Source organism: Indicator indicator, chromosome 6 (assembly GCF_027791375.1).
Source record: "Indicator indicator isolate 239-I01 chromosome 6, UM_Iind_1.1, whole genome shotgun sequence".
Lineage (NCBI taxonomy): Eukaryota > Metazoa > Chordata > Aves > Piciformes > Indicatoridae > Indicator > Indicator indicator.
In genome coordinates, this window is record NC_072015.1 from 34,281,788 (window position 1) to 34,353,876 (window position 72,089).

The 72,089-nt window shown below is 43.1% G+C and overlaps 1 protein-coding gene across 1 annotated transcript; it reads left to right on the top strand.

Moving 5' to 3' along the window:
- The first annotated feature begins 23,657 nt into the window (after positions 1-23,657).
- Positions 23,658-48,632, top strand: NR4A3 (nuclear receptor subfamily 4 group A member 3). Its single transcript, XM_054381941.1, has 7 exons — positions 23,658-23,676; positions 26,257-27,143; positions 29,389-29,518; positions 30,464-30,636; positions 35,553-35,752; positions 36,934-37,112; positions 47,008-48,632. Exons 2-7 carry the CDS (start codon positions 26,259-26,261, stop codon positions 47,268-47,270), a joined length of 1,830 nt encoding a protein of 609 aa, XP_054237916.1. The 5' UTR covers positions 23,658-23,676; positions 26,257-26,258; the 3' UTR covers positions 47,271-48,632.
- Positions 48,633-72,089: the final 23,457 nt, after the last annotated feature.

Consider the following 72,089-nt stretch of genomic DNA (forward strand, 5'->3'; position numbering starts at 1 on the left):
AACAATCTGATTCAAGAGACACTCTCCTTGGGAACAATTTATCGGTACTTTTTAAAAGATGCTGAGCAGACAGGTACTAGAAAAAAAAAAACATTTATTTCAGTACTACCTCAATTGCTTTGTATAGGGTGTTTTCAAAATAGATGATAGATAGATAGATAGATGATAGATAGATAGATAGATAGATAGATAGATAGATAGATAGATAGATAGATAGATAATCAATTGCTTTGTATAGGGTGTTTTCAAAATAGATGATAGATAGATAGATAGATAGATAGATAGATAGATAGATAGATAGATAGATAAACACACACACCCCAAACAAAAAAAAACAAACAAACAAAAAGCCACTGAAAAAAAAACAACTCAAACATTAGATAGATAAGAGTTTTCTTTCACTTCCAGTGTGAGTGATTTGGTCGTGAAGAGATAATAAACAATAAATTTATATGTTTCACTTTATCATTAGTCCAGCAAATGTATTTGTATGCAGGCTTTCCTTTCCTCAGCTATTACATACACATACTATCTCTTGTGAACAAGATGTTCCATCTACTACAAACCACACTGCGGAGTGTAACAGCAACTACTCTCAATGACAGGTAATGATAGGACTAGGGGGAAGGGATCCAAGATAGAGAAGGGGAGATTTAGATTAGACATTAGGAAGAAGTTCTTTGCCATGAGGGTGGTAAGACACTGGAACAGGTTGCCCAGGGAGGTGGTGGAAGCCCCATCCCTGAAGTCTTTTAAGGCCAGGCTAGACGTGGCTCTGGGCAACCTGATCTAGTGGAAAGTGTCCCTGCCCATGGCAGGAGGACTGGAACAAGATGATCCTTGATGTCCCTTCCAACCCTGACAATTCTGTGATTCTGTAATATACAGCACAGTCCTCATGTCAGGCCAAAACTTCACTGACTGCTGTCCTTGAGAGTGGCCAACACTGACTACTTTGGGAAAAGCATAGCACCATGACCCTTCAGCAGCAGTTTGTCTTCCTGAAGCAGAAGCGGCACCACCATCTTTGTGTTTAGTTATCATTAATGGACCTCTCTTCCACTAATTTGTCAATCACTGCTTTAACCTATTTATTCAAACCACCTGCAGCAACAAATCTCACAAGGTAATTATTTGCTTGGGGTATTTTCCTTCAAAACTACCTACTCTTGCTCGGTTTTAAGCTTGCAACCTGGAAGACTTTATTTTCGTTTGGGGTTTATTACTAAGAAAAGAATTATTTGCTCCATGTCCTCCTGTCCACCACTTATCCCTCTGCAGTGAGCCATTATAATCAACCTCTCTCCCTTGAAATCTATTAAGGTAAAAAGCTTTTCTGTCCTTGTCTGAAAACCATTCCAATGACTCCTGTTCTTTTGCTCAGGTTTTTTTCCAAATTCTACTCCATCTTCCTTTTGATAAGGTGACCCCAAATGCATGCAGTTCTCAAGATCTCCATGGATTCACGTAACAGCCTGATGGGTTTAGGGTTCTTTAGCTGGTTGGAATCTTTGTTTGTGTGATAGTTGGGAGGGGGGTTTTGTTTTGTTTTCTTTGCTGTTGTTTTGCTTGGGATTGGTTTGGTGATTTTTGTGTGTGTGTGTGTATGACTCTTGTTTGTTTTAGGTTTGGTTTGGTTTAAGGTTTTTTTTAATTTTTGCTCTGTCTACCCCATCCTAGCACTGTGTTGCATGCCTTTCTGACCTCCACTGAATTATTGAGCTGACATTTTCACAGAACTATTCACAATGAGTCCAGAATCCTTCCTGAGTGGTAATAGGTAATTTAGAGTGCATACCCATGTAGGTATAATTAGTTGTTTCTCTCCATGTGCATTATTTTGCATTTATAAATTCTGAATTTCATCTCCTATTTTCTCACTCAGTCATACAGAATCACAAGATCTTCTGCACTGCTTTACAACCAGCTTTAGTTTTGATTTCTCTCTAAGCTTTACTGTTCCCTCCATTCTCCTCGACTTCTTTTAAACAAAAATACAGAGATAGCTGCACTGTCTCAGGTAAGTGATCCCCTAACCAAGCATTCTGTGCAATATTGACTAAAAAAAAAATATATATACTTAAGCAACAGCATAACAGAACACACCCCTTGAAGACTTTCCACTCTCAACCACTCCTGAATTTGCACACTGTGTCATTATAGATCTTAACTCTTGGTAATTTGCTTTTCCGTGCCACTGTGTTGCAGGACCCTGGCAAAGTTTTAGTATTTGTCATGTCCCTGGGCAAGTGACATACTGTGCAAAGAACCACCTCCTCTTGTTTTGAACCTGACACCCAGCAGCTTCCTTTAGCACCACAGACATTAGGTCTCTAGTAACCCTCTAACGACACCCATAATTAGTGGACTTCTGCTTTAAAGATTGAGACATTTGTTAGTTATTTCAGAACAGATTCACAGTTTCTTTAGGCTCAGGCCCAAAATTTAACCATCAAGCAAATGGACAACAACAGCCAGATGGGCCATTAACATTGTCCAGTGCTCTTCTGGGCGGTGGGGGATGGATGGATGGGGAGGGGGTGGAATTGCAGCGGGTATTTTCACCCTGATAGTTGATCATCTTATTCCCATTTAAATGCAAGCTACGACAGAGCAGTGATGTTATCTCAAGAATAGCTGCAACACTTCTGCAAAGATTAATAAATTTTACTCTTGTATTCCAACAATTAATAACACAACTCTTAATAAAAATTATATAAAGAACAGATGTGCAGAGGAAAGAGAGAAGCAGAACAAAAATGAAGGCAAAATGTTTAGGAGCATTTTTCTGTGTTGCTTTTCTGCTTGGCTTTCTATTGTCTCCTCTTCAATTGGGATTCTTCCTCACCCAAAAAACAAGCCTGAGCAGTGCTTAACTGCTGGTCCTCAGAGTGAAAGTTCTGAGGAGTCATGAGGAAGGCTACCAAAACCCACACAGGAATAGCAGACAATTCACAGTAGTTTTGCCTATACTTTCATATACATTATTTGGAATTAAAAAATGAAAAACAAAAAACCAAACCCACAACTGAGATCTTCACTGTCCATGCCCTAGGGATTTTTTTTCTCTTCTTTCCACCCCCCCCCCCCTAGTCATTGTGGAAAGACGAGATAGGAGCAAGTGAATTTTACGCTTAATTCTGAGGACAGAGAGGTTTATAGTCACTCTGATATGTTCCAGGAATTAATCCCTCAGTTGTGGGCTAGCTGCAGAAGCAGTTTGTCTCTCCCATTCATTCCCCATTTTGCCAACAATGCCATTGTTCCAGTGGAATGCAGCTGTCATGAGCAGCCGTGACTGCAGAAGGTGTTCCCTCAGGCAGCTTGGGCCATTGCCATGGAGCATTGTAAAGTCTAAGACCAAAACCAAAACCTCGAACTTGTCTTGGTGCTCAGCAGGGTTACAGTGCAATGAGCAGAGCTTCAGGGTGATATGCTTTCAGCAGCCTGTATTATGGAGGAGATGAATTGCCCCATTTTGCGTCAGCTTTGCAAATCTATACCATATGACTGGCTACTAAAGTCAGTAGCCAACTAGAGCACGAGGATTCATAGCTTCTAAAGTTATTGTGAAATTATAGGGGGAGGGAGTGGTTCAGTGTTTATACAAGCAAGAGGCACAATCTGAATTCAGGAAACTGTTTAAATATAAATAAATCTGTACAATTGTGTATCCATGACTCTACTGAATCCCACACACTGTTCAGCCAAGAACTTATTTTAGCTTAATACTTAACATAACTCCTTTCTACAGTTTGAAGAAACAATTAAGACAGTTTTCAAATAGAAAATATTTATTGTTCATGTGTAAGTGCAAATGCAAACTCACATCATTACATGTATACAATTATTATAGCAGGATGTACAAACTGATTTATCTTTTTCTTTTTACAAGAGGAATTCAAGCATCACTGAAAAGTAGAGATTAACAGTCAGGTTTAATCTACAGTGCAGAATTAAAAAAAAAAAAAAAAAAAAGGCACACAAGCTCTAAATCCAAGTCTAAGTTGCAGAACTTCACTATGGCATTTCCTGTATTTTCTTCTGGTTGTCTGTAACAGATCTTACCTACTATTAACAGGACTTCTTACCTCTGATTTCTCCCATTTTTTCAATCCTGTCAAGTTCTACCACCAATGATTTTCAAATCGTTTATCTTGTTGTTACTGTTCCCCTACCCAATCATCTCCACCGATAATTGGCCCAACATTCAAATCATCAGAGTCAAGAACAATCACTTAAATCCTCAACCACTCATTTTCTAACTTTTCCTCATCACTGATCATGGAGATTCTAACAAAATTTAAACAGAGCACAGATGGCTGCACTGCTTATTTCTACCTTTTACTACTTTCATAGCACTTCTTCCACAAGTAAAGCACAAGCAGTGTTACCTCCATCATGCACCTTTTGAGTACCAAATTAATTGAAAGACAAATCAACTTATCCAAGTACATTTCTGTAAATAAACTACTGAGAAAGCAAACAATATCAAATCATGCTGACACAGCATTACAAGCGTGATAATAAGCAGTGTTTCTCCAGCAAAGAAAGACCATGCTGCTTCTCCTCACAGAGGTGATTAGTCTTTCACCAAATACGTCCAGTATGAAATAATAAATATTTCCATTACGAAACAGAAAGCAGTGACTAGTTCTCCACGACTACTGCTCGCTGCTCTATGGTTCTAGAGGACTTACGAATATTAAAGGTGCTCTTTTCATCAGAGAAGAAACAGAGATCAAATCTCATGCTTGCATCTCCTTCCCACTGCACATCTTGGCTTTCCCATGGGAAGACTGAGCAAACTGCAGACCAATTAAGTGGGGGAGAAAAGATCTACTCACTAGTAGAAAAGACCATCATAAGGAAAGGCATGCACAAATCTCATCGTACATAAGTAACTGTCTCTGTTACACGCCAGATCCCACAGCAAAACTTTCTAGTTTCTATTCATGTCTGAAGTCTGTTCTGAATGACACAGTCAAGAGCAGAAGACTGCATAATGAAAACCAAATGACAAAAAATGTTTAGAAGAAGGCTGAATGTAGCACAAGAAAAAGATCCATACTTTAGCCTTTAAGAAAAAGCATTAATCAAGCCTATAAGTTTTATTAAAAAACTAGAAGGCCAGCATGAAAACATACTTTTTTAGTAAATAAATGAAGAACAGTAGGGAAACGGTAAGTGGGAAAGTCCTGAACTGGCCTATCATGGAACAAAAGCCACCCAAACCAGGGATTGGAAACTCTATAGGTATAAGGCAGAAGAGAGATTAGGGTGAAAAGAACAGAAGGCAAGAGGAAAAAAAAAAAAAAAAACAAGAAGGACATTTTTAATAATGACTACAGACACTAAAGGCTGACATTAACAAACCACATTATCTTGTACTCTTCTGCTCATGATATACCACTCAAACCATGAAGTTAGCCCATTCTTGCCTCTCCTGAAAAGAAAACCAAGGGAACAAGAAAAACAATGAAAATTAAAACTTCTTTAAAACACAGAACCCTTGCACACAGTATTGTTACAACCATATTCAAGAACTGTACCAAGCCATAATTTTAGTAATTCAAATACCAAACTGTATTTTAATACAGCCATGTACATCATTATATTCCATCCAAACATGTTTTTCTAAGTTAATTTTCTTCACTTCAGCAAACAAAACATTTCTGGAAAAGAAGCAACAAGAATTTGCTCAAGATAAATGTCAGCAAATTTACTCCTAGACCTACATCACAGAAGAAACAGAACATTTTTCTTTTTCTTAATAAAAGAATATATCTGACACATTGAATTCTGTAAAATAGACTAGAGTGACTTGACTGACAGACGTATCCCAGTCTAAAGTTAGAGAATAAACCTTTCAAAAAAACATATAGAAAAAGCAGCATGATTTTTGGTGAAGTACTCAAAGAATGTACAATACTATCACATTAACATGCTATTTTCTTATGATTAATGTCTGTTTTAAAAATATTTTTACTGTTTAACAAAGACAGAAACACTATCGTTTAGCCTGATTGCAAACAGCATCACTGCAGAGGATGTTTATACCCAGCAGCGAGAGCTAAGAGGTATCTGAGCGCTGAGACATCTATAAAGACAACTAGGTTTTCTGCCTCATTATCATACCCTACACAAAGCCATTATAGCTTTATATGGTATTCATCTTTCTCTGCTTTCCCCTAAGCCCTATGTTTGTTCTAACTTGTCTTCTATTCAAATAAGTCACTACCATGAGCAGAGCTACTTCCCATGCACGTCAACAAAAAGTTGCTACTTTTTGTTGTTGCTGTTTAGGTTGAGCCCCACCAGCACTGCCTCTAACTTCCCACCTTTTTCATCTTCCTTAATTCAAGGCCTCGGGACTCTAAAGAACTGTCAGTGTCTTGGAACTATATTTTGGGTATGACTACATAGATGCAAAGATAATTGTCCCACTGCAGGTAATCTATCCTATTGAAGTGGTCAAAAACAACAGAGATTTCAAAATCTATCACAGATAATTGAGCTGCTCCTAGTTTCAGCTCACCTATGCAGCCACATGTGCTGTCTAGGAAAATTCTCTAGCAAGCTACAAACCTTACAGATAAGGCGATGGCAGAACAACTGAATTTCTCTCCAAGAATGCAATTACTGAAGAGGCAAACCATTTTCCTTGAGAACTATAATTGATGTTATCATCAAATCTGAACTCCGAGTGGCTGACAGTCTCTTTATGATGTCCCAACAGACCATGTACATCAAGAGTATACCTCCAAAGAACTGCAAGATTAAGAAATCCTCTAACATCTCCAAGAAATTACTATGTTCAACATGCCCAGAAAACTGACTAGAGATTAGAAATCACACTATTCAACCCACTGTTAATTGTAAAATTTTCACTTGATCTGTTCAAAGACACAAATGAATATTTCTATCCTGGGGCTGCAAAACACATAGAAAACTCACCGAATGTACAGAACTCAGTGGAAACCTTGAATCACTGAAATGGGTAATTCTGGTAGTGGGAGAAGTTATTTTTTAAAACCTACTTGCACGAGACAAAAAAAAAAAAAAAAAAAAAAGTAACATCCAGAACTTTACAACCTATGATTTAACCACATTGATCAAGCATCAAATGTTGAGCTACAATATGAAGTACAAACATACCATGCACTAGAAAACAATGAAGATCATTGGATTTCCTGAAACCCCAAGCAGTACGGGAGGACAGACTTCCATTAAGTAACTCTGCTATTTACATTTACTTCATTACCGCTTTGCAAAGACGTTTTAGAAGGAAACCAAGCCTCAGTTCAAGCAGTGAGATGCATGAGATGGCCAATAATCATGATGCTCCTTTACTCAGAAAGCTTACAATCAAAACTAGGTAATAGTTCAGTTAGCAGTGCTATATAGCAATAGTTTAAATACAAAAATTGGATTTATTTTTCCAGAATTGTTTTTCAATAGGCTGTTTAGCCAGTCACACAGGCCTGTCTTTGAACCCAGATCTATACTTCTAGGATCATAGAACTGCAGAACATTTTGAGTTGAAAAGAATCTCTAAAGGTCATTTAGTACACCCTGCTTCCCGAGCAGGGGTATTTTTAAATCAGGATGCCCAGAGCTCCATCCAACCTGACGTGGAATGTTTCCAGGGATGGGGCTTCTACCACCTTTCTGGGCAACCTGTTCCAGTGTCTCACCACCCCCAGTGTAAAACATTTCTTCCTTCTATCTAGCCTAAATCTCCCCTCTTTTAGTTTAAAACCACTACCCCTTGTTCTACAGCAGCAGGTCCTGCTAAAAAAAAGATTGTCCCCAACTGTCCTGGGTTAGCATAATCCACTCTAACAAGACCCACTCCCCAACACACACAGGTGGGAAAGGAAACTAACAAAGAAAAAAAAAGACTGGGTTGTGATAAAAAGTTTAATGAGATCATACACTATATGGTCACCTTAGCAAAAGCAGAATGACTCCCCCACCAACGCATGCAGCAGCCAGCCCAGCAAAAAAAGCCAACACCCCAAGCCCAGAAAACAGAAGCAACAACCAGAACAGGAAGCTTCTCATGTTACAGCCTTAACATCAAGCTCCATGGTACTTTGCTCCAGCCAGCACTTTCATTTTGAAGCTGGCATGACTGCAGCATGGTATTGGACATCCATCAGCAGATTCGATTCACTCCATGACACAATCTTTCTTGTAGGCCCCCTTTAAGTACTGTAAGGCTGCTATAAGGTCTTCCCAGAGCCTTCTGCTTCTGAAGCTCAACAATCCCAGCACTCTTGGCCTTTCTTCATAGGAGAGGTGTTCCAGATCTCTGATGATTTTTTGTAGTCCTTCTCTGGACACACTCCAACTGAAGTCCATGTCTCTCTGGTGCTGAAGGCTCCAGAGCTGGAAGTAGTACTCCAAGTGAAGTCTCATGAGAAAGAACAGCAGAATCACCTCCCTTCACCTGCTGGCCACACACACATGCTGCCTACACCTACACTCACCATAGGAGGTTACTCAGGCATCTAGCACTGTTGTGAACAAACCGAGAAGTATTACCATCTACACTGGTCTGAGCACTCGTCTACCCACCTGAATCCCAGAGCCATCACGTACTCACAGAAGTTATCCCAGTGCCAAAAGCCAACACACAGGTATCTTCTTTGAAGCATCCCTGTGCTAGGTGAATGCATTATTACCATATAATGCTGTCATAATCTACATGTCATGGATAACCAACACCAAACCTCTGGCACCAAGGAAGAGCATACAAATCCTCCCTAGTGTGCTTCAGGCAAAATTAGTACAGCTCACCCAGCTGCTCACTTACCCAACATTAACTCAAGAGCTGTGGGGGTGGTAACTCTGGCAGAGGAAAAGCAGCAAGTCACTGGGGGAGAGTTGCATCTTCAGCCAGCACAGCTGCTTGCAAAATGAATTATTTTGCTACACCCGTAGCCCTGAGGGGCCTAATTCATACTGACGACATCAAGACCAGCTATCACAGACACTTTCATACAGCAGACTAGTGGTTAGAGCACTTGCCTAAACTGAGAGAAAGCAATGGTCACTTCCCTGCTTGAGCTGAAAGGATCCAAAAAAACACTGCCTGCTTCTTAAATGATGGTTGCAGCTAAGCCTAGGAGACACCTGTTGTGTAGCAAGAAATATATTACCTCCATTTCTAACGGGCAGCTAAAATATACAGATTCCCTGAAACTCTAGCCAGGATCTGGATCTCAGATTAAGAGAGCAGCAGGATCACATATATCACCATTTTTCCTAGGCACTCCATCTCTACTGCACAAGGACTCGGGCGTACTGCACACCAATTACTTAATTACTAACTCAGTCCACAGCTAAACACAAAAGAACGATATTCATAAAACACACGGCTGCATACTGCCACAACTCCGAACTTGCAATGGGTGAGAGGAGAGGTGGAAAAGGCTTCATTATCTTACAAATGTAGTTCACCTCCTAAGAGACGCGGTGCCCTCTAGCAGTTCCTCAGGCGCCCCAGCGAACGGGAGCCCCACCACGCGTCGCTCTAGAAACATCCTTCCGCGGAGCCGCGCGTTCCCCCTGGCCTGACCCAAAGCACCTGCTGCCTTCACAGCAGGGAGCTAATTAGAAACATCGAATTAAGACGCGCACAGCGCGCCATGCCGCACTACCACCTCACCGAGAGGAGGGAACAGACTCTGCATGAAAGCAGCGACTCAGCGCAGAGTGCATAAGCCTGTCCTCCTAACCCCCTCCAGCCGGCTGAAGAGGACAGGTAGGCAAGAAGATGGCTGGGATCTGTCCGTAACCCCCGGATCTCTCATGGAAGGGAGACGTAAAGACCCGAAGGCAGCTCCGAGCCCGGAGCCCCCTACGGAACCGCCCAACAGCAGCTCAAGGGGAAATGAGGCTGCGTCGCCAGGGAAACACGGCCGGCTGCTCCCCAGGGAGCAACCCCGGGCCCAGCGCCCGCCGGACCCTGGCACTCGCCGCCGGAAGTTTATTTATAGATTGGCCGGATACGTGCTGACGTCACGGAGCGCACCGCCCCCGTGCGTCAGCGTAAGGCGTACGTAATGGGAACGTGACACACGCACGGTTCGAACTATTTATAGTTAGAGGAGGCGGACGAGATGGGGGGGTGGTGGTTGTTGTGAGGCGCGCGGTGCTCCGGCCGTTTGTGTGCAGTCTGCACGCGCTGGCGGGGCGGGGTCGCGCGCGCAGTGTAGGCGCTATCAGGTGACGGCCGCAGCTCTGGCCGCCCGGAGCGCGGGGGAAGCCTGGCAGCAGGCGGGGTGACCGGCGGTGGCAGCAGCAGCGTGTGACGGGGGCAGGGCGACAGAGACGCGCCGGTCAGAGCTGCTGGCAGCACGGGCAGCGGCCGCTGTGTCAGGCTGGGGATTCCCCACCACACACACCCACACCTCCTCCTTCCCCGTCTCTGGGAAAAACCCCACGGAAAATAAAGGCGTAACAGCCCGTCCCAGGTTTCCGGGAAATGGAGTCGCCGCCTGGGCCTGGCGGTTCCGTTCAGCCCCCAGAGCCCTCGCCGGGCCCTTTCGTCCCGTAACGTGCGTGGGCCGAGTGGCGGGGCCGGGCAGCCCCATCGGTTGGGAGATGGAGTCTCCGCCACAGAGGGTGGCGCGAGGTAACCGACTCCCTTGTGGAAGCGGTGTTGTAACCGTCAGCGGCCGCCCGCAGAGCCCCCGTGTGCCTCCCACCCGGGGCCTTATCGGTGACGGCTATTTAACACGGAGTTACGTGTTGTTCCCTTCTCCCGAAAGTTGCAAGAAGCTTCCCTGAGTTTTCTCCCCGCTCTGACGACAAGTCAGACGCAGGAGAACCTGCTGCCCGGGCCAGCGTCGCAGCGGGCGGCTGCCCCGCCATGCGGCAGTGCTTCTTCAAGCCACCCGCTCTAGTAGGGAATGCGGAGTGGGGCGGCTCGGGCTTGGAACCGTTTCGTTAGAGGGCGGCCTTACTATGCGGTGCGATGGGCCGAGGCCGGGGAGAGGCGGGGGTGCCCCAGCAGCGGCACGGGAACACCTGTTGGCACTGTGGCCGCCGTCACGCGGCGCTCAGCTGGGCGGGCGCGCGGTGGGCTGGGCTCCAAGCGCGCCGGCGGCGTCACGGGACCGGGCGCGCGTGCCGCGCTGCCCGTCACCTGCCCACGGGATTAGGTGGAGGGAAACGGAGAGAGCGTCGCCCCGGGGTCGGTGGTGCGACCGCGCTGTCCTGTAACACCGACCGGCCCCGGGGAAACGTCGAGGAGTTTCTCGTGAGGGCCTCCCCCACGTCGGAGGAAGGAGATGAAACCAAATATTCCGCGGCTGCCTTCTTGAAAACAATCAGCTCCCGCGTTCCGGCTGGATCGCGCTGCTGGCCGTGCGTGACACGGTTTAGCAGGAACGAGTGGATTTCAGTTTGGTAACTGTGGAAGTCTAGGAGTCTAAAAGCAGCGCATGCCTCGCACGCTTATCAGCGCAAATGACAAATCAGCGGAGTTAAACTGATGTGACACAAAATCTGCAGATAATGTGGAGCCCTCAAGAAATGTCTGCAATACGGTGAAGTAATAAAAGGCCAATTGAACAGCTAGAAAGGAAGAGATCGTGAAAAGACATGATTTTTAATAAACGCCTGTTTATGATACACTTTCTAGTTCCTCTCATTAGGAAATGCCATGATAGGAAAAGGAATAATGAATGACAAGGTGAAGCTCAGCAGTGTTAATCTGGTGAGAACGGGATGTTCTGTCTTTAAGAGCAGCAGCATGAAAAATAAAGGGAATTTGCCTAACCTCATCAGGCTGCAAATCCTACAAATTTAAGTTACTATTTCATAAGAACAAAGACAATAAAGCAGGAAAATATAATAGGAAAAGATAGCTAACTGAGAACAGATGGCAAGAAGCTTTTTCCCCCCACTTGTATGGAAGCACAAATGTGTGGAATGATCAGTGGGGAATTTTGGTGGGGTGAAAACACCAGACTATTCTAGCACTCAGCACATGAAAACTTTGGTGAAGGAAAGAGAAAATGGGAATAACATTTTTTTTTTAAATTGCCCAGAACTTCTAATTATGCATTAGGTTCTGTTTCCAAATTTAACTGTAACATGGCAAAGCTTTTGCCTCATTGTCCCAGGCAAATTTCTTCTAAAAATAGAAAATGTACCTTAGTGAAAAAATAGGAGACATTGATTCTCCTCATTCATTTTCAGTTCTTCAGTTCTTCTCAAACGTTAATTCTCTTGCAGCACAACTTTCCATTCCTTTCCTGTTATGCCGAGTATTGAGACTGGTCAAAGCTATGCAGAATGATGCTGATTTTAAGGAGTCTTTGCCAACATTTGCTGGTTGTTTCTTTCAATCAGAGGAATTAGAATCTGTCACAACTTTGCTACTTTGAAAATGGGGATATCATTTTACTAGAAAAACATATCACCTTCCGCTACAGCGGCGAGCCGTTCCACTGGTTTTCAGTTCCCCTGCAGTGCTTCCTGTTTGTGAAACTAGAACATTCAAGGGAGGAGGACTTAAACAAGCAGAAGGCTAGACATGAAATCTCTTCTCTTGCATTCTCCCACTCATCTTCATCAAGAAACATTGCCTTTCTGTAATTTTGGATCTCTATGTGCCTTGTAAGCAGTGATGGTTGTTTTCTAAAGCTGTATTTATGGTTTTGACTTTCACTCCTTGATGTTCCAACTTTGTGCTATTTGAACCACCTCTGTATCTCATATAACACTCCAGCTGTAAGATTTTGCATAGTAATCAAGTGAGACTGTCCAGTTCCTTGTCTCCTTGAAGCAGGAGGGGTCAAAGTTAGAAATATGGTTCTCTTTTGGTTTAACTTTCAAGAGTGACTTTCCCAAACACATTTCAAAGTTCAAATGCTTTCCTGAAGAGTGCGAGGCAATATCATTCTCCCTTGCCTTTCTCACAGTTTCTCCTGCAGAAATGGCAGCAGGCTCCCCCTCTTTGGTAGGAGAGGAACAGCCCAGCTTCCCTACACTGGTCTAACAGTAGCACACCTGTGCTCAGTGCACTTTGCTTCTTTTGTTTGTAAAGCTTGTTTTGGCACTGCTCACTTCTGCCATCTCCAGAGGGCTGCACAGAGGAGCATGTGTAACACAGCTCTAGGTATGACATTTCCAGCCCACTGTGGACTCTGGCAGCCATGACTTGCCTGTTTCAGTCAAGTTTGTATTTCAAGATGGTTTTCACAACCCCAAAGACTAGACTGAGCTCATCATCATACTCCTGCAGCTAGGGCCCTAAGTTCAGACCTAGAGTGCACACACCATGGTCTGGAGGGAGGGAAAGATGGGCTGATTTCATCATCTCACGCTAACAGTGTATCTCAGCTGATTCAGAGATGCCAAGTTTAGTCATAATTGAAGAAAGGCAATGCTTAAACTCTCTTAACCTGTGACATGATACTAGAGCCCTCTTCTAATCTTTAAGATGTGATAAGCTTGAAAGAAATCATCCAGATCATCTCAGGTAAATTACTAATTCATTTATATAAGAAAAAGAGGAATCATTGCCATTAGGGATCTGAGGCCTTGTGCATTAGTAAGACAATAACAGTAATTAGTTTTCATCTCTGTGTGTAATTCCCAAAGCTCCTGCTGTAATTTTACAAACTGGGAAACAAAGCAGACAGAGGTAAATGGAGTTGAGCAAAGGCACAAGCAAGGACAGATAGAAAGTAAAAAGCAAAACTTGGGCAGTTGGTTGCCTTGTCACCTGGACCCTCCCACTGTTCTCTCCTCAAACCCCTGTGCTTACCCCTGCTCGCAGCTGGCTCTTGAAATGGGCAGTTCAGATAGCACAGTAGTGAGAAGGGAGAGAAATAGGGAAATAGTAGGAAGAAAAGAAAATGCAGTTGCAGAAGAGATGTGTGAGAGAGAGAGTGAATCAAACACAATGCTCGGTAACATAGGTAAATGGTTTGGAGATCATTAGGAGTAAAACAGGGTAATCAGAAAGGTGAGGCAATAAGAGCAGGTGGAATTTAAAAGGTTCTGCTCATGGAAAGATGTTTGGAATAATAAATAACAAGTTGATGCTTTTGAGGAGCTATCCTTTGTCAACACAAACAGAAAGTATTAGTCTGGTATAATGGCAATGCCTGCTGAACAAGCCTAAATTTTAATCTGGGGTAAAGAACCCTGATAGAGTTGTGTTTGTGTAGTACTTTATACTGTAAATAAGGAGACTCCTTAGAAAATTGACAGTCCAGTCAAGAATGAAGTTTAGAAGTGGAAGGGCTCATAAGGGAACCATGGGAAAAGAACTCAGAAAATAATAACTATAATTGCTATTATATTATTAATTATAAGCTAAGGGGGGGGAGGGGAAGATTAACTTTCAGGGTTTATAAACCAGCCCCATGGCCTTGATCCTTCATTAAAATGAATCTCTCTGTAATAAACATCATACTCTTCAAGATCTTTGCCAGGATAAGATGAGCTCAAGGTTTTTTTGTTTTTTCCTCTCTCTTTTTTCTTTAAGTGGATACAATCAAATAAGATTGTCCTTCTGAAAGAATCAAGGCCAATGCAAGATGTAGTTCTGGTGTATCCATAATAAATCCAGTTTAAAGCTGCTTCATTATTAGATGATTAATATACTTAAATTAAGATCTCTCTGAACGCTTCTTCATCTCCTTATTGAATAATCTGCTATGCTTGCATGTCTGAACCTTGTCTGGTCCTGGCTTCTCCTATTCCTGATCAGCTCTTACGTGGGCAGTAGGAATTATACTCTCAACAGCCACTTGGCTTAATATGATCACAGTTTAGTGTGTGGGTTTGCCTGAAAGCCAGACGTTCCTTTCGTTAATAGGCAACCTTCTTTACTTTTAATTTTGGATCTCCACAAGCAAGAAAGAATTGCCTATTGTCTTAAAAGCCAGGCAAAGTGAACAGGCTGAGTCAGTCCAGGAATATTTAAGCCTCCTCATCTGTGGTATTGCAGAATTCCAGGGCAATTCCACCAGTTGGTGGAGCTTCTGTCTGGGAAAACAGAGCTATTGTGAACAAAGCATACTGTGCATATTTCTAACATTCATAAAAGACTGGGTTTGAATCATTTGAATCTTTCTCAAAATTTCTTCCTTTGGGGCAAAAACTTCCAATGCTTGGCCTTGATCCAGTCATAGTCATTTGGAACATTTGAGCATAAACCACCACAGCCATGTTTTTTTAACAAGCTGGAAAAATAAAAATATAAACTTTTGACTGTAAAAGTGTATGACAGTGGGCTAGATTAGACTGGGACTTAACTTAGTCAAGACTCAAGGCACAAGATACAGCTACCACCAAAAACTAAGAGGCCTTTCCCTCTTCTCCATCACAACCTCCGTATGACAAAAGCACCATTCAAGAAAAGGAGACAGGATAAGTTCCTCTTTCAGTTTGGAAACACAGCAGTGATAGATTTGGTGTCTGACTATCTATTGTAGCATGCTGCCTCACATGTAGAAACTTGTTGGCCTAACCATTTTAAGGCAGCTGAGGCTGTTGTAGGCTATTCAACTAGGTGTCATTTTGACCATGATTGTATCCTGCTTTCAATATTTTTGTCACCTTGATCAGCACCAGAACCTGTACAATTATTTTCTGAATGGCAAGATACCTCTGAAGAGTAGGATTCTGACTGAGATCTAAACTTGGTGAGGTTTTAGGTCCTGACATATTTTCTTTAGTGTCCCATCCCCAGAAAGAAATCCAGAAATCCAAATTAATCATCTCTTTGCGTGCTTGCAAGGTTAGAAAAAGGTACAAAACAGACAACCTGTGACAACTTGACAGAAGCCACATCCTACCTTTCTGGAGCAAGAGTACATAGTTTAGGACTGCAGGAAGTCTGAGGGTATCAACCCTATATTGAAGATGCTCAGAATGATGAGCTTTTTCAGAGACACGGCTGAAAGATGGGTGCTATCTTCTGTTGACTCTCTTTTTCGATTACAGCAGTCCCTAGAAAACAAGATGTGGGGTACAGCTCCTTTCCCTGCTTAAAGAGACTCACATCCACACTGCCTGTTACCTAAGAAAATGGCTTCAGCAGGTTATTGGCTGTCTAGGAAGGTATGGAGTGGAAAGAGAGCTTTTACTATAGAAATCATGCTCAATAGGAAGGAATAAATCTGGCAAGAATGGCAAGAATGAAAATTCATGTAAGGCCAAGGCAGTATTTTTATAATACAGGTGTTTAGCATAAAATAACACAAACCATCCTTGGAGCAGAAATGGAAAGGCAGATCTCCCCCCATCCCAGCAGACACCCTGAAGCACTAGGCTACAGTGCCTGTACACAAGCCTGAAAGTGGTTGCACCACTTCAAACAGGTGGGTGAAATACCACCCAGAACGATGCAGGTATTAGAGCAGTCTCCTGGGAGGTGGAGAATGCAGATTGATTCTCCCCATCCCCACCCTCACCTTCCTGCCTGAGACAAACTGTGTGATTCTGGATGTCTTATATTCTGTGCAAGTGCTGAAATTACTGAGCTGTCATGTGATTTGGGTGCACCAACAGACTCCTCTTTTGGGGTTTTCATAGAAGGTGGCATTTAAGCATAGGAATGGTTGATTTCTGGAGGAAGATAAGGAAATTTGTAGATAATAGAGGGAAAAACTAAATTTTAAGTAGGAAGGTGGACTAGGTAATTTTTCAAAGAGCACTTCTATGGCACTACTAAATTTAGTTGCCTCCAGATATAGGGCAGCTGATCAGGATTCCTGGATTGTGGATTTTGATTTGGCTATTGGGTATTCTGAAATAAAAGCCTAAAATCAGTCACATTTTCTTTGCTCTTGTCCCAGAAATTTGCAGCCTGAAGAATAGCCTGGACTGTACCAGCTCTGGTCTTGGAGGAGTCAACTGCAAATCCTGGTAAGGAGTTGTCAAGAAGTTATTTGGATATAAATGCAAATTCTGGGGTGGATGGGGTGCTGGACAGGGACCCCTCAGCCACTCCACATTATTTTTTCCCAGTGGCCCCATGTAACCTTCAGTCTCCCGAGCTCTGGAATCACCCAGCAATTGTCCCTCGACAACCTTCCCTCATCTCCTGGAGTTTTACTTCTCCCATTGCTACAGGCTTCCTCCCCTCTTGCACGGCCTCCAATGCCTGGTCTGATTATCCTGAATTATCCAATAAGCTCCTAGAATTCCAGAACCACAGAATGATTTGAGTTGAGAATGACATCCTTCTGCCCTCACTCCCGCACCTCCGCCTCCAGCCAGCCAAGCTGACGCGCACACATCAGTTACACTATTTCCCTCGTGTCGTTCCTGTCCCCTTATCTCTCCCTCTGCCCCAGTGTTTATCCTTAGATTGGGAGCTCCTTGCACGAAAGACTTCCTTTTCACCGCCTGGGAAGCACGCAGGGTATAGGAGTGACCTCTTTGTTCATAAATAACTGCAGGACAGCAGACCGAGCTCATCCCAGAGGGAGGTGCTGCCTCCGACAGGGCAGTGGGCTAGTGCCCAGCTCCCTGCCCAGCGCCCTCATTTCCTCGAGGCTCCCTAGCTCTCTCAGCGCTACTTTCGAACCATTTTTCCCCAAATATCCCGTTTCCTGTGTAGCGGTTTCTTTAAATAGCACCTCGAAGATTATTTTAAAGGCTTTCAAAACACGCTTTCCGTCGGCTTTGGGTTTGTTGCATTATATTTTTTTTTTTTAGCCTTCTTGCATGACGATATTTTCACATCGTGGGAAACAGGAACAGCTCGAGGGGCGGAGGTGGGGTTGGGGAGGGAAGAAGCAGAACGGGAGCAGTAAAGTTTATAGCACTGTCCAATTGCTACCGACGTTTTGTGTTTGCACACACTCTCAGTGTGGAGCTGCGATGTTTCGGGATGACTTGATACCTCAGTGGTTGCCCGCCCGGAGTGGGAGACGGAGTTGGCCCCGCGCGGCGGCCGGGCTCCGCGGAGTCCCTTTTCGCAGCAGAGAGACCTAGATGCAAAGGAGAAATGACAGCATGGAAAGCGAGTATTTTTATCAGGGCCGGTGCCCGGGGTGAGCGGCGGGCGGAAAGTGCCACCCTCCCTCCTCCCTTGCCCTCAGCCGCCCACGCCGGCAGCGGCATCAAAGGGAATCTCCCTTCTCCCGGCGTGTCAGCACCGGGGATGAGCGCACCGGCCCGTCATGGCATTTTCACTTCTCCCGGCGCTTACTCAACAGGCTGGGGGAGGGAGAGGGGGGAGGGGAAGGGGGTTGGAACGGGGGGAGGACTCCCAACCAGCCGCCGCTTCTGCCGTGAGGTCACCGCCGCGCTATGCGCGCCCGCGGCCGCCCCTGCTCCGCTCCATTGCGTCAGGCAGGGGGTATCCCCGCCGCGGCCAAGCGGGGCATCCCCGCCGCGGAAACACCCCGCGCTTCCACGTGTGTCCCTTCGCCAGCGGGGCGGGGGGGATCCTGGCTGCTGCCCCTCCGCCCTCCCTCAGCAGGCGTTTGGCCACAGCTTGGAAATGACAAGTGGTTGGCGGGGGAGGGCAAGGATGGCATGGGATGGGATGGGATGGGATGGGATGATGAAGGTAAGCAGCACACGCTGCATCGAAAGGAATCGCCCCTAGCCGGCGGCCAGGACATGCAGGGTACGCGGATCGGGATTCTGGCCGCTGAGTGAAGCAACCGGCCGCAGCTTTTTGGGGAGTGGAAGGAGGAGAGCCGGCACCACTCCACTGCAGCTACTCCCCTCTGTAGAGCCGTGAGGGCCAGCCCAAGCGGAGTGGGGAGACAGGGTACAAGGGGTACACGGGGTGAAGGGGTCCCCGCGGCCCGGCACTCCACCCCCTGCGCAGAGGAAGCCGGGCGGGGGCGCGGCTCCACGACAATGGGACTCGCCGGCGCTATAAATACCCGCCCGCATCTATATTTGGTTTGGCCGGATCACAACCGGCGGGGGGGGGGTAGGGGGCCAAAAATAGCCCCACGCGCCCGCCCGCCAGCCCCGCCGCCGCTGCCGCTCAATGGGCTCCGGCTCCGCCCCCTCCCCCGCGCGATCCCGATCGCCCAGCACTGGGCCCGGCGGCTAAATTTAGCAACGCCGCTTGCGTCAATGACGCGGCTGCCGTGCGTCAGCCCGCCCCGCCCCGCCTCTCGGAAAGGGGCCAGCCGCGTCCTGTGCGTGGATTGGCCGCGGCGGTACGAGGATGGCGTTCCGCGGTGACGTCGTGGCGTTGATTGGCCCCGCCTGGGGACGGCTGCGTCCGGAGGGGGAAGTGTCGCCGCGCGGGGAGTCCGGCTGCCGGCGGATTCCCCCGCGGGGGGAGCAGGGGCCTGGCAGCCGGGCCGGGAGAGAGGGAGGGAGGCCCCGGTGCCTGCTGGGGGGCGGCAGCGCCTCCCCCGCCGCCTCGAAAAGGGGATCCCGGGCCCGTATGTGGACTCCGCACAGCCGGTCTGCGGTGTCTGACGAGGCCTGCCTCAAGCCCGGCTTGTCCATTTCGCCGTCCAGGGCGGGATCGTACCCGGCGGCGGTGCCGGTGACAAGTTGGTGGAGCGAGAGGCGGCGGACTCCGAGATGGCGAAGCGAAAGTACTGCCACTGCCTCCGCCGACTCCTCGTCCCAGGGGCGGCGGGCGTGCATGAAGTGGGGCGCCTTTGCTCGCCCGTTTCCCCGCAGCATCTTGGTCCCCGTCCGTAGAACTTTTTTGCAGAGCCCCTCCGTACGAAGCCCAAACACTGCAACGGCCGTAACGGCCGCGATGACAATAGCAAGCGGCCCGGCTGCCGGCAGCGTAAGTAAACAGAGCACTGGGCGCCAGCAGCGGTCGGCTGCTGCCAGCGGCGGGGGACCCAGCAGGACACACACACATAAACAAGCGGGAGACCCGGACATTCTCAGGGCTCCTCGGCCAAGCGCCCGCTCGGAACGACACCTTCCGCAACCTGCTCTTTGCTCCTGCGCACTGGAAAGTTAGAAAAGAAAAAACAGGGAAAACAAAACCAAGAACAGACAAAGCAAAACCAAAAACCAAACAAACAAAAAAAAAGAGGTGAAAAAATTAAGACTAAAAGAATGGGAAAAAAAGGAGAAAAATAAAGAAACCTTTAATAATTCTTCTTGAAAGTGCCACTAATTAACCGAATAAAGTTCTTTTCCCCTTGAAGTACTCCAGTAAGTTGCTGCGTTTGCAAAATAACGTAACACCATCGTTGTCGAATAATAATAATAATAATAATAATAATAATAATAATAATAATAATAATAATAATAATAATAATATCATCTAAGGAGCGACTCGCCAGGCTGTGGCGGTCAGACGGCCAGCTGCCGGTGGCGCGACTCGGCGGTGCAGCGCTCCGCGCGCTCGGCACGGCTCGGCTCTGCACAGCTCGGCGCGGTGCAGCGGGAGCGCGGCGCACACACTGGGGCGGAGAGGGGGGGGGGTCAGTAGCGTCAGGCTCCCATGGCGTCACTATTGACGTTTCGCATTCCAGCCGCTCTATGGAGAGGCCGCTAGGGCTCCTCTCACATAAATGACGTTCAGAGAGAGGGAGCGGGAGAGCAGCTCAGAGAGGCGCCTCCGTCCCCTCTCTCCGCGCAAGCACACGCGCACCCCGGGGCACTCGCACCGGGGACACCGGCGCAGGTTTCAGCCCGGCTCCCGCCGCAAACACACATACAAAGGCACATCGCGGCGGCGGCTCGGCATCCCTCGCCCGTCCGCCCGCTCTCTCCCTCCCTCTCTTCCTCCGCCTGGGGACGGGCTCCTGGCTTCTCAGGCTTTTGCAATCCTTTTCCATGCCTCGGGATAACGCACCCTCCGGACCTGCAGCCGCCGGGAGTCTCCGGGGTTTTGTGACTCGGGTCCTGCCGCTGGACAGCGCCTACATGCGCCTTTAAGGAAGCAGGCACCAACAAACTAGATGTAAAGACGGAACCTCCACAGCAACCGAGTACGTATACGAATGAGCGGGAGCGGATGAGGGAGAGGGACAACGCGACGTGTGCCCACTCCGGGAAAGTTGTGCCGCCGGGGTAGATGCTGGGGAGATGCCGGCGGCGGGCGATACGGCTCAGCCGACGCGCTGCCGTGCCGGGCTCTCGCAGAAACTTTTCCCTCTCCTTTCCCTCCTGCCCCCACCCAACCCCCCTCCTCCACGCTCTCGTCCCCGTGGATGCTCATTTGCCGCTCGGCTTCCGAGCCTCCCTGCCGCGCTTAGCAACCCCTGCCGTGCCCGGGGCACAGTCGCCCCTCGCAAACGGGAGGGCTGTGGTTGAGAGGAGCGGGAGCCGGAGCCGGTGATACTAAGGTATTTCAGCTAGTTGTTGTCATGGAAATGATGCTGCCGGCGGCAGAGGGGTTTACGGCGCCGGTGATGAATGGCAGTAATTTGTCTCCTTTAATCGCGCTTGGGAAATAGGTGGTTTTGTTTGCACAAGTTCGAGCTGTCTAATAGGGACGGCGGGGCAGGTTGATCTAATCTCACTTTGGGAGAGACCAGCCCCCCTCAGCACCCCGAAGGAGCTCACCCAAGAGGTAATTGCTGGAATGTGACAGATTGTATTGAAATGAGACGCGATCTTTGCTCGGCACGTCTGCCCGGCTTCTGGTCCTCGGAAATGTGCACTTTTCCTTTCGGAGGTCAGAAACGGTAACGAGGGGCTGCGGTGCCCCGGCACGGGCGGTGCGGTGTGGGGAGGCTGGGCTGGCCGCTGCTGCCCCGCTCCTGCCTCTCGCTTTTGCTTTCTTCCCTTATTAGCTGCCAAGGAAGTTTTCAGTCTTGGAAAGAGGCGACAACGCGCGCGCGCTGGGTTATGATACTATGTCGGGACACGGTTATCGGGATAGCATTATCGCGATACTCTGTCCCGGCCGGAGATGCGGCTCACCTTCGTGTGGCTAGTTAGTAACTGAACTCTGTTATTTAACTATGAATTTTTGGAGACGATGGATTCCGTGCGAGGATATTTCTCTGGGAAAGAGCGGAAAACGCTGTTTTTTGTGGGGGGGGGTTGGTGTTTTGGGATCGGATTTTTTTTTCCTCCGGGAAGAAAAAAAGGGCAGAAAGAAAAGTTTGGGAATGAATCACTAACTTTTATCCAAGCCGCTTCACTCGATTACATTCTTCGCCCTATTTTTCTCTCCTCCGTGGAGACCGTTGTATGCTGGAGTCAAGCCCCGGTAAAAAACAATGGACTAGACCAGACGGTTTCTTCGGAGGTGAATCTCACGCGAGCTCGTGGATATTTGATGGAGTGACCGTGCAGCTCGGGGCGATCCCTCCCCCCCCCAAAAAAAATCGCGAGCTGACCGGCGATGGAAATCGAGCTCGAAACTTTTTAATTCAATGGAGCTTCCCCCTCCGCGGTCCCTCCCGGGTAAATGAAGGTTTCGAAACTCGCCTGAAGAAGTCACAATCACAATGGAGTATTTCACGCTTTCCTCCTCGTATTACAGGGTGGGGAGGGGTGCCACTCGGGGCTGAATGTAAAGTGCACGGAGGAAGAAAAGAGCTTTGACAAGGGTAGTTATTTCCTCCTAATTTACAGCCCTTACGGCTCTACGCTCCTGGCTCGGGCGGCTGCAGTCCAGAGGGGTGTTGCATGGTTAAAAGCGCAGCAAGTGTCTCTAGGTAACCGGCGGCTCAGGGGGTGGAGAGGAGCCCTAGGGCGCTCCGCGATGAGGGGGAAGCAGCAGGAGCTCGGGACAGAACAAAACCTTCGGGAGAGAAAGGGATGAGCTGACAGTCATTTAAACATCCCGAGAGCTTGGGGGGGGGAGGGGGGGGGGGGCGTGGGAGGGGGGGTGGTGGGAAGGATCAAATGCAAGAGGGGCAGGGAAGGCAAAAGAAAGACTAGGAGCCGGAGAAAGAGTCTCCGGGGAGCGGCTCCTGTAGGCAGGGGCCGTCGTCGCCGCGTATCCCCCGCGGAGCCCCGGCAGTGCTGACAGCGCCGGACGGGCCGGGAGAGAGCGCTTCTCCGGGGCGGGGGCACGTAGTGGGGCAGCGCTCCCTTCCCCGCGACCGCGGTGGTGGCCGCGGGGCGTCCCGCGGAGTCGGAGCTGCCGCAGACCTTAGCGGGGTTTGAGGATACCCCTCAAGTCCCCTTTGCACAGGAACTTCCAGTCTGCTTCCTCACGGTCCCTCTCCAACACCCGCCCCTGGAAAAAAAAAAAGTTCACGCAGGGGAGTGGACGCACGGGGATGCTGCCCCGCTTGCTGTAGTCACCTCGCCTGAGGCTTTCTTGCCTTCCCCGCGCTCCCTGCTCGGAGAACAAACCGGCGGCTCCGCTGTCCCAGCCGGGTGATTTCTGCCTTTTGTGTGATTGAGGGAGCGGGAGCTGGCAGAGGCGCGCTCCCCGCCCAGCTCTCCCATCCCATCCGTGGGGGAGAGGCTGAGGCTTGCCGTGCGAGCTTGGGGGAAGGTCCCCGTCCCCCTCAGGCTCTCGGCCGGGGACGAGGCGCGGGGGGCGTCCCTCTGTGCCCCGTCGGGTCCTGCCGCTTTTGACTCTATCCCTCTCCTCTTGCCGCCGCCGGCGCACAGAGCCCGGGTCGGAAGAGCGCCCCCCGCCGAGGCCAGGCCCCAGACCCGCCTCCGCAGAGAGGTCCCAGCCGGCACCCACCTCGCCGTCGCCGCCGCCGCCCGCCGCCGCTGCCGCCTCCGTCCGCACCTCCAGCCCCACCATTCAGCGCACAAGATACCCACCAGGTAAGTGCCGCTCTGCCGGTTCTCTCCGGGGGAGCAGGGTGAGCGTGTGTGTGAGAGCTCCTGCCGTGGCCCCTGCCCTTCCAAGCCCTTTTGTCATCATTGGTCCCCGAAGTCCCGTAGCAGGGCCGCCGGGTGTTTAGATCCCAAAAGGATCTGGGGCAGCGTTTCACAGGGCTTTTAGCAATGCCGTGCCGGGGCGCGTGGATGTTGCAAGCCCCCATCCGAAGATGTGCCAGATTTAAAGGGGAAATGAGTGGGATGTTGGTGTCCCTGTGAGGAGCGCGGCTTGCTTGGCGTTAAATTGGGCGTCCCTCACGTCAAGCTCTCGGAAAGACAGCAGAATAACAAGGGAATCGCCCTGAACGTCCCTGCCTTGATGTTTTTACTCCTTCCTTTGGGCTTTGATGACAGGTTGCTCTTTAATGCACCTCCTGGGGCGCTTTTTTTTTTTTTTAGATGTTGTTTGGTAAGGAAGAAAAAAATCCCAGTTTATGTTACTTTGAGGGTAATTAATATTGGTGCCTTAAATGGAAAAGAAGGGGTTAGAATAAGACAAGTGCACTGGCAAAGGGCGAGGTAGGAGGAGTCCCACCAAGCAAGGAGAGAGCAGACCTTTAGGTTAAGGATATTTTTTTTCTGTCCTCAGGTTGGACTTTTTAGACTTCTGTTTTCTTACTCCACTTTGTGCAGAATTCAGTGACATTAACCCATTATTCTCAGAAAAATGCAGAAAAAAACACCATAATGATCTGTTACCCAGAACTCCTGCTGCTCATTTTCTGAGCTAGCAAAAAAAATAAGCATTTTTCCTTCCTCGGGCTGTGTATCAACACATCCACTCATGACATTATCTGTCCACTTGCTCAGCTCTGTTTCTCAGGCAGTTCTCGGTGGGGGTGCTCGGAAGGAATTTCTTTCCCTTTTTATTTGATTAAGCACTATGTTTTAACAGACGGTCCTTAGACTTACAAATTATAGTAAATAAGACTTGCCATGAAAATTGTGTGCATGGAATGGCATGGACAGAAATTCATAGGAAAGAAGAAAAACATGGGAAAATACATAAATAACACTGGGAGGCAAGGCTTGTGAAAGGGTCACCCTACTTTTTCTCTAAACATTTGGATTTACAAGCAGGAAGATCTTAATTTCAGAAAACAGCACTATTTTTTTCTCAGTTTTTAATGTTTTCTGCAGCAGCAGAAAGACATGAATGGTTTATGACAGTATGATAATTGAAATCTGGTGCTGCTTAGTTTAAATCTGTTTATCTACAGAGTGGTCAGGAAAGAATTAGAAGTTGATTTAACAGAAATTATTTTAATTTCTGCATGACAGGCTATAAAGTGAAGAGAGTTCCTAAAATAAGGAGGAAATCCCCATTATTTTTAACAAAGCTTTTTTTTTTTTTTTTAAATATACATTGTATCTCAGGTGCTTTTGGAATTAAGAAGAGATGAACAGCACTTAAATTTGATACAAATTTTCTCCATATTTCCTTTTTCTTAATCTTCATAAGAGAATTTATACTAATCTATGCATTTTATCCCTCTGTTGTGGAACTGAAACACCCCACACACTTTTAGTTTGGATTGCAAATACTAGGCTAGGATCTTTCAATGTTTCGTCAGCCAAACCTCAAATGGATTGCAGAACTGGGACCATTATTTCATGAGAGCAGCAAAGGAAATAACAGACTAGTAGGAAAAGAAAAAAAAATCAAATTTTCATAGCCAGCCACTGTGTTGCTTCAACCACCCCAGCTACCAGTGAACGACATTAATTTTTATGACTAATAGACAAAACCAATTATATTAGCAGCCTCAACCTTGCTTTCCCATTAAAACAGGAACAGAAATACCACATACATTTACTCTTACATTTTTACATATTTAAGGATATGTTAACCACCTACTTTTTTTTTTCAGGAGAATGTTCTACCACAGATAAGCCTTAAAGCTACTAGTCAGACAGCAACCTTAGATTATTAGCTGACCAGAAAGGCCCAAAGGCCCAGAGTTGAGTAAGCAAAATTGATGTTTGCAAGTCCTAAGTAGCAAACACTGTGATTTGAGTCATTCCTCTGACATATACTGCAGATACTGTTCCTTTTAAAGTAAATATAATTTTTAATATTATGCATTTCATAATCTCATTTACCCTTCATGAAAATTTTATGGCATGGTTGCACGCATACAGAGATAGATTTAGAGCCATAAACTGTTTTCATTCTGTTTATCTAATTCTCATTGACACCTATGTATATTAAGCAGCAGATGTAGGGCAGCTGAAAGATGGATTCCTCTCTCACTGACACCGGTATAAATTTGAGTTGTTCCCATGACTAGATGAGAACAGGCTCCCTAATACCTAATGCTTAGTCAATCCTCTATATTTCTTGTTCAAAGGCAAAGACTTGAGGCTAATTTATGTGTCCTCTGTCCAGGCAAGAGTGGGAGTTGAGTGTCTGACTGAGCTCTGTGAAATGTGGGAAAGCTTCTAGAAAAGAAGTTCGTGAGGGCCTGGGCCACAGCCTCAGCGTGCTGGGCTTGTTGTTAATGTCCCCCTTTGCCTTTGCAGATATGCCCTGTGTGCAAGCGCAGTATAGTCCTTCACCGCCTGGTTCAAATTATGCAGCTCAGACCTATGCGTATGGCTCGGAGTACAGCTCGGAGATCATGAATCCTGACTATACCAAGCTGACCATGGACCTGAGCAGTACTGAAATCACTGCCACAGCCACCACCTCCCTTCCCAGCTTCAGCACCTTTATGGAGGGTTACTCTGGCAGCTATGAGCTCAAGCCTTCCTGCATCTACCAAATGCAAACTGCCTCCTCTGGCCAGAGGCCTCTCATAAAGATGGAAGACACCCGCCTCTCCCCGTACCAGCCCTCACTGCCACCCTCCACGGATGAGGGGATGCCCAGCACTTCCATGTACTTCAAGCAATCTCCACCCTCCACGCCTACCACGCCCGGCTTCCCCTCTCACCAGAGCCTGTGGGATGAGCCCCCATTGCAGCCAACACAGACCTGCCTGCCACCTGGCCACCTGATGGACACTGCCCCTATGAAGACCGTGCCTCCACGCTTCCCCCTTTTCCACTTCAAGCACTCACCCCCCCACACACCGGCCGCAGCTGCCCACATGTGCTATGACCCTGCCTCCCTGAGCCTGCCCCTGGGCTCTGACAGACCTGCCACCAGCCAGGCACCCATGGAGAGCCATTCCTATGGGCTTCACCTGGCCAAGAGACCAGCCACCTTAGCCTTCTCACCACTCGGCCTCAATGCAGCCACCTCCAGCCTGATGGGCGAGAGCAGTGGTGGTGGCAGCAGTGGCCTCCCATCTCCACCCAGCAGGAGCTCCTCATCTGGGGAAGGTACCTGTGCTGTCTGTGGAGATAATGCTGCCTGCCAGCACTATGGAGTACGGACATGCGAGGGCTGCAAGGGCTTTTTCAAGGTGAGAGTTTTGTGATTTGGTTCCCCCTCCCTGCTTCTCCCCTCCCCTCCTCCCTGCCAGCTCCCTCCCCACCTGCCCTGACATGCTCCTAGTCCTCACCCGAGGGGTGTTGTGTGTTAGAGCTCCAAGCCTCCTAGTAGGACAGGAGAGACACACACTCAAAGCTTTTAAAGAGGGCCAAAGTAAGCCCACCATAAGATAAAAAGATCAGCCAGTGTTGGCTGAGAAAGGGTTGTGGCAATGAGCTGGGCAAGCCACATCTCTGGCCTGCCAACATCCCTCAGCAGAGCATGTTTCATTCGTGTCTGAGCTATAAACTGCATTTATTCTGTAGTGAAATGCATCTGGCTTTTACTTGGTCACTCAGTCCAATTAAACCTTGTTTGTAAGCAAGGAATGAAGCCCTGAAATGGTAGAGTCCACTTGACGTTGAGTTAATGTCAGCAGTGGCATTTGTTGTCCTGGAGTAGTTGGGATGAGGAGGGCTGTGGGTTTGGCACAAGGAGGAAACTGGTTTTGCACTCAGGACAAACCCAAGCATTTCTGATTGCTTGCTGCCTTCTTGATACTCTTCAATTGAGGAGTCCAGTGAGTCCTCAGCAATAGAATGCTGCTTGCAGAGCAGTAACTGGGCACTGCCTAGGGTCTTGGTACCTGCTGTGTAACAGGGAAGGCTTTGCAGGTGAAGGGCAACATGAATAACAAATAACACATGGCAGTTTTTGCAGTCAAAACTTTGTGCTTATATTTTTAATAACTAAATACTCCTTGTTCTTAGATTTGAGAGTTTGTAATTTCCTTTCAACAGACTGAGTTCAGATTCCAGTATTATTTTCAGAAATAGCTTGTTTAAGTGAAGAACTTGACATGGACTTTGGTAGGATGGTTCTGGGCAGCAGGTTTAAGATTTAATATATTAGATTGATTTGGTATATTTCTTCCTGCTAAGCCATGCCTCTATTCTGGTAAAAGATATGATGGGAACAAAAGTAGTCCAAAAATAGTTGAGGGGAGGGCTTGCAACAGTGTTTATTGTAGGTGGAGCTGTTCATGTTACTTAATAATCCTTTGACAACACGGTAAAATGGACATCTTCTATGGAAGTTATTTGTTATTTAAATATAACTAGGAAAAGGAAGACCAATAACCTAGAAATAGCAGTTCTACGGGCCCAATTCTGCCCCCGTGAAAATTAACAACATATTCTTGAGTGGGACCTGTATCTAGAGCTTATTCCTCAAAATTAAACAGTTTTCAGCTCCAAAGCGCACTAAATAATATTTGCTGTGTCTCATGTATTTTGTACATTGAGGCTGTTACTTGAAAAGGAGGACAAATGGTGAAATAACATTTGTCCATTAATTCACTTGCAGTGAAAGATTTAATGTTGAATGCTGTGTTGATAAATTTGGTCTTATTCTGATATATTTCCTATTAATGTTTTCTTTTTTTTTTTGGTTGGTTGGTTTTAGTTTTATTTTTGTTGGTTTGTTGTGGGTTTTTTTGGTGCTGATTTATTTATTGATGCATCTTTGATTTTAAGGATAGAAACATATAAGAAATTTTTGCATCAGTATTTGTTATGTTCTCTCAAGGCTTGCCAGGTTTTTGCAAATTTAAAATTTTGTATAGTTTTAGGTTGATTTTTGAGGTAATTAAATGTATATAACTACAGCACAATTTTGTTCTTTTTTTTTTTTTTCCTGAGGTCTACTTAGTTTTCTCAGAACATTTAACTAACCATATTTTGTAGGGGTTTCTGGTATTTTTATATTCTCCGTGATGTTTTGAGGGGGCTAACCAAACCAGTTATTGTGGTATTTGTGTAACAATAACGATAGCAAAAGAAGTACATTGCAGATAATTTTGATTTTATTTTAATAAGGTCAGTAATAATCAAGGGAATGAACCAAGTAGAAAATTGTTCCCAAAGGGATATTAAAAGCGGAGATAATCTAATCCCCAAAGGTAGATGTGATGACCTGATAATTTCAGATATGATTTTATCATTCAAAGTTGCCTGTCTCCAGAGACTTGCTTCAGAACAATCCTAGATGATTTTCATTGTCAGCAGCTAACACTAATAAAATTGTTTTTCCTGCAGGCTAGTGTGTTAGGAAATTAATTTTATCTAATTATATGAATTGCACTGTCGCTTTTCATGTTGTAATTAAAACACATTTTGTCAGGTTTGAAGTTGTTCAGGAAACGATCAGTTTACTGTTCTTGTGTTGCATTTTTGCAGAGAACAGTTCAGAAAAATGCAAAATATGTTTGTCTGGCAAATAAAAACTGTCCAGTGGATAAGAGACGTCGTAACAGATGCCAATACTGCCGGTTTCAGAAGTGTCTCAGCGTCGGCATGGTTAAAGAAGGTGAGGACTACTGCTATTATTATCCCAGACACTGAAATATTACATTTAATGAATCTCTGTGTGTATGTGTGTGTGGACATGGATGTCTTTACAAAGAATTTTACAGTGATAGGTTTCATAACTTACCTCAAAATATCTGCATTTGTGCAATAATGTATTGATTTTCTTCTTTTCACCCATATTATCATATTTAGACTTTAGGCCCCAGAGTTCAAGAACAGCAAGGTCACAAGAGGATAATTTGACACTGGCCAAAATGTCTCCTTTATTAACTTTGAGTGTTTCTCGATAATGCTGTTGGCTTTCCTCTGTTATCTTACCGGGGCCTGCACTCGATTGTGCACGTTTTGGCATAGGATCTTGTCTCATTCCCATAAGCTGATTGTAAATTTGCAATTAATTTAAAACAGGATCAACTCATTAGTCCCAGTTCTGCAAATATTTAATGGTATGAGTAATACTGTGAGCAGTCCCATTGCAAATACCAACATGGATAATATAACCTATATTGCATGACCGTATTTTTTCAAATGCCTCAAGAAAGCTGAAATTACATTTAATGAGTGATTACCATTTAAAGGTGCACCAGTAGTAGGAATATTAGAATTTATGCTTCACATTGAGTTTTCTTTCAGCATTACAGTGTCTGTGTATATGTGCTTGGGCACACAGACATGCTTGAAAAGAAAGCACGAACACTAGGAAATCAGCTGGGCTTTAAGTAATGAGCTACACTGCTAGTTGTGACCATAGGTCAGACACAATTTTGGTATGATTTGTGTTCCTTTGAAATCAAAGGCAATAGCAGCATGTGATGAAACTGGAGATGCTCTTATTTTTGCTGGATGAGCCACCGTAAGGAAGCAAGTGTTCATTCTCAGCCAGCATTTGCTGGTATCTTCACAACTAATGTCCTTTCTTTTTTGTTTTTTTTTTTTTACCTAGTTGTCCGTACCGACAGCCTGAAAGGGAGAAGAGGGCGGCTGCCTTCCAAACCAAAGAGCCCCTTACAGCAAGAACCCTCTCAGCCCTCCCCACCTTCTCCTCCCATCAGTATGATGAACGCCCTCGTTCGAGCTTTAACTGACTCCACGCCCAGGGAGCTTGACTATTCAAGAGTATGTCTCACTTTTCTTTGCCTCTTTGTTTTACACATAGGAATAATTTGCAAACTGCATTTCTACTTACTAGCTGGTTTGCTCAAATTAAATTGAATGTGAAATTTGGATGAGGGTAGAAATTTAGCCAGCCAGCCATGCCTTTTCACAGTGGACGGATGACGAGGGGAAAGGAGGTGCAGTAGAAATTAGTGCTAGTAACTATTTGTTGTGAGGTTCTCCATCACAAAGTTACCTGCAGCATATTCCATGGGTGACTGAAAGCAAGAATGTGTGGATAAATGGAACATTCTTGCAAAAGACTGCCAAAACACTAGCAGTTACAATATGATCAATTAATCTACCAAACTCAGGGAGCGGTACTCATATGGGCAGTATCTTAATTTCCAGGTTCTGAAGGCTAAAATCTAGTAGCACTTTCCTAATATTCAGATACAAAGGCTGCAAAATGTAACACTGGATGGACAGGGAAAATTTCTATTGAAATCAATAGGAATTTTGCCATTGTTTAAATGGAACTAGGGTCTGGCTTTGGATACACCAGCACAGATATTTCTTCAGTTAAATTCACATTTGTAAAACAAACTTTTTTTTTTTTTTTAATAATAATCTTAACAATTATCAAAACTTAGCAGAGATTATCTGCCTTTGCAACTTTGTTTTTAATGTATCATAGTCACTGTTTAAATATTTGTGGAATATTTTTGAAACTTAAAAGGCTCTTGTATAGTTATTAAAAGACAGCATTGAAAGGGCTTGTTAAATACATTTTTAGGCAGCTCTGTATAGGACAATTTAAAAAAAGGACAGCTAAGGAAAAACAAGATCAAATTCCTTCCCCTTAATAAAATAAGATTAAATCTGAGTCTGTAAAAATACAGCTGTACTCAGACAACATGTACATTGGCCATTTATCACTTGTTGCTAAGTAACATTTAATACTAAAACATATTTGATTCTAATTGCATCAAAATTACATTATTCTGTTTTAGAGTGTACTTACATATATCATTTAGCAATTTTAAGCATGCTGTAACATCTTTTCTTCGAGCTAATCTGAATATATACAATCGTATAATTTTCCAAATTATTATTAAGAATCTAGCTGTTCAATATCTGATTGCCTTTTAGGAGGAGAATGCATTAGCCATATTTTCATGTATTTTAACTTACCAAGAGTGTCTCAGGGGGTTATTCTGCAAATACTGAGGTGTGTGACAAGCTGTGCTCTTTGACAGAAATCTGCTGGGTTCCACAGGATTACAGGCATATAATAGCTCAGGCCATGAAAGCCGTGTCTAACCTGATGTATTTATTTATAGGCAGAAAGTTCTTTTGCATTTACAAAAAAAATGAATGAAAACTGTGTAATTTTATGTGACTTTTCCCCTTGTCCTGCAGTAATTATTTCTCTTTTAATGAAAACAGCCCATAAATCTAACTGTTGAACAATTCTGTTGGACATTGCAGGAAGCATATGATTGACAGCAAATTAACTTAGTGTTGGTAGCTAAAAGATTAAGTAAGATTGTCTGTTAGGACATGTTAATATCTAAGTTTTTCTTTACAATAAAATATATAATAGCCTGTTATTCTCAACAGTACTGAAGAGACAAAAATATGCTGAAAGAAATAGATTCCTGTGGTTTTCATCAACCTTATACTTATTTGGAAAAGTTAAGGGGGATCAGAAATAATGCTGTGTAAAAACTGATATTAACTAAATGAAATGGGCCATAAACACACTGCAATTATAAAAAATCTTTTTGAAGAATAATCCTGTACCTCTAAAGAGTAATTTATGCCACGTTGGTGGCTGAGCACAACAAGTGGGTAGATCTGGAAACCTGGCTCTGGAGTCAGTCCTAACGCTTCTGCAGACACGACCTTCATGTTTAGCCTGATCTTCATGTTTACAAGCCGTAAGGCGCTGATAAGAGTTTCAGAGATGAACGTGTCCCCCTCCTGTCCAAAAAACCCAACACACACAAAACAAGCCCTCAAAAAATCAAAACCAAAATTAAATTACATAGACTATGAATTTTAAACCAGAACAGATTGGAACTGGTTCTGTTCCGAACATGGCTGCTTTTCATTTCAGCACTGGTTTTAACTTACCAGTTCACAGCAATGGTATATTTAGGTACTTGGTTTCAAAAAGCAATTACTAGGAAGAGAATTTGGTTTATGAACTCCTTAAAGGCCAAGGGCGGCAGTCCGGTCTCACACCTGTTTTACTGGTACAATTCCACAAGTTTACACTTCCAAATAAGTGATACACTGTCCTTGTTCACACGGAATAGCCTCCAACTGAAATAGAAATGTTGCCTTGTTGGAGAGGGAGTACAGCATTTGGGTAATAATCCCCCCTTTCCCCAGCCAATTAAAAGCAAATACGGAGGCTTTTGGCAAAACAAGCGTAGCTCCACCTCTGTGCAGAGAGTTAATGTTAGGCTTTTGCAGACATAGCAATTAATGAAGGTCTGATGAAAGCAGCAAAAGGTAGGGCTAGGTGCTATCAGGCTCCCCAACATTAGCCTTTCCAGATCTGTTCAGATACACTGTGCTAGTTAATGTCATGCACACCCTTCCTTGAGTAACACTTGAGTTTCATTTAATTCCCAAAGGAGCTCGAAGGAAGGTATTTAGACAGAGTTTTGTCTTCTGACTTTCTCTCAGTGTGCCTCCTCCTGTTTGCTCAGGGCAGGTTAAGAAATGCAGGTCTGAGCCTTTCTGTACTGCGGCCTCCTGACCAAGGGCAGGCTTACCAGCTGCTTGGTCAGAAGTTAGGTCACATATCAGCTCCTCTCAATGAAATAATCATGAAAAAAACCCCCAGATTTTGGTGCATAAAATAGAACCATATATCTTTTTCATGGTTACTTACATACTTATGAGTCTGTTACATGTAAGTAATGTTTTATTTTAGCTATTCTTTGTAAGTGCTAACTCTTTGTAGTGAGCAGCAATGTATTACAGCAGATAAAAAGTATAGAATTCCATACATTTTTTTACCTTCTAAAATTGCTCTCATGGGATAAACTATAACAACAAATAGAGGTTGTAAATTTTTTTTAGATGCATTTAATTTCATTAAGTGTCCCATCTATACTCTCTATCGTAGCATTCACAGTTATGTGACATAATGCAGCACTCAGCTTCATTAGAAAAATGTTAAAACTTTGCCTTAATTTTTCCAGAGGAATGTTTTATAAATACTGGGAGCAGATTTATACCTGGCATAATTATTCTGACTTGCAATGACTTATAGTTAGAATTAACTTAGGGTAGTATCTTTTTTCTTTTCCTTTTCTTTGTTGTCCTCTTCACTGCTCAAATGATCAAGAATGTATCCTGCTTTAACAGTACTGATGGTGAGACGTGACTTTCCATCAGCCTATTTGGTTTCCCTGTGTAGAAAGGAGTTGTAGATTAGCCCCTGAACAGCAAAGCACTGTCTTGGCTTGCTCCATAGCTTTATTTTCTAGTGCTGGTACCTCAGATATAGAATCATAAAATCATAGAATTGTTTTGGTTGATAAAGACCTTTAAGATCATGAAGACCAACTGTTCTTTAACTCTGCCAAGTCTGGTGGTGTATATGGTCAGAGATGTCTAGGATTGCCATGGTTCTCTAATCAGTCACTGATTCTGATACTGTGTCCTTCACCCCTTACCTACCAGCAGCAGCCAGCTGCAACTAGGACATGCAGAGAACAAGCCACCTGCCTGAGAAGTTCTGCTTGTTGCCTCTCCCTCTCTTTTCTTTTGGGTTGCAGTTAGCAGCTTGGGTTATATCTGCAGCCCAAATGGCATGCCTGTCCTCCCTCTTACTGATGGGGAAGGAGATGTGGGTCTTTCAGCATCTGCTCTGGCTCAGGGAGTTGCTGGGGAGACCTTTAGGCTGATGGCATCAAGGCCTAATTGCATGTGGAAAGTTGCTGTCAAACAGTATGCATGCTTCTTTGAGCCATTCACACCACCCCAACTTTTTCTTGGCTGAGTCCCAGAGAAAGTATGAAGCCTGTCCCAGAAGTAACTCTGTAGATGCCTGATGCTGAGGAGGTTGTTACAATAAATCCCCAATTACTCAGTTCTTGCTCAGAAAGCCATCAGCGCTTCCTAAGCGCAGAATTGGACTAAGCCACAAAAGCTCCAGTTGCGTTTTCTGCCAAGAGAGACAGCGGTGTCATGGGAGCGACAGGGATCCACGTGTGAGAGAGTAGGAGAAGCAAGGAGGAAGCTGCCAGGGGGTCATGGGGAAACTGAGCAAGCTGAGGCTGTCGAATGGTTGTCTGGAAGAGTTATGGCCACATAAGCAGGATAATAGGTTCTCCTGAAGCTTAAATGCTTCTATTTGAAGGATAAGAGGTGTTCCGGGGCAGCTATTTTACTTTGAACCATTCTGTATTCAAATGAAGCAATGCTGCATGTGTCAGATAAAACATGATTTATCTCACATGTCTCTATCACTGTCAGATAAAATGCACTTTGAGAGGCTTTGGAAGAATTCTGTGTTTTGGACATAGTGAGACAAATTCATCAATGGGAAAAGTATTTAATTGTAGTAAGTTAAATCGTGTTCCTCTTCTAGTGTAATGGAAATTATCCTACCCACCAGGTTTCTGTTTGCGTTTAATAATAGCATATAAGTACTTGTAAAATGTGATAAGAATTATGTTTGATTTATAAATTGTAAACTATTTCTATACATATGGAAATATTTTGCAATATACATCTGAATAGCAAAACACCTGTAGGTAGCCAAATAGGTGGACGTAGAACTACTTACTATGCCTTTGATGATAATAATCAGTTTTGCCACAGAAGGAAGTACTGTTGGGCAAGTAATGCCATATGTTTCACAGAATGCCCTTAAATGCACATATCTTTGCTTTCTGTGGCTTTCATTTTAGTACTGTTCCACCGATCAGGCTGCTGCAGGCACAGATGCAGAACATGTACAACAGTTCTACAATCTTCTGACTGCCTCCATTGACATAACTAGAGGCTGGGCAGAAAAAATCCCAGGATTTACTGACCTCCCAAAAGAAGATCAGACATTACTCATAGAATCAGCTTTTTTGGAGCTGTTTGTACTAAGACTCTCCATCAGGTAACTATTTATTTAATTTCCTTTTTTAGCTGATCTGAAAAATCATCCAGCTAAATACTTTTAAGGAATAACTATGGCTCTGTCTTTGAACGTTGTCAGTTGTACCAAAACCCCCACAAAACATCAGCAATGATATGGTGTTTAATTTGTTTCATGCTACAGAAAGAAAATGATAAACGGATATTAAAAGAGAGCATAGGTTTTGCTAATATGCTTCTTTTTGTTTGACAAATCCCATCCTCTTCCGTAGTAATCAAAATTGATCCTTGGTTACTATCTGAGCAAGTTTGCTTCATTCTCAGAAGCATAAACTATAGAAAAGCACCTTCAGTATGAAAGCTTTTACCCTTTCTCCCTTCTTTTCTGCATGCACAGCCTTGTCATCTATTTTTTAAGGGATGTAGAAGATCTAAAATCTTGTTCAGATTCATTTTCGTCTTAATACCGAGTCATTTAATAGAGTAAGATGTTATTTGTCAGTCTAGCAGAGGTTAAGACACTTTACCAAGAACATTTTCAGAGACTGGGAAAATTCCAGACTGATCATTTGAATTATACCATTGTTTCTTTAGGTACAAATTGACCTTTGCATGTGTTTGTAATAGGGATATTGGCTGTGGGGAGGGGAAGGTTGGAAGACCTTGGCTGTAATATGTCTCTTATACACAGATTTTCATATAAAAGAGTTTTTGATGTTATGTGTCTTATTGCATGTATTTTCAGCTGGCTTTTTCCTTATCAATTTTTAAAATCTGAAAAAGTAGATGAGACTAAGTAAATGCTGAGAGTTGCAGAATCTCTTCTTTCTTCAGTTTTTATTAGTTTTGTATTTCAAAATGTACTCACTTAGTATTTCTTTGGTTCAAACATACAGTATTTAATGTAAAATGTCTTCTCTGTTTATGCCTTTGGGCAGGACCAAAATCTTAACTAATTAGACAGTCTACACCACATGCTACAGCTAACCTCAGGCTTATAACTCTACCAAGTAAGCAATCATAGAAGCTTGTTTGTTGTACTTCAGCCCCAAGGGAGAAGCATATTGTCAAATATGAATGCCCACATATGTCTCAGGATAATATGCCTTGGATTTTAAGTGACAGAGACTTCAATACTGGTTATGCATTTTGCTGTAAAGTAGAAGATGCAATTATAATTTTTTTCAATTATTTTTATTTGAGGTCTGATACTGCTGAGGATAAGTTTGTATTCTGCAATGGACTTGTGCTTCATAGACTTCAGTGCCTTCGTGGATTTGGGGAGTGGCTCGACTCTATTAAAGACTTTTCCTTAAACTTAAAGAGCCTTAACCTTGATATCCCAGCCTTAGCAAGTTTATCAGCTCTAACTATGATCACAGGTAAGTGCTCCTTTGTTAATAGAAAGCTTCAGACTCTAGTGCTTTGCTTTAATATAGATTCAAGCAATTTCAGTCCCTAGATATATTCAAGGTAAAGTGAGTATGATTTTTAAGCATTGCAATGACCATACCAAAATTAGACCATCAGATACACCTGTTCAAATGTTATCAAACTCCCTATTTCTTCCTGGTTTCATTGTTTTCTTGGAACAGTCTCTAAAAACCAAGCTACTTGCAAGCAAATTATGTAGCTCCTACAAAACCATTCAAAATACTCAATGAATTCCCAGACAAGCCCCAAGCTAGATTTTCCGTGTCTGAATGCTAATATCAGGATAGCTCAAGAGCTGGAAGCCATACAACTAGTATAGCTGACCCCTCAGCAAGACAGCTGGACCAGAAAGAGTGCTTCACGAGGGCAGGCAGGCTGCTTTTGGTAGCCAAGCTGCTGTAGGTTTTCCATGTGCCTCTTTTCTGAGAGAGAAAATTGCAAAACAGAAAAAAATTATCCTCTTCGGCAATTGTACAAAAGTTTTTGGGTGTGCATGTGACTGCTTGCTGGAGCAAACAGCAGGAAACTACTGTCAGAATCGGGTGTAAGTCTGGCCAGTAGATAGAAAATGGGGGAGCATAGCCTTATAGAGTCTACTTTTGTCATTCCTGAAACAACAAAGCTCCTTGAAATACGCTCTCCTCCATACCTTGGGCTTCTTGCAGCTGAAAGAGGCATGACTGAGGGAAACAGGAAGGCTTGGGAGTAAGGGAGTCTGACAACCATGCAGAAGACAGAGCAGCAGTCATCTCTACTGATAGCCTTTTACTCAGTTCAGAAAAGCAGTTAATACCTTTATACAACAGTGTCAGTGTGAGACAGGGTTTCAGTGTGCCTTGAGATGGATCTTCCCAGGGACACTACAAGCTCCACTGGAATGGGTATTGATTCCCTCCTGCATTTCAGACATCCACCAGTTTGCAGGCAGTGGCCTCCACAATATCAGCTTGCAGTCTTGATTGTAACCTAGACTGAGATGATGCTTGAGAAGCACTGAAATAGAATGCTCCATGGCAAATATAGAAACTATAAATTGGCCAATTCTCACTGCCATTTGTGGGGCCAAAATGTTGCCTCCGGCGTTTACATGGTACACTTCCTTCCTGCATTTGGATGAAGGGTTAGTGTATACATTCTCTGGCATTAACTCTCTGCTCCTTAAGAAAAGTATGTTAAATTTTAAATTAATTTCTGTTCAAGGTTGTTTTCTTCTGCAGTTGGAAAAGGTTCATGTTCTAGTTTCTTTCATAAAACTCTTAAGTCCAGACTAACTCATTGGAGCTGCTTTGTTATCTATGAAAAATTTTCCAAATGACTAATACGTTAAAGTGGGAAAGGACATCCACAACTTATTTCTAACTCCTATATATAAACATCTGTAGACATGTGTTCCTGCATACTTAGATATATGTATTATAAATGCATATGTATGTATTCATCTGTGTGTGTGTATGTGTTTATATATCTGTACATCTAGAAATCAAGGACAGGCGCCGTCTCTCTCCATATATATTTTTATGCAGGCATATATGCTCACATGCATATAGCACTTATCATTCAGCTAGGTTATTTACTTTATATTAGATACCTTTTTTTTTTAGATGGAGCTTTTTTCCGATTGTCTTTCTGGTAAGGGTGAGGAGAGGACTGACCAAGAGGATGCAGGTTGATGAGTAGGATCCCCTGCAAACTGTCTATGTGGCTGTAGAAAAAAAAGCAATTCTGTAGGGGAAAGAAAAATTGGCTTTTTTCCTTACAAAACCTTTTAATGTGGTAATTCCTTGTTCAGTTAGGCTAAGTTTGTTTGCTGTGCTGGTTTTGGCTGGGGTAGAGTTAATTTTCATCACGGTACCTAGTACAGGACTATATTTTGGATATTTGTGATGAAAAGAGTGTTGACATTCAGGGTTGTTTTAGTTAACTTGTGAGCAGTGCTTACACAGAGTAAAGGCCTTTTTGACTTCTTGTACCACCCCATCAGTGAGTGGGCTGGGGCTACACCAGAATCTGGGAGGGAACACAGCTGGGACAGCTGACCCCAGCCACCCAAAGGGATATTCCATACCATATGAAGCTATGCTCAACCTATAAAGCTGGGGGGAAGAAGAAGGAAGGGAGGGAGATGGAGTGGTGGTGTTTCTCTTCCCAAGTAATCGTTACACATGGTGGAATCCTGCTCTTCTGGAGATGGCTGAACACCTGCCTGCTGATGGGGAGTAGTGAATGAATTCCTTGTTTTGCTTTGCTTGTGTGCACAGATTTTGCTCTACCTATTAAACTCTCTTTATCTCAACCCATGAGGTTTCTCACTTTGACTCTTCTGATTTTTCTCCCCCATTTTCACTGGGAGGGGAGTGAGCATGTGGCTGTGTGGGGCTTAGTTGCTGGCTGTGTTTAAACCATGACAGTGGCCCTGACATAAAGAGTCAAAGTTTTCCAGTGACTGTCTCAGGCCACCCTAAGATATTTCATAGAAATGTCTTGTAATTAGTAGTGCCCCACATTTCTTCATTTCCTTGATAACAACCCTTCCAGGAGTTGGTTATATTGTGCTGGCATTCCCAAAGTTTCTAAACAAATGGAAGTAACTGTTGTCTTTAAAAAGGAGAGCATTTCTGTCCATAAAAGCTTGAAGGGTTTCTGTATTTGTCAAGCTTTTCTTGAATTTATTATCTGTGTGAGATGGGGCTTAATGTAGTTTTCTGTTTATTGTTTTATTTCATGAGGCTAGTATATCTCTGCTGACTTGCTCTTAAGGGCAGCATATACTTTTGTGTGGTCTAAATGAGATGGAAGCTTTTGTGTCTAGTGATTTATATTCACAGGTTTCAGATGTCCAAGGGTAGCTAGCTAACTTAGGGACTCACACAGAAATTTGCTCACCTGAAAATGGATGGTATTGTATAGCAATATAAAACCAAATAATGTGGAAAAAAAAAAAAGATAAAATCAGGTAATTATGGCTAAGGGATCGCTGCAGCACACAGCGTGCTGGTGGGCAGGGGTTTTTTGAGACTTTCTTTGTGATAGCATATTTTGAAATTTTATATTAAGGAAAGCCTTGAGATTTACCTCTGGCATCTTGTCTGCTCCCTTCAGTTTGAGTGTCACAAGCCATGTGCTGCTTTTCAGCTAGTCCCACCAAAAGAGAAAAAGTACTAAAGGTAAATTTTGGAAATCTGAAGTCTGCTGAACGTTTTAAAGCATTGTTTTGAGGCTTGGCTTAGATTTAGCTGAGTGGGTCTAGGTGTCGTTCTTTATCTCTAGAGAAGGGACTCCGTTCTCCTGTAATGGACTGTTGGAGGCAATAGGTAGATAGTAAATCCTGGTTCAAGCCCTTTTTGTGAGTCAGAGCAAAAGAGAGTGACTTTTTCCAGGCACATAGCATATCTGGCTATTGAGTATCACTGTCCTTTGTACTGAGGCCACCTGACATATTTCACAGGCTGCAGAATGGCTTTTGTGTATGGTGATTTGGGGATGAGCTGGTGCTCAGAGGGGTACCTATGGCCCAATCTCTGGTCCAATTCCAACAGGAAGGGAATCAGGGAATCTGACCACGAATCTCCCACGTCCCGGATGGATATCCATGTCATTGCGCAGCAAGATAGGAAGGAGCTGTTTGCTTGTATTAGCAACACTGCCAGCCCCAAATGCTGGCTTGAGCAAAATTGTCTTCATTATTATACAAATTACTCCGGTTTTTATTTGGCATTAGTCAACTTTTCATGACTTGATGGTTCAACCAAAAAAAAAAAAAAAAAGAAAAAGACAACAACCCAGTGTTCTATAATAGCTACAGCTTGTTTTAACACTGTACAGCATCTTAGGTAGCAAGAAGTGTTTCTCCAGGTAAAGAAAGAAGCTCCAGGGAATAAAGACCTGTTTGTTCTTGGTTTCATGAGTGCTCTTCATAGCCCGAACAAAGATGTGCTCACAGAGAACAACCCCTCTTACATACCACTCATTGGCAGTATTGCTGAAGGAGAAAAGCAAGAGAAGTCACTACTCTCTTTCAAACGTTCTCTCTTTGTTCTGCCAGAGTGACAAGGAGAACTAATATCTCTTTCCCAGTGAAGGAAGAGGGAATAAATGTAAAAAAATAGTGTTGGAGGCTAAAAAACATTCCACTGTTCCCAAAGTCCTAAAATATTGATGGCTGTTCACTCATCTTGGGATGTGGTTTTGGAAATCAACTAGTTGGTAGCAGCCCAAGTAGTTCCAGTGCCATTTAGTTAACCCTGCTGACTTGTTTGGAGCTGCCAGGCTCCATGTCCTGTCTCAACCACAGCTGCAGGTGACAGCAGAGGGTGCATAGTTATAGGCCTGTATGACCATTTGTTCTGTTTAGTAATTTTGAAGGGAACAATGGGAGACCTAGTGAGTATCACAGTACTCACTAATTCACTGCTTGCTTTGAGTAAAACTAAAGGTATGCACAACATAAATAGGAAAAGATTTTGTAATATTTTGAAACAAAAAAGTCCATATATTAGTCTTTTTCCTGTTTATTTTATGTTTCCTGGCAATTTGCAGTATGTTGCCTAGAAGGAAAAGCATCATGTCAGATTGCTGCTGAGTTTTGAAGTCCTAACAGACAGGCCATCAGCCTGAAAGAGCACCCAGAAGGAAAGAAGTGGCTTTTGGTTTATTGTGGGTGGCTTGCAAACAGTTAAAACTCTGCAATGCCAAAGCACATCTTTTTTCTTTAAGGTACTCCTTTAGGATCTTCCTCTCTCTGTCTCTCTTCTCTGTTTTTACTTCCTTCAGTTGGTTAAGAAAGGCTGGGCAGAACTTCCTCCAGGGCACATCAGCAGCACTCTGAGCATCAGCTAGAGGAAAGTAGTTAAGAAACAACACATGACACTCATCCCACATCCCCATGAAAGCAAGAAATTACTTCTGTCCTGTTCTTTTTCTTTGGATCACTTACTCTGTTGGGATGTAGGATCTAGTGAGCTAAAGATGAGTGCCAACACGGAAAGGAAATACTGGTCATCCTAAGACAAGTTCTATCCTTAGTTTGGTTCTCCATGAATGATTTTTATCAGTGTAGTGTGTTGCACAGATCACAAGTGTTCCTGCACAACCGCTCCATGCTGGACTGGATAGTGCAGATTAGAGCAGATATTAACTCAGCCTGTTCTTGAAAATGCTTCCTTAGCTTCCCAAATGACCATTTCTAATGCTCTGCTTTACAGTTTTTTCAACTGTGTCAACATACAAAGACAGAGACTCCAATGCAGATCATCTCTAGGGCACACTCTAATTTAGCCTCAAATTTCTGCCTGCTCTCTCCCTCTCAATTCTCTTTTCCCCTCTGTCTCTTCCTTTCTCTATCCACATCAAAATATTATTGTTTTGCCCACTTGACACTCTCAGTGGGATGCTGCCGAGTACAGAGCATTCTAGCCCTCATTCAGCCAAGCTCTTTTGGCATATGTTTTATTTTAAGTGTGTTACAGACCAGACCAGAGCCACTGTATATATGGGGCTTATTCACACTCCTAATGCTTTGTTAGACTGGCACCAGAACATTGGAGAGTATTGTGAGGTTTCAATTAATTATGAGATTGTGTTTGTTTTCCTGCTGTTGGGGTTTCTGTTCAGTTTACAAACACAATTTTTAGCACCAGTAGTCATACCGAGAAATAGTAAAGAGTCTGGTCTGGCTAAAAAGGGTCTGGCTGATGCAGTTCCCTTCTGAACATGAATTTGTCCAACTTCCCTACAAAAGGGAGGCTCACCTACTCTTCAGCAGCAGATATCCTTTAGTTGCCAGGATCTTCCAGAGTGGGTGCTTCATGTGCTGGGTCTACATATGAGCAGGTGGCAGACTGGAGGAGTGTAGGAGAGCCAGTTATAGAAAAAAAACCTCCAGATTGCATTGTCTGCCTTCCTCCCCACCACTTTGCTGAGGGAAATACTGTCAGCATCAAAGTGAAGTACTCGTTGCTCCTTCTCCCCTCCCACCCTTTTGCTGAGGCAAGAACTTTTTCCTCCTACAGCAACCAGTGGCTTCTGTGCTACGTTGTGGTTTTAAAGGAGGGAGAAAACTGTGATGTCCTCTCCGGCCATTCAGCTCATCTAACTTTAGGCACCTTGCAAAGCTGATGGAGAAACACAGGGCATCTCCAAAAGATGGTTCACCCAACTAAAGTCTGCATCATCTTCTAAAAATGCCCATCCTTCTTTTGAATTGAGAAGGAGCTCAAAAAGCACAGGCTCCTATCTTGGGCGTCCTTGTGAAGCACCTGAAGGTTAGGCAGGATGAACATGGGCCAGACTGCAACAGGAAAGGAGGCTCTTGGATCTGCTGAATTGCAGTCTTGCACTCTTGCACATTAGAGTGTGCATGAGACAAGCAGAAAGCTTTAGGCAGCTGAGCCTCATGTTTATTTGAGTTACAGAAGGGGAAGAAGATCATGAAGGGGGAAGAGAAAATTAGATAACTGTATACAAACCGAGACAATCAAGAGGCCTATTTTAAGTCTGCAGTATAAATCTGTTGCATTTCTGATTGGACTGAAACCTCAGAAGGAATTAAGGGCTAAAACTGACCTGGTCTGGCAGAGTGCAAAACCTAATGGGCTACACAAGGTCTTTGAAGTACCTGCCCTCTTTGAGAGGTGTTTCTCATAAAAGTAGCAGTCTGCCCAGCCCTGGCATGATCTACCCCATGTCAGAGACTAGGGACAGAAGGACTAGCACAGCTAGTGGTGGCTTTTCATGCTCTCTTACTTTCCTTCTATTGACTTTTTGCTGATCAGTGTAATGGTGACAGAATTGCACTGAGATTCCTAGGAAAAGGAGAAAGGTGGATAATATTGGTTGTGTTCAGTTTGCCAGGATGAGCTGCTAAGTTTGCAGAGCTTTAGAGGCAAGGCTTCTGATGAATCATTTTGACAGGCTTATGGAGAACCTCGTTGCCATAAATCACTATTTTTATTGCAAAAATCAATAGTATCCTAACCCACAAGGCTGAGAAATTCTATATTCACTTTACCCATGCCTTTTTAAATTGTCTTTAAGAACAAGAAAGTCTGAATACAATAACATTTACACACCTCCTCAATCAGTTGGAGAAAAATCTATCCATTTTAACTAGCTGTCTTTCTTGGGATAAATCTTGGAATTATCATTCCTGTGCGGATAAGAACATCCTGAGGAAGATGGCAAATGTTTAGAGACCATCAGCTTCTGCACCAGTGTGCACACACAGCACAGGTACTTCACACAGCTCCCTTCAGGTTCAGTAAGAAATACTGTGGGCCTTCTTTGGCCCACATGAAACTGGTTAGATGTAAAAGGCAAGAAAATTTGTTTCCTGCTAAGAGATGTCTTAGGGCTTGGAGGCTGAATCTCTGAGGCAGTTCCACTCATGAGAAATTGCCTTTAGAAAGATTTACAAGTGGCAATGGCTATTGCATGGCAATTCAAGCAGGAGAAGATATCCCAGTTTAATAGAGACTGCTTTAATATTGTAGCACCAGAGACTGGCTTAAGAACAGAATATCTCTTAATTCTGAATTTCAAGATTTTGTTATGTAAAGCTACTAATTAGGACTACTAATATTATAATCTTTGTGTTTTGCAATGTCATGTTTCATGGCTAGCCACCAAAGACTCTGTGTCTTCATGAAACCTTCTGAACTTGTCCATGTGAGACAAGAACTGTTTAGTTCTGTCTGGAAATGTTAACAACATTGCTGTGTGCTCCAGAGCCAGAGATAATTTTCCATGCTCTGCAGCAAGGTACACACCTACTGAGGCAGGGTTTAAAAATGTGCTCTGCTAATTTGTAGGCAGGTTTTGGATCCATTCTAGTATTTCAGCTTCCTAGATCTGTAAATATACCTTCACTTACACGGCCAGGAAACAACCTCAAAACAGATTAAAAAGGTGGGAACTCTTTAAAGACTGCAAGATTAATTTAATGTCCTGAAGATTCTCTCAGGAAAAAAAAAACAAACTTGCAGCTTTTCAAACCTGTATAAAATATTTATCTGCCAAGATTTTTAATGGCAGAATCTGCCTAAGTATTTACTCTCAGTGACCTGTATAGTTAAGGCTTACATAATTATGCTATACACCATTTACTGGAAAGGCTTTAAATATTCATTGACTCCTCGTGTTTTAATGTAAACAAGGCACTTAGAATACCTAGGGTTTTTAATTCCTGCAAGGTGAAAAAGATGTCTGAAGCAGATGTTACTGCTTGGATGAGTGTTGCTTTGAAGCAACAGGGCAGATTGATGCTAGTTAAATGATAGAGCACAGCAGCTTCTGGCCAGAGATGTACATGTCTGCACTGATGTCTGATTCTGATCCCAAGCCAGTGTTCCTCAGGAGCTAGCTCTGCCTAAGTAAATAAAGTTGAAAAAAGTGTAGAATGGGTGAATATCAGTGGAAAAGCAGACCTTTGCATTTCTGACTGCCTTCATTGAATCCTATCTGCTTTATTGGTTTGTCAAGAACATCTAGCCAAAGCAGGTGCTGAGGGGAGGCAGCAAGGAGTTCGTATACACATGCTTGGGGAAGGCACCACTGTGCCTGGTGCAGACCTTACGCCTGCTTCTGGAAATAAAGAAAACTGTATGCTTTTCACTGTTCATTAGGGAACAGACAGAGAAAGTATCTGTTCCTCCCTCCTGGAGGGGAGGGACAAGACTTGGGGGTAACGGGCACAAAATGGCCTGTGGCTGGCAGGGATGGGAGCGAAGACAGGGAAAGCAGATGACTTCAAATGCATCAAGCATGAAAACTGCCACTATTGCTTCTCATCTGCTGCTGTCACTGGTTTTATATTTCTAATTGAGAAAAATTAATTTAACCTGCATTTTCTTAGAATGCTCTATCTGATATAATTGTATTTCATGTGTAAATTCTTCTGAAGCCAGTTCTTTCTTACCAGTAAATTTCAAAGGCAAACTAAATCAAAACATGACAAAATTATTTGAGATTATTGTTCTGAATTGTTGTATTAGTTTATACACTAAAACTTGATAGCGAATACAAAATTATTTCCCCACGTCCCTGTAAAGAGCCTGCTTTTAATGAATTTCAAATCTAATTGATTCTACTTCTGCTTAAAAAACTGTGGATGCATTTAACATTGTTGTATTAAAAAAGGCTGTTTGAAGGGAGGGTGAACCCCAGCTCGTCTTCCTTCGAGGAATGTTGAGGTTTTTGTGGCTGGTAAAACAGCAGCCTTTTCACTTTAGGCATTGCTCACTCAAAGCAAAATAGTTAACTTCCAGGCTTTTTTTATCTTAGACCTTTTAAAGATGAATAAACTATAAAGCAGCAGCTGATCAAAAAACAAAGGGTGGTAAGGTGCCTTTAGTTTCTTATTAGAGTGTCTGCAAATTCCTGGTGGAATTCTAGGCTGGGCGCTGATGAAGCTGGCTGAGGATATCGATCGCCACTTGAATTCACTGAATAAATAATGGTTGCCATAGTTATTGAGCATTCACAACTGGTGGGGAAGCACGGAAATCTCCAAAACACCTCCTGTGATAGTTTTGCTAGAAAATCACCCAATTAATTCTGTCTCATATCATGAAAATTATGTGAGACACACAGGCTGCTTGGACTCCTTATACTAGAATTTCAATCATAATTGAGCATCTCTGCCACCTATTTTAGCAGCTAAAGAGAAAAGGGCAGTTGCCACCTCTTATTTTATGTGGCAGAAAGGTTAACTGAGATTGTATAACCCCGACTGTTCTGAGAGATCTTATCCTTTCAAGGCATTTTTTGCTTTGAGTACCAGAGTGTGGATAAGGGTCACAGTTCTCTCTGTGGTAGGGAGGCTGATGTGTTTTTTCTCCTGCTTTGCAGAACGACATGGATTAAAAGAACCAAAGAAAGTGGAAGAGCTATGCAACAAGATCACAAGCAGTTTGAAAGATCACTTAACTTTCAGTTGCCAAAACAAAGGACAACCGCTTGAGTCTGCAGAGCCGAAGGTACTGGGTGTTCTGGCTGACCTGCGTTCTCTCTGCACACTGGGACTGCAGCGCATCTTTTACCTGAAACTGGAAGATTTGGTGCCAGCCCCTTCCATTATTGACAGGCTGTTTCTGGACACCTTACCTTTCTGAGTCAAACCACCCTCCTGAAAGGCAAACGCCCACCAGAGCAGGCAAACGGATCGTGACTTACAGCTAACATTTCTGCCCTCACTTAACAGAACAGCAGCTCCGAGTCTAAAATGAGGTCTTTAATGGCGCTTTGTCCTTACAACCTGAGGCCTGAAACTTACTGGCTTACTGGTTTGGGGTTGTGTTCTTTGTTTTCTTTTGTGTGATTTGGGTTTTTTAAATGGCTAATATGGCACTTTTGGACAATGCTATCCCAGCAGCAGTAAAAGGTTAACATGACTGTTTTAAATCTGTTGTTTAACGCCTCATGGTATATGAGGAATAAAATTGTAGAAGCTGTGTTTGATAACAAGAGCAGCAAATAGTTGTTTGCCAGGGTAGTATGTGTTTTGTGAGGATACCTTTAGCATACTTCCTGCATCAAGGGCACATACATCAGCACAATCTAAACGAAAATTCACTTTTTTAGCAAAGTACCTTCAATTGAACATTTCATACAAATCAAATATAGCAAAATGACAATGGCTGTTAGCTCCCATGTTCAAGTGCAATTTTTTAAAGTGCTGTCTTACTAAGTCTCGTTTATTAACTAATTTATTTTACTATGAAAACAAACGGAAGAAATCAAGTGAGAAAATCACATGCACTAACTTACCTGACAGAGTTTTCCAAACTTGATTCCATGTAGCGCGACTTACTGACAAATGTATGTGGAAGACACGGGAGCAATTGTGGCTCAGTTGTTCCTTAGCTAAGGAAATCCGAGTAAGTAGTGATTGGAGCACGCAGGGTCAGCATCAGGGATCGTTCAGTCTGAGACTTTTAACATTAAGTGACTAGCTAGTAAACGGACAGCAGATGGTTTTCAAGAACAAGCAAGTCTTGTAAAATAGTATGAATGTAAGTGCTAGGAAGGATTTAGTGGGCTGCGTTGAAACATTCCGTGTTCGTACTCTTTTTTGTATGTTTATACTGTTGATGCCATATTAATATGAAATAATTTGTTGCATAGTGTCTTTATTTGTATAAATGTTTGTATGCATGGTATATCGTAACGGCTTTTGCCTGTATTTATTGCAACGACTGCCAGCTCATGGGAGCCCTGTTACACACCGTAACTAAATGGGGTGTTCACACTGACTCAGATACACCAGTTGGGAAACTATATACATATATATAATGTGTGTATATATATATGTATATACCTGTATTTGTGTGTGTGCGTGTGTGTGTGCGCGCGCGTGTCTTTTTATTAACCATTTGTATATAAAATTATCTGTCAAATCACAAGCAGAGTTATTTTGCAGGTTTATTTGCAGTGACTTCTAAGGCAGTACTGTTTAGCACTTTGATATTAAAAAATCTCGCTCATGTTTTGCTAAATTCAAATAATATTTAAGGAGTTTAGTTCTTAAAAAACAAACAAAAAAAACAAACCACAAAAAAACAACTTTATATGCACTGTATCGAGTCAAAATTTTGTTGGTCATTTTGCTAAGGAAATTTTTGAATGTCAACCTGATGTCACTGTATCTTTTGTTAGCTTTAAACATTCTAGCTTTTGTCTTTTTTTAAACTATGCTGTTTATATGGAAATTAAATTATACAATCAAACAGATGCCAAATGAATTGCCTAATTGCTGCAAAGGATAACCCAGATATCGAGTCACTGTATGGTTTTCAAATAGTAATCTGGTATTTTATCACTTACTATGTTTGGATGTGCTTTTATGAAAAAATTATTCTTATATCAAGATTTATAGTAGTGTCAATAGGGAAACAGACTTCTAATCACTATAGTTAATATTTCTGGTTTACCTGCAGATAATATTTGGAAAAGTATTGCTTTTTGTATTGACTTTTAAGCTTATGTGCAAACATAATAGCATAATTAAATATCAGAGAAGCTAATGTTTCTTGTAGGTTGCTGTAACAAGCCTGACCAGCAAGACAAATATATTTTGACTGAATTTGCTTTTGTATATACTGAATATATATATATATAAGTATATATATACACACACTCTCACACATGTGCGCATACAAAAACATACACAAAATCCAAAAGTACGTTTACTTTTGTCTCCTTGTGTAAGACACAAGGACCCTTGAGAAATTACTTCTATCTAGGGACAAATCCTTCCAGGTGCTGAGCACCAGCCAGATGAGGGCTTGGAGGTGCTTCTTGCAAGTTAACCCTTACAAAGAATCTTCAGGCAAATCAGCATAGCACAGTAAAATTGCCTTTTTTTTTTTTTGAGCAAGGTTTATTTATTAAGTGGAATGTGAGTGGGAGGTAGCAGGTCCAGAGCCCCATGTGAGATTTCATGTAGCCGGTGTCCTCCAGTCTTCCATAGATAGTCTTAACTGTGATACTCTCCCCAATCCCATCATCTGTGGAATTGTCCTTCATGTCAACTTCAAAACACAGACTCATCCCCGAGTACAACCAGTGACAGGTCATAGTGGTGAAAGAAAGAGTTAATGCAGAATAAATCTACTACTTTTCTTAAAGCTCTCTCAGTGTGAACATGCCTTTTTCTAGGCAAAATTCAGGAATATATCAGGTGTTAAGGGAGAGTGCCTTGCTTTTATTTCAGACAACAGTGTTTCAAGAGTTTCTTCACTCCGCTAACCGCAGTACTTTTTTTTTTTTCCCCTTCTCCTTTGGTGGTGTTAACCTGTGGGTTGAAAGAAATGCTCTTGTACATATACAATGTAAATTAAAATTATTAAATTGAATAACATTTTTTCCAGAGGCCCCATGTGTGTTGAATAAGTACACTTAATTCTGTTAAAATATGATGTGAATTTTTTATCATTTATAAAACATTAAAAAAATTGTCTACTTGAGTCTTAAAAGTGGAAAAATTGGTCAAGCATGCTTAAGAACGCTGGCAATTTAATGGCTAGTCTTTTGATTAAAACAGCTTTCATGTAAATACAATAAGACCTGCAGGATCTAGTTATGCAATCTCTGTTACGTATTGAGAGCTGCACCAGGCTTGTCACAGAGGTTGAACTACATATGGACCAGAGCAGAGACTGCTTGCCCCTCACTGTGCTTCTCCATGCCAGGAAGGGATTGCAATGAACTCACAGATGATGGCAGCCATAAGGGAGGGAGGGGCTGGCTGTAGGGCTCATGGTCCTGCAGCACTAGTATGTGGGTAGAAAGAGGCTAGAGCTCCCATCCCACCTTCTGTGCCTTTGTGTCAGTAAATCCTGGTAAGACATTGCTCCAGCAGGTACCTGCAGCACTTCCTTTAAATCTGCATCCAGTTCCTTCCCTTACTGTGCCTCTGCTTTGCAGGAGGGATCACTTATCCCCTGCCAGGCAAAACTGGCTACAAACGTGTTTTGAGAGGCATCTGCCACTAGTCCATCTATTGCCATAAGTACTGGTGGCTCCAGCACACCTCTGAGAGAGCTGTGCTTCTGCAGCAACTGCTCAGCTGGAGGTTACAGCAAATGATGTGCTGTGGTGGGCTGCAGGACTGGCAGCTCCTTCTTTGCAAGTGAGACTAAAAAGGTTGCTCAAATTCTTCCAAATTATTTGTTGCTTCTCCCCCCTACTCCTTATTTTAAAAATTAAACTGTGACTCTTAAAATCATTTATGATAATGGCAATGAATTTTGCCTAATAGTCCCCTCCTAGGTAAAACATGCCAATCTGGTGACCAATCTGCACAAAGGTCTGAATTTTCACCCCACAAGACAAAGCTTATCCTTACTAAGTTCACAGGTATCTCAACTGGTAGTTACTTAAGGGGCCACAAGTGTCCTTATAACAGAAGTGTGTCCTGATAGAGATCACCTGCACTTGGGTTCTTATGAGTGCCCTATGTGCTTATACTCCTGAACCACATCAGGTAGCAAAGTCTTTGCAAGGGGATGTGATACCTAATGATTGTTTATGGCAGTGGAAGGTTGGGCTGAGTCAGGAATACAATAGTGGGTTCCTCTAGTAAAGGCCATCCTTGAACAAGAAGCTGGCACTCAGGCACTGCAAAATAAGCAGCTTTAGAGGAGAGCCAAATCTCTTTCTACAACTTTCCTATTTTTACTTTTCTGGTTTAAGTTCACTTGTCCAACACACAAAGCTAAAACTCCAGTTATGTTGCAGAGAGGAGTGAGAGAGCATAGTTCGGACAAAGAATTGGCAACTGCCTCTATGGCACCTAGGAAACATCTTCTGATTAATTATTTGTATTATAGCAACACCTAGAGGCCACAATAGAGATCAGGAGCCCATTTTTTCTAGCTACCCTAATTAGCACCTCCAGTATCCTCCCAGGAGAAGCTCCAGCCCACAAAAACAAGAAAAAGAGGCGCAACACAGGAAAAAAAGGAGGGGAGTGCCTTGGCCAAGGGCATACAATATCTCAGTCAGAGTTGGGAATAAAAACTTTTGTTTACTGAGCTAAAGTCCAGTGAATGCTCCTACTTTGTTCTCCCTTTCTTTCCTTGGGCAATTTGTGCTGCTGCTGTATCAATTTTTATGCTAAAGCATTAAAAGCATAGAAAAATTGTAAATAATCCATATATTCAAACTGATCTTGTTTGCCTTGCATATGTAAGTCTTCCATGAGACAGTTCTAAATCCTGGGCAGTCACGTGTTTTGGAACAAAGCTGTGACACAAACTTGACAGTATTTACAAAAGAGGTGTTTATTTCACCATTGTTTATTAAATTAATGAAACCAACCACTAGGAATACTGCAAAATATGGATTAAACAATGATTACTAATAGACAGAAATTAACTTTGTAAAACACTAAACTATTGATGTGGTAAATGAATAAATGGGGAGTCGATTCATCAAATTCTTAGCAGCAGATGACACACTTGAGAACAGCTTTCCAGACATTTGTGAGAATTACTGCTATAGTGATCTGTCAGATAAAAGAAAAAGTAAGTTTTTTATCACATTAAAAAACTTAGTCATTTTTCTTCTGTTTTCTTTTTTAAAATTAGACACCTTTGCTTTTACATTTATAGTACTGAATGTTCTGGCTGCCTTTGGTTACAGAAGAAATTCGAATACAGGAAGTTGTGACATGGCTGTGAAAGCTTGACAAGATCAAGATTCTGACCTAAACTCACAAAAGCAAGGATTTTCCCTCATGAAAAGGGTAGAATTACAGCTGTAAGTAGATACTATGTATATGGCAGGGGACTTATATGTGTGTAATGGATCTACTTTAATGTCAAGTACAAGATTCAGAAGTCATGCAAGAGACAAGACCATGAGGAAATAATATGCTATTTCTCCCCACCATTTAATATTTTCATAGAATGATTTAGGTTGAAACAGACCTTTAAAGAGCATTAAGACCAACTTAAACTGCCACATCCACCACTAAACTATGTCTTTAAGTGACACATCTACATATCTTTCAAATATCCCCTCCAGGCCTGGATTGTGACTCCAGCACTTCCCTGGGCAGCCTGTTCCAATGCTTAACCATTCCTTCAGTGAAGAAATTTTTCCTAATACCTCCCTAGCACAACTTCAGGTCATTTCCCCTCCTCCTATCACTTGGTACTTGAGAGAAGACACCAATCCTCACCTCACTAGAATGTCCTTTCAAGTAGTTGTAAAGAGCAATGAGGTCTACTATCAGCCTCCTTTTCTCCAGGCTAAACAACCCCAGTTCCCTCAGCTACTCCTCATAAGACTGGTACTGTAGACCCTGCACCAGCTTTATTGCTCTCCATGTACTTCTTGTAGTGAAATGCTCAAAACCAAACACAGTATTTGAGGTGTGGCCCCACCAGTGCCAAGTACAGATGACAATCACTTCCCTACTCCTGCTTGTCACACCATTTCTGATCCAGGCCAGGATGCTAATACAAGCCACCTGAGCATACAGCTGGTTCATGTTCAGCCAGCTGTCCATCAGCACCCCCAGATCTTTTTCTACTGAGCAGCTTTCCAGCCACATCTCCCTAAATCTGTAGGATTGCATGAGGCTGTTGTCACCCAAGCACAGGACCCAGCACTTAGCCTTGTTCAATCTTGTAGTACTGGCCTCAGCCAATCAACCTAGCCTGCCCAGATCCCTCTGTAAAGCCTTTTTACTCTCAAGCAGCTCAACACTCCCATTCAGCTTGGTGTCATCTGCAAACTTACTGAGGGAGCACTCAATCCTCTTGTCCTGATCCTTGATAAAGATATGAAGCAGAACCAGCCCAAATGCTGAGTGCTGAGAAATACCACTTCTGATCAGCACCAATTGGATTTAACTCCATTCACCACCACTCTTCAAGCCCAGCCATCCAGCCAGTTTTTTATCCAGCACAGCATCCACCCATCCAAGCCATGAGCAGCCAGTTCTTCCAGAAGAATGCTGTGGGAAATTATGTCAAAGGCATTACTGTAGTCCTGGTAAACAACATCCACAGCCTTCCCCTCATCCATTAAGCAAATGATCCTGTCATAGAAGGAGGGTTAGTCAAGCAGGACCTATCTTTCATAAACCTATACTGACTAGGCCTGATAACCTGGCTGTCCTTCACATGGTATGTGATGTAGATTATTTGTCATGTTTCTTAAAAGAGTAGAGAACTCTAGGCTTGTTTAGGCAGCCTTTTATGTCAGGTAAGTAAACAAATAACCAAACTAAGTGATATTTAAAGAAATATATGTGTTTAAGCTGAAATAGTTTGAATAACTCAAAGTTTCTTAACCTGCTAGGTCAAGTCTTCCAATACTTCCTCCACAACAACCTCCACTGTTGTCTGTGATTAAGCACTATAGTAGAATGAAAGCAAATTACAGAGATGGCTTGACACTGAGGTAACTTTCAAACATAGCACACAAAACAGAAATTAATTTACCTTTCCTGGGGTCTTATTGTTTATCTTGCTGTGATTCCTAATTAATTGACGATATTGATGTTTACACAGGGATTTGCTCCTTTCCAACTTTGCTTGATCCTGTGAAGAAGTCAGAATGCTGCATTTGTAGTACCACATTTATTGCCATGGCAACAGTCAGGGATTTCACAAACACTAATTAGGGTTGGCAACTTGGAATGTTTTCAGTATGGTCCCATATAATTTTCCCTCTTTTATCCATTTCTCATTATGCCTTACTTTAACTGATTTCTTTAGGATGTATACAGGATTTCCCCCCATGTCCTCAGGTTTTTGTTGACACCTTCTCTGATACACAGTCACCTTCGTTGCACTTCTGCACGCACCCAGTTAAGAAGTAACTACAGTGCCTACCTGCATTTCTGCTAAGTTCAATTTTTTTTTTTTTACACTTCAGATTAATCCAATTTTCAGTACAACCAGCTGGTTTCTGTGACAGCACATGCAAAAGTAGTAAGGGAAGGTACAGAGGCTTTGCTGCATCTTCCCAGGCAAGCTGCTTTTAAAGGTAGAGGCTAACTCTTGCTCAAGGCAGAGGACAAGCCTTTTGTTTGCACAAAATCAAGTTCTGTGAAAGGAGATCATGTAGAGTATTTTAATTGAAGCATATCAAGAACATTTACAGACATTTAATTTCCTAGGTAATAATATGGAGAAGTGGACTCCTGTGAACCTCATGAAGTTCAACAAAGCCAAGCACAAGTTCTTGCACCCGAATCAGGGCAATCCCAAACACACATGGATGAGCCATATAATCATAGAATTGTTTCAATTGGAGAAGACCTCTAAGCTCATCAAGTCCAACCATCAGCCTAACACCACCATGATCATTAAAGCATGTCCCAAGGTGACATGTCCACAAATTTCTTGAACACCTCCAGGAACAGCAACTCCAGTACCTCCCTGGCCAGTCTGTTCCAATGCCTTACCCCTCTTTCCATAACGAAATTTTTCCTAATATCAAATCTAAACCTCCTGTTGCACAGTTTGAGGCCATTTTCTCACCTCCTATCACCTGATACTAGGGAGAAGAGAATGACTCCCACCTTACTACTACCTCCTTTCAGGTAGTTGTAAAGAGCAATGAGGTCTCCCCTCAGCCTCCTCTTCTCCAGACTAAACAATCCCAGCTCCCTCAGCCACTCCTCATGAGACTTGTTCTCTAAACCCTTCACCATCTTTGTCACCCTTCGTAATGAGGGGCTCAAAACTGAACACAGTATTCAAGGTGTGGCCTCAGCAGTGCTGAGTACAGGGGACAATCACTTCCCTAGTCCTGCAGTTCCTGATACAGGCCAGGAAGCTCTTGGCCTTCTTGGCCACCTGAGCACATTGCTGGCTCACGTTCAGGTGGCTGTCAATCAGCACTCACTTTTCCAGCCACTGTTCCCCAAGGCTTGGGGTTGTTGTGACCCAGGTACAGAACCTGGCACTGGGCTTTGTTAAACCTCCTATGACTGACCTCAGCCCATTGATCCAGCCTGCCCAGACCCCTTTCCAGAGCCTTTCTACCTTCAAGCAGACCAATGCTCCCACCCAATTTAGTGTCATCTGCAAACTTACTGAGAGTGCAATCAGTTCCCTCATCCATTGAGTCAATGTAGAGCAGCCCTGTGGAGAAGGACTCAGAGGTATTGGTGGATGAAAAATTGAGTATGAGTCAGCGATGTATGCTCACAGCCCAGAGAGCCAATTGTATCCTGGGTTGCATCAAAAAAGTCTGGCCAGCAGGTCAAGGAAGGTGAATCTTCCTCTCTGCTCTGGCAATATCCCACCTGGATTACTCTGTCCAGCTCTGAAGTTCCCCAAGAAAGACATGGACCTGCTTGAATGGGTCCAGAGAAAGACCATGAAGATGATCAGTGAGCTGAAGCACCTCAATGTTTCAAACTGAAAGAAGGTAGACACATATCAGACATTAAGAATAAATTCTTTACAGTGAGGATGGTGGAACACTGGACCAGGTTGCCCAAAGCAGTTGTGGATGCTCCTTTCCTGGAAGTGCTAGGATTAGATAGGTTAGAGGGGACTTCGAGCAACCTAATCTAGTGAAAGATATCTTTGTTGGTGCCATGGACAGGGGCATTGAGTGCACTCTCAGCAAGTTTGCTGATGACATCAAGCTGTGTGGTGCAGCAGACACACTGGAGGGAAGGGTCCACAGGGACCTTGACAGGCTGGAGAGGGGGGGCTCATGACAACCTCATGAGGTTCAACAAGACCAAGTGCAAGGTCCTGTAGCTGGGTTGGGGCAACCCCAAGCACTGATATAGGCTGGGCAGGGAGTAGCTTGAGAACAGCCCTGAAGAAAGGGACTTGAGAATGCTGGTGGATGAGAAGCTCAACATGAGCCACCAGTGTGCACCTGCAGCCTGGAAAGCCAATCACAGCCTGGGCTGCATCAAGAGAAGCATAGCCAGCAGGGTGAGGGAGGTGATTCTCCCCCTCTACTCAGCTCTGGTGAGACCCCACCTGGAGTACTGCATCCAGTCTAGAGCCCCTATTACGGGAAAGATCCAGACGTGCTTGAGCGTGTCCAGAGAAGGGCCAGCAGGATGATCAGAGGGCTGGAGCATCTCTCCTATGGAGACAGACTGAAAGAGTTGGGGCTGTTCAGTCTGGAGAGGAGAAGGCTCCGAGGTGACCTTATTGTGGCCTTCCAGTATCTGAAGGGGGCTACAAGAAAGCTGGGGAGGAACTTTTTTTAGGGTGTCAGGCAGTGATAGGACTAGGGGGAATGGAGCAAAAATAGAAATAGGTAGCAACCCTCTTCCTATCTAACCAGGGGGCCACCAGCCCCCCCAGCCTTTGTCCCCCCCACTCCCCAAGTATGCACCATGGGGACTCACCAGGGAGAAGAGGAAGATCCTCAGCCCAGATGGGCTCAGCCTGGGGCTTCTGCCTTTCCTGGGTGGAATTAAAAAGGGGAGTGGGCGGGGAGGGCAAAGTGGTCACACCTGGGATGGGAGGAGACTCCAACAGAGCCCAGGTGCTCTGGATTTGAGGGGAAAAAGGGGGAAAATGGGGCAGGTGGGGTGGAAAAGGGGTAGATATGGTGGGAAAGGGGAGGTGGTGGTGAAAAGAAGGGGATTTAAAAATAATTTTATTTTCCATAAATCTTTCATAATGTACAACTACAGTTCATGGTTTGCTTTGCCTCCATGCAAAAAGAACAAAGGCACCAATACTTCATAAAATGAAGCACAGTGGTGGCTCTTACAATGAAATCTTGCCATAATTACCATTTGCTTGGTGGGAAAATCTGTGCTTTTCAGATCAAGATGACAAGTTTTAACAAAAAAAAAAAAAAAAAAAAAAAGCTCTGCAAGAGTGAATTTTCTCCCTGGATACCAGTGGACAACACCAGGATGATTGAGGGACTGGAGAATATGCCCTGTGAAGAGAGGCTGAGACCCCTGGGGCTTTTTAGTCTGGAGAGGAGAAGACTGAGAAGGGATTTAATAGATGTTTATAAATATCTGAGGGCTGGGGTGAAGAGGGAGGGGACAGGCTCTGCTCACTTGCACCCTGTGATAGGACAAGGGGTAATGGATATAAACTACAGCATAAGAGGTTCCACCTCAACATGAGGAGGAGCTTCTTCACTGTGAGGGTCACAAAGCACTGGAGCAGGCTGCCCAGAGAGGTTGTGGAGTCTCCTTCTCTGGAGACTTTCAAGACCCATCTGGATGTGTTCCTGTGCAACCTGTACTAGATTCTATGGTCCTGCTCTGGCAGGGGGGTTGGACTTGATGATCTTCAAAGGTCCCTTCCAACCCCTAACATCCTATGATCCTATGATCCTACGTCCCTGCCCATGACAGGAGGGTTTGATGAGATGATCTTTAAAGTTCCTTCCAACTCAAGCCATTTTATGATGCTGTGATGACATAATTTGTTTCTATTTTAGAAAAGATTTTGTACTTAAGAGAAAACTAGTATTTGAAGAATAAACTCTGAGCCTGGTCACTACCTTCTTTCCCTGTTCTACAGGGACGTAAAAAGTCTTTAAATGATGAGAAATTGTCTAATAAGGTATGAAATAATTAAGAATTAATCTTGATGGATATTAGTGAACCTTTTTTAGGAGATTATAATTTAAACCAGAGCAGAAGTACCATAGCTGGAATTGAAATGAACAGTATAATCTGTTTAAAAAGGCAAACAAAGGATTTAGACTAGACATTTAAGTCAAAAGTGACCCATTGGAAAAAGTTTCGTATTCCAGCAGACACTGAGACAAGCTAACATTAATATCCAAAGAAAGCCTTTACTGAAAAAGGCTTTTGCCTCAGAAGTGTACACTTTGCCTCCCTTTTTCTTGAGGAAAGACTGAACTGCACCAGCTTGCCCAGTTTTTGACAACACCCCCCACTGCAGTTCACTCCAAGGATCAGTTTTAAAACCTAGTCTTGATGCTTTTATGAAATTCAAACCCAGAGCCCTCCAGCCTTCGGGACTTCATTTTCCTTACTTAACTTTGTTCCCCCTACCCTTAATTTCAAAAGGCAAAACCAAACTCATGGCAGGGCTCTTCATAAGCTTTGTGAACTGGGCCACAGTCAGGAATTTCCACACTGAGTAATTTTATTACATGAAGTTTCCCGCCTGCTGTACAGAGCTGTGCAATACTCAGCACAGACATCTGCTTTTCATTTGATTTCTAAAGGAAAGCCTGGTGGATTGCTACCCCTTTGAAATTAAGTAGTTGGGGAACAAATTTAAGTCATGAAAATACAATGTTGGAGCTGGAGGGCTCTGGGTTCAAATTTAACAGAGGTACCAATGCTCTTGATCTCTTGAGAGAAGCACAATGGAATTTATTTCCATCGACTGAGCAAGTTCAGTCGTTTGGATAAAGAATCAGGATACATAACACAGACAGAATTACACCCACTTTAGAAGTAAGTGATAGCTTTCCGTGAAAGATATTTCAAGATAAGCCACCAAATGACTGAACCTGAGAAATTAAAAAAAATAGACATCACAAACTTAAATTAAATTCTTGTAGAAAACACAAATTCTTTGTAGTAAATCTTGATTTACTCTGTGCTTCCAAAACAGCTTCCCACGAGTTGTTAATGTAACATAAAAAGGCTGCAGAATCCTGATGCTGGGGCAGGAAATTTAATAAATATGGTGGGAAATGCTGTTTGGTGTCAGCAATTTCTGCTTTTCAACAGGGTGCTGTTCTCACTGTTCAAGTAAAAGAGAAGTCTGGGTTTGGTCTGGGCTGCTGTTCAGGCTGTAGCTTTGCAGACATAACCAGCTGGCATAAGGCAGGATTTCTGTCAGCAGCAGTCATCTCATAGCCTGTTTCTTCCTTCTGTGATGCTTTCCACTGCTTGGGCCAGTGGCAGGGATCATGTGGATGGGAGGAGAAACAGAGCAAGAAACTAAACTAACCTGGTTCTACCAAGTGTCCCTACTGCTGTGAAATCCCACCTATAGTACTCCATTCAGCTCTGATGTCTGTGGTATAAGACATAGACCCTGTTGAAGTGAGTCCAGAGGAGGGTCACAAAAATGATGAGAGGGCTGGAACACCTCTCCTATGAAGAAAGGCTGAGAGTTGGGGCTGTTGAGTCCAGAGAAGAGAAGGATCCAGGGAGACCCTGCAGAAGCCTTTCAATATTTAAAGAGAGCTTAGAAGAAAAACAGAGAGAGACTTTTTACTAACTGCCATAGTGACAGGCCACGGGGCAATGGTTTTCAACTGAAAGAGGGTAGGTTTAGGCTGGAAACTCTTTACCATGAGGGATGGTGAGACAGGTGGCCCAGAGGAGCTGTGGATGCCCCATCATCAGAAGAGTTCAAGGTCAGGTTGAATGGGGTTTTGAGAAACCTGGTCTAATGAAAGATGTCCCTTTCCACAGGAGCCTGACTGTATCTTTAAAGATCCTTCCCAGCCCAAACCATCCTGTGGTTCTGTACCAATCTGCAGTGCTATTAATATGCACTTATTTTACTATTTGCTGCCAGGATACTTTGGCTTGGTTTTTAGATCTGCTGCAAAAACAAAATGCAAAATAGAAGCAAGAAGAGCCATGGCCACTCATTTTGAATCTTACTGCCATATACTATTTGCGAGGGAGTAGCCTGCAGAACTCCCAGCTGAAATAAGGGACCCGGAGTGCCTTCACATACACAATTTGAGACAGCCTCAGACACCTCTTGCTCCAAAGACATTTATAATTAATGAAGTAAGACAGAGGGAAAAAGTTGCTGTATGAATAGAACTTACATGGACAGAGGCATTTAGAGATTTGCTCTGTCACATGGGAACTTTGGAAAAGTGAAGAAAATAACCTAGATTCTACCATACCAGCGTACTGCTTTATAAAAAAACCCCAAACTCGCCTTTCTTATGCCATGAGTCAGCATACTTTTCCAAAACAGTACTCTCAGCCTCACAAATTGCTTGTGTAGACTCTAACCTGATATATTTAGTACATTCTTCCCACAGTCCTCACAGAAGCCCACAGATGTCAACTTCTATCAGACTCAGCCAGGACTGCAAACCCCATCAGGTTCACATGGTTAGGACATGTTAAGATCCTCTAAAAAGTAAATTCTCAAAAAAAACCTGCTGTGTGTTCCGCACACAGAGAGACACGTGAGGCTGCAAAGGGCAGCATTTCTAACAAGATGCCCCAAAATAACAGTGGTTACTAGTCCAATATTGGTCTTAAATCTAGAAATTTCTAGATGACGGGAATTATTTTGGAAGCAGACTACTGCTCTGAATCTCATCTTGCAGCCATCCCCTGCTGTGACAAGCTGTCACCATCTAGTCAGTGGAGTCCAAACCCATCTCACAAACCTGCATGGCATAACAATATAAAGCAAAGTATGATTTACTGTAACTGTGTAGTGATCACGATCAAAGCAGGTTGTAAAAAAAAGGCAAAAACGGCATATAAGAGCTTTTGTTTCCAATATTTACTACTAGAAGAGCAATTCATATGACTGCACCATTTAAAAATCAGAATTCACTAGGGATGGAAGAGGAAGGAAAAAAAGTGTAAATAAAACCTGATACATTGTTAGAAAGCTGCAGACAGTTCACAATCACAGAAGTTTTTAATTTTATGGATTAAGACTATATAAGGACTCATATGCTAGTTACAACGAAGCCTCCATCTACCCCAACATCCTGACAGTGGCCAGGACCAACTAGAAATGGGCTGTTGAGGGTGATCTTGCCTTTAGGATCACTGGAGGCTAAGACTGTACCTGCTAGGTATCTCATTGAGCAGTGAGTGGTCTGCACATCTAATCTGATTGGGCACCCCTACCAATAAAATATTTTTGAGCATGCACCCTCAATATATGCTTATTTATTTATTTATTTACAAACTTTATGCTTGTACTGATTATAGATTCATAGAATAATTGAATGTTAGAGGTTGGAAGGGACCTCCAGCAATAATGAAGTCCAACCCCCTGCATCCAGGCAGGTTTTGGAAGCAGCCAGAGAAGGAGACTCCACAACCTCCCTGGGCAGTGCTCTGTCACACTCACTGTAAAGAAGTTTCTCCTCATGTTGAGGTGAAACCATCTATGTTCAAATTTGTATCCATTGTTCTTTGCCTTACTACTGCGTGCCACTGAAAAAATATTGTCCCCCTCCACTTGACACCCATCCCTCAGATATTGATGGATATTAATGAGATCCCCTCTCAATCTTTTCTTCTCAAGACTAAACAGCCCCAAGTCTCTCAGTCTCTTTTCATAGGGGAGATGCTCAAGTGCCCTAATCATCCTCGTGGCTCTCCGTTGGACTCTCTGCAGCAGATCCCTCTCTCTCTTGAACTGGGGAGCCCAAAACTGGATACAGTATTCAAAGTGTGGTCTCACCAGGGCAGAGTAAATGGGGAGAAGAAACTACCTAAACCTGCTGGACACACTTTTCGTGATGCATCCCAGAATACCATTGACTCTCTTGGCCACAAGGGCACATTGCTGTCCCATAGAGAACTTGCTGTCCACCAGCACTCTGAGGTCTTTCTCTGTGGAGCTGCTTTCCAGCAGGGCAGCCCCTAAGCTGTACTGGTGCATGTTGTTATTCCTCCCCAGATGCTGGACCCTACACTTGTCTTTATTGAAATTCATGAGATTTGCCTTCGCCCAGCTTGCCAGCCTGTCCAGACCTCATTGGATGGCTGCACAGCCTGATGGGGTGTCAGTCACCCTCTATTTCTTTCCTGCACTTTCATTGATCAGAATCCCTGAGGTGACTGCACCCCACTTTGGAGATCACAGTTATGAAGGCTGCCCCATCATTTTGGTAGCATTTCTAGGGGGGGGGGAATCAATATATTTTTGAACACAGGGCATCTTGCAGCTAATGCAGACACATTAATTACTGGACCTCATTCAGATGGTAAAGAACTGCCATATCTGGCTACCATTAATCACGACCCTCTCACATTTACATTATGCATGTTGACTGAGATACCAGTTAGAAACAGAAAGGGACAATTTGTCCAGTCTTAATAAATCCTGTTGCTTTAACAAGCTAGGAACATCAGTTTAATGTGGGAAATATTAATAGGCACTGGAAATTGTTCAAGAACATTCTATTGGGTATAATAAAAACAACAAAAAATTGTGCCACAAATTTGCAAGTAGAAAAGAATTCCTGCTGGGGAAGAAAAAATTTGTGAAATATAGAAGATGCAGAAATGTTAGTCAAATGTTAGCAATCAAAATAGAAAGAATGCCAAAAAAAAGGATAATTGCAGTGAATTTAAAATAAAAAAAAAAACTGCTGGAAAGTGCTATATAAGAAAAGATCAACAGGCAATGCAGTTAGAAGGGACATCTGAAAAACACATCAGAGTAAAAAATTTCTGCACCAAATATTGGTCCATTGCTAGAAACAGAAATTATAATTTTGAACAAAGGCTCAGAAAGAAATAATGTGTTCATCACTATTTCTCCTCTGATTTCAGAAGTAATAGGAGAATAAAGCTGCCCAATAATATGTTATAGATAGAACAGAAAACCTGGCATCCTGAATGAAGAAAAACATGATGCAGAGTCAGCTTCAATTACACATGTACAAGTCAAACAGCCTAGAGGGAAACAAGCAGCACAGAAACCAGGAAAATCTCAAAGGTCTTTAAATTGCCAATGTATTCCAAATATTAACTAAGAGAGAGGGATGATCCAGTAAAACACAGATCTGTTAGTCAGGTGCTGAACCTGGACACATAATGAGAGGTTTCATTTAGAAGCCAACCCACATAAACTTGAACGCTTAAGGTACAATTAATAATAATCAAAACAATTTCATGGAATGCAGGTCTGGTAAAACAAACTTTCTTTATTTTACCTTCTTTGAATTTTTTTGTTGTTTTGTTTTTGTTTGTTTGTCACAGCTATTGCTCTGGATAATAATGTGTTCATACAATATATTCATAGGCTACTGCCTTCAATTTATCTGAGCATGGATTTTGAACACTAGTATTATATGGAACTAAAAAAGATCAAACTTGGGAATTGGTTCCTATCAGTCTATTAGTGAATGATTTTGTCATTGCTACAGTTTCCATTGATTAAATTTGCACAGGATACAAAAACAAGTGGGATGGTAAGCAAGAACAGGTCATATGTAAAGAGTGATGTGAAATGCCTGACTAAAAGAGCACATTAAAAAAATGTACAGAGATATAAAGACATGTATTGAGGAGTAAGAAATACAATCTCACAATACTGAAAACTCACTTCGGAGACATAGAGAAGCACATATGGATCACCATATACTAGGCTGAAACTAGCATAGCTAATTACTTCCCAGCAATGGCAGGGAATGCAAGCCTTGGTGGAACCTAATGACATTGCCTGGCAGTCTGAATGTTACAGTGTGCCTGAAGCTGTATGGCTCAGTTTAGGGATAAGCTTTCAGGACTTTGTGCACAAGGTCAGCCCGAGCTGCCTGACAGTTTATTTTCTGTCTCTGAATGAGAGGGAGCTATAATTTCCTGACAACTTTGTACATCAACCTTCAAATGCAAGGCTGATCTAGGAAGGGCACTCCTGAGCTCCTAAATGCATTGATGACAAGCCAATATTTAGAAGATGATACACAGTGGGGAAAAAAAGTTCATGAAATTGTATTCAAATTTTGAACGTATCTTCCATTGCCAACTTCATGCTCTTTTGTATTCCTTACCTGATTTTTATTGGCACAAATGTGTTTGGGAATGTCTGTGTTCAAGTGAATTCTCAGATACAAACATGTCTATTCATGCATAATTATGAGTATGTTCTACTCACTAATCATTTGTAATCATGCTCCATTTCGGTAGCTAAACTCCAATATTTAAAGATGGAGCATAAAAACTGCAATACAATTGAAGTGACCAACTATATGCCATCAGCAGCAAGCAGTCAAACTTAACAACTCACAGGCATAGGCAATATTTTCCTTCTAAATCTTCAGGTGAGCACTTTGAAAATCAGTCTATCATGAGGAAGCAAGATCAGTTCACAAATGACTTGAGTACAACAAAAATGCCAAAATAATCCTATAATCCATTTACAATGAATGATTCATCCAGCCTTAGTAACACTCATGCCAATACTGCATCACTGGCCCAACCAAGTTTTGGCAGTGCTATTCCAGTTTCAGCAGCTCAAAATCTAGAGCTGAACAATAAAAGCACTAGTCACAATAATAATAATAAAATATTATGGATGGTTCATTTTCTGAAGGAGTACTCATACATATTAGTCCTTAGTAGGTTTAATGGGATTTTAAATACAGTTATGCAGCTTACTGTACATATTTGCATTCTGATTTCTGCAATCTCTCACTTGTTGCTCCAAGTTTTCTCTTGTTCCCATCATTTCCATACAAACAACTTCAGCAAATTCTCCCTTTGCTGCTTTGTCTTTTCTGTGATTCCCCATCTGGCTGAGCAAGTAGCTTTTCTCTTAATTTCATTGACAGTGGTCTGCACCAGTAAGCACACTCTGCCATTTTTGTCTCCTAGAGTTATTTCATAATAGTCTGCACCCAGCATTCGGACATGCTCCACATCTGACACCAGCATCTCATACACATGTAACTTTTAAATTATTGTTTCATCCAGTCTATCTTGTATGTGCCTGTGAACAATCACTGAACCACAGAATGGTTCGGGTTGGAAGGGACCTTAAAATTCATCTAGTTCCAATCCCCATGTCATGGGAGAGGACACCTTCAACTAGATCTGGTTGCTCAAAGTCCCATTCAACCTGCCCTTGAACATTTGCAGGGATAGGGCATCCACAAGCACTCTTGGGCAACCCATTCCAGTGCCTCACCACCCTCATAGTGAATCTGATCTAAATTTAACTTCTTACAGTTTGAAGCCATTACCCCTTGTTCTATCGCTACACACCCTTGTTAAAAGTCCCTCTCCAGCTTTCTTGTAAGCCTCCGTTAAGTGCTGGAAGGACGTCATAAGGTGCCCCAGAAGCCTTCTCCAGGTGGAACCCCAACTCTCTCAGCCTGTCTTAACAGAAGAGGTGCTCCAGCCCTCTGATCCTCTTTGTGGCCCTCCTCTGGACTTGCTCAACACCTCCATGTCTTTCATATGCTGGGGTCCCCAAAGCTGAACACAATACTCCAGGTGGGGTCATAACAGAGCAGAGGGGGACAATCACTTCCCTCAACCTGCTGGTCACAAGAAGTCAATCTAGTCTTCTGCTGGTCAGTCTAGTCTTCCTCCATATTCTGGGACTGGTGGATCAGGTATGGCTTCTGTGAAGACCAGTATCACTGTGCATCAGAAGCACTTGGTAGGAACTGCATTGATTATACTCCATTTTAAGCCCATGAAGACTCATCTGACCAGGCTCTATGCAAGCCTTGCTATTTTCAGTTTGGTACCTCCTACATTTTACCTCTTAGAGATTTTATAACATTTTATTTCATTTCCTTACAGAAAACATATGGCAAATAGATGCCTAAGCAGTGTTCCAGGCACCCATATCTTTTTCCAGACTTTTCATGGTATCTGGGAAAATTGTGAAGTTTATCCTGATATGCATCACAGTTGCAATTTATTTCAAGTGCTACCTTTTTGGTGATAGTCATCCTAAACACCATCAGTTTTGGAGGTGTGTCATTTTAAAATCAACTTTCTCTCTCTCTTCTTTTTTTTTTTTTATAGGCAACTTTGAAATTTTATAAATAATCTAATCACCAGGTTTCAAAAATGGTAGCATCTGGGTACCAGTCAGAGGAAGCACTAATGTTCTGAGGACCTTTCTCCTGACACACACCTCTACCTCTCAAAATCTGAAATAAAACAGTTGAGATTCATCTACAAACATAAGTTTACCAGTCCCTCCCTAAACCTGAAGCAATGCTCTCAGTACAACAGCATGACTATGGCTCTGTCAGAAAAAAGGGGAATGATCTGAAGACTTGAAAACGCTAAATCTAGCTCTGCTTAAAAATTGCTAGTTCCCTCTGAGACTAGGATTTAGTTATTTTGCATAGATAATGAGAGTGCTGATCTTGGGCAACAGACCCCCACTTGCTGTGGACAAGGTAACTATTTCAAACCAACAGCAAAATGGAAAAGTCTTCAGCAGAGCTGTTGGCCCCTTTCACTTTCCTAGGGCAGTGCATTTGAAAATAATATTTTGTTATGCTGAAATTATTTTTGAATTTTAAAACTGTATGTGTATTCTGAAGAACGTTTATTTTGGTCAGGAAGACTACATGTGGGTATCTGCATTCTTTATTAAGGCTGCTTTGTAATTAGTTGCTCACATGAGACCTGAAAGCCAAGAGATATCACAGGTGTTTTCCCTCTGCTCCGTCCCCTTCCCAGGATTTGTTCATTCCAGAAATACAAAACATTGAGAACAGAATTTAAGTTGCAGTCATGTGTTGAAAGGTGGGTACTGAGACCAAACATATGCAAGGTGGTACATTTACCCTTATAACCGAGTCCATCCCCCAAGAATGAAGACACCCAAGATGTGTCAAGATTTGCTCTATCAGAATGTAGATTTATTCACAAAATGCAAATGTTCCTTTTAGAGGCTATTTTAATGAACAGCCTCTTGAATTTATTGTCATACTTTCTTTTTCTTTTCTCATTAAAAAAATTGCTGGGTTTTGCACAAAAGATGAGAGAGCTGCAGTGCACTGTTTTCCATACTGATATGCAGCAATCGATTAATGCTGAAGTAAATGATTTCACCATTTCTAAGACATGCAGTGGAAGCTGAAACATAAGCTGCATGAAATTGCTCTAAAAGGCATAGTATGTGGTCAGGAAAAATTATCAGCATTGAGATCACAGGGCTTCTTCCCAAGCGGTTCATACGTATATTGTTCCTTATTGTATATTAAAATTATCCAGCAAGAAAGAAATGTAAAGCAACTACATCAATGCCAAACTGATCATTGTACATGATTTCCAAGGGATGTTCCTTTTTCTCCTAACTCTGTAGAATCATAGAATGGTTTGGGTTGGAAGGTACTTGAATGATCACCTACTCTCAGTCCCTCTGCCACGTACTTCCACTAGACCAGGTTGCTCAAAGCCCCATCCAACCTGCCCTTGTACCAAGATGAAATATCCTTACAAATGAAGGATCCCTTTTTGTTGTCTGTAGGGAGGAAGTGTTACAGGAAATAACTACACACTAGCCACCATAGGTAATTCCCAAGGGATACTTAGTTTTCCTTCTCCACATATAACAACAAGTATTGTTCCTTACAGATAAAGGAGCCATTGTTGCCATCTTTTCCAAGGAAGGGTTAGAGAATACAGAAAATTTTATTGCACCAGGTCACAAAATGTGACTGCTGGAAAGAAACAAAACTCTGCACTCCTCCCAAAAGTTCTCTTTTTAATATCTGTGGAGCATCTTCTTCCCCAAACTCCATCCGCTGCTTAGTTACAGCTGCTGCTTAGCTATGCAATATATGCAGTACTTGCCTGTGGTGACAATGACGATCCTGATGGAGCTTCCTGCCTCTATCTGAGACCTCCCAGGCATGCTGGCCAACAGGAGTGTCAAATGCTCTGGAACATGCCATCCTTTTGCACAGAAACAGGGCAGAAGACTCTTGCTTCACCCACTTTAACTTCAGTCATCTCTGCAGGTCTCCTTATGCTTTGTGCCTTGGGCTCTCTGATGTAGGCCGTTAAACCGTTCCCACAGTACTCTTGATTATATGATTCTTAATTTTCCTCAGTGTTCCTAGTCATAGTTTTACTATTAATTACCAAATGTGTACGAGCAAAACATTTGGTAGCTTGTCTCTGGTAGCCACATGGGGTGGCTGCAGACCAAAGGTGTCAGACTCCACGCAGTGCAGAAGGAATTGTGTGTTGCCCTGTTAGTGAGCACTCGCTCTGCCTGTGTTCCTTTCAGTCTCTGCCAACTTCTGTTTCATTTCTCTCTATAGCACACAGGGACCATAGGAGAAATGGGACTGGAAAATAATGTGATTTCTGGTTTAATTTGATGAAACACTTGCATCGGTTTCTGAAGCTTACGGAATTTTTGTTCCCTTCTGGAATGACAGTTTTCAAAGAACACTGATTGCCATCACATGCATTAAAAATGGCATTTAACAGTGACTTTATCAAATGTACTGGAATATTAGCAGATACAATATGTGCATAAATGTAACAGGTTTCACCTTCTCTATTTAATCCAAGAGCTTCTTATTTTCCATCCACCCACTCAGGCACACGGTTATTCATCAGGTACAAAAATGAAATGCACACCTTAAATATATTCAGATTATTGTAAAACTGCCTCCACCTTACTACAAGAATTGCCAAAGTAAAAATATCCATTTCTTTCGCAAAAGATGGATGGTGATAATATAGAAATGTTTCCACTTCCAAGGCGCCTATACTAATACAAGGAGTCAATTCTATTTAAAAACAAATTCACACTTGAACAGTTGCTGTACTAGATACATGTATTTCACACACACACACACACACACACACAAAATTGTTTAAAAAGTTATGGAGTTCTAGCCAACCATTTAGAAGTTGGGAAAGAAAAGAGCAAGGAAGAATCTTCTGTGCCTGAAGAAACATTTTTTCCCCCTCTTCCTGTGTATGTGTTATGACATAGCCCTTAACTACATGAAAACGTGTCTTTTTTTGAACTTCAGGACTCCATCTTATTTAATCCAAAGAAAACCTTTTCCTCTTCAATTTGTTCTACCTGTGCCACCTGAGCCATGAACACCTATAACATTGTTTAATAGCCTCTCTGGCCTAGTTTTCTAGGCAAGTGAAGCTTATGTTAGGCTCTGATTCTTTCCCTCAGACCCCACTGAGAACTCTTGAACCCACTGGGTGATTTCAACCCAGTACAATGGAAAAGTAGAGGTTTTAAAAAGAATAAAATCTTAGCCAAGTTTCAAGACAACCAGAAAAAGGTGAAAGCCCTGTCAATACTTCCACCAAAAGTAAAGGCTGAAGGTGAGCCCTGCTCTTCTGCCAACATTTGGGCAGCCCAGCCTCAAGACCCCACTCGTCAGGAAACCTGCCTTCATCCATTCTCCTGCACCAGGGTCACCTGTTCCTCCCATTGCCCTCAGCCTCCTGCTTTTGTCTGGCTGATCATATTGTGGCTCTATACTTCTCCCTCACTTTGCACAGTCAGTTTGCCATCAAAACTTCCCCTCTAAGCTGAACACTTGGGTTGTGCTATTTAGGCCTGCAGTCCGGAAGTTCGTGGTAAAGTTTCTACACACAAGGCACATCAGGATGATTTCAGTATTAGGTGACAAAATTCCCCTTCTCTCTATGCACACAAGCCACCCTTTCATCAGTGTTTCAAACTGCCTAGTCTCTGCTATCTTTCAGTGTAGCTAAGATGGAGATAGGTCACAGATCACAGCAATAATGCCTATTATGAAAAAAACATATGAGATATACAAAACCCAGCACACTACTGATGAGAGTTCATCAGCCATCGCTGTCAAATGTGGATCTTGAACAACATACTGTCCTTTGCTAAATACTGTCAATACAGAGGTTTGCACATTGGCAGGAAATTGATTGAATCCCACTGCTCTTTATATTCACACTCTGCTTCCATCTCCTCTCAGGGGTGTAAGAGGAGATGGTGGACAACCTCCGGTGTGTTCATAAATGGTGTGCAGTACACATATGCACATTATCACATCAGCCTTGATCTATGTGCCTTTACTGTCACTTCTCAACGCAAATGGTTAAATGAAGTAGCAGGCAGTGAAAAACTATGAAGCTTTTCAGTTTGGCACTACCTGTAACACATCATAGCAAATACCTGCTTGTGTCCATGAATATCCAACCCATCTCCCAAGAATTACTATTTCCACATTTTGTAAAAGTCACAGTATTAATTATCTAATACAGAGTGATTACATTTTCTCTCTCTTGCATTTTAGAGTCCTGATTCGATGATTTGGTTTGTATCCACATGCACTTAGTGACAAATAACACTCTGCCATTGCAGAAAACGTCTGTTGAAAGGCTGCTGCAGGACTGGATATTGATCTAGAGAAGAAATACTACCAAAACTATGGTACTGGCTACTATGTATAGCAAGCAAAAAAACCAAACTTCAGCTCTGAAGCACAACTCTATGCCTTGCAACTATGCTAAGACATTTTGCTTGTCTATGTCAACACTAAAATAGGACATTGCTTTATCTTAAACAAGTCAAACACTGGTAACACTGATAATCGATGGCAAAATTTCCACTTTGATAAAATGTGTGCATTATCTGTGAAATGTACATTAATAAAGTATGAGTTTAAAACCATACCTTCTGCATTCTTCATGCCTTTTGTTAATGAAATGATACAATAAATTGGTAAAAATACAAACAGCTTGATAGATCTTGACATTCTATTGCTTCCAACTTGTTTTATAATGTCCAAAATTATAAGGGTTAAAATAAAAATACTTTCCTATAATTATGTAAATCTAAGGGAAATCTAACATTTAACAATAAAGTTTTAGCTTTTCCTGCAATTTTCTTCTGAAATAGTAGTTACTACTTGTTGCAGCACAGAGTCTATACCTCAGCCTTTGGAAGTTGCCTCAATAGCAGCTGGGTATATAGAACAGAACTGTTGAAGACTGACTGCACTCTGTGAAGCAAAAAAACTCAAACAGCAAGACTCAAAACCTACTGCCAGTCTTATCTTCTAAAAAAAGAGTCTGATGAGGTAACAGGCTGAGAACCTAAGGTGTCCTGAATAGATCTGGGTTTTGAATGCAACCAGAAGGTACAGAGCAGGTTTGTGGAAGAGACAAGAACATACCTCCCCCTGAAACTGATCATACAAAGGGAACAAAAAGTGCCATTGTCATGCAATTCATGGACAGATCCAGGGCACTGACTGGAAAAAAAAAGGAATGGCAGCTTCAGATGTGCAACACATTTCTGGATGCCATGCAAAACATGTCAACATTTTTCTTAAGTGAAGAGCTTTGATGACTTGCATGTTACATTGGTATGGTGATCATCAGTGTTGTCTGATAGTCCTTTGTTTCAGCTAAGGGTGGCAGTGAAAAGTGGATCTTTGACATCTTTTCCTCTCCTTAGAGTACTGATACCATTGCTATGTATTATTATAGGTGATTTTAGCACTGCTTCAGGGCTTGTAGGTCTGTTGGAGTGCAGTATAGACCCAGGGAATCTGAACAATGGAAAAGACAGAGATTTTGAGGTAAGTCATACATAAGGGAACAGAGTTGAGGAAGGAATAAGAAGGACAGAGAAGGGCAGAATACTCTGAAAGTGGCAATGCAAAGGCTTTTAATAAGAGGAAACATATGTGGGGTGTGGTCTGGAAGATGGCAGTTACCAGCATTCTCATCAGCAAGCTCACCCTACCCCTCCATGAAAGCCTCCTTCCTTATCCAAAGGATACAGAGCCAAACTATGATCCCACTT

What these genes read in the sequence shown, in the direction of transcription:
- NR4A3 (XM_054381941.1), top strand. Translation starts at nt 26,259, where the DNA reads ATGCCCTGTGTGCAAGCGCAGTATAGTCCTTCACCGCCTGGTTCAAAT. An exon ending in CGTCGGCATGGTTAAAGAAG is followed by an intron (nt 29,519 to 30,463) that starts GTGAGGACTACT and finishes TTTTTTACCTAG; the next exon opens with TTGTCCGTACCGACAGCCTG. An exon ending in AGCTCTAACTATGATCACAG is followed by an intron (nt 37,113 to 47,007) that starts GTAAGTGCTCCT and finishes CCTGCTTTGCAG; the next exon opens with AACGACATGGATTAAAAGAA.